The sequence below is a fragment of the Chiloscyllium plagiosum genome, unplaced genomic scaffold (genome assembly GCF_037043375.1).
Source record: "Chiloscyllium plagiosum isolate Xiang-an unplaced genomic scaffold, Cpla_swu_hap1 HiC_scaffold_3, whole genome shotgun sequence".
Taxonomy (NCBI): domain Eukaryota; kingdom Metazoa; phylum Chordata; class Chondrichthyes; order Orectolobiformes; family Hemiscylliidae; genus Chiloscyllium; species Chiloscyllium plagiosum.
The window spans coordinates 129,433,651-129,505,739 of NW_028270141.1; the positions used below are offsets into that span (position 1 = coordinate 129,433,651).

Here is a 72,089-nt window from a genome sequence, read left to right on the forward strand (position 1 = left end):
TCTCTCTTCCCAGATATTAGGTCATCCATCGGGCTCCTTAATGGATTTTGTCACTTACTTGTCTTTGTTTGAGAACTTTAATGCTGTGTCTATTACCAGTTATGAATTCTGTGCAAAATAGGATAAACTTTTTTTATTATTCATTCATGGGATGAGGGTGTTACTCGCTGGGCAGGATTTATTGCCCATCTCTAATTACCCAGAGGGCAGCTAAGGCTCAACCACTTTGCTGTGGGTTTGGAGTCACATGTAGGTCAGACTAGCTAAGGATGGTAGTTTCCTGCCCTGCAGGGCATTATTGAACCTGATAGGCATTATTGAACCTGATGGGCATTATTGAATTCTGACAAACAGTAATGGGGTCATGGCCATGACTAGATTCTTAATTCCTGATTTTTTAAATTGAATTCAAATTAGGGTCCCCAGAACATTAGCTGGGTTTCTGAATTAACAGTCCAACAGTCCATTGCCTCCCCATGTGACCTTGATCACATCCATTGCCTTAGAGCCTGTCAACTGTCTTGAATGGCTGATCTCTTTACAGAGTTCTGTTGTTGGGAACTGTTTACAACGGAACCAATTCAGATTTCTTTCAATAGTTTTGAGTTTGCTTCACTTGGCTATTCTCCTTCCCAGCATGCATCAGAAACTTCCCTGACCAGCCATTTTAGATTACAAACAGTTCAAGAAGGCAATTCACCTTCTCAATAGCAACAGGAAATGGGTAATAAATACTCTCCCAGCCAGCAGCACCTACATCACAGGAGCGAATTACAAATAATTCTTTATGTACCCACAGGATTCTCACTGTTTGTGTAAAGCAAACTCTGTCCCTGTCAATCTCACTTTAATGCAGCCCCTCCCAATGGTTTAATTTGCTCTCCCAGTCTTTCCAGTACAATGGCACCCTCTGGTGTTTGCTTCGGATAAAAATCAATTCAAATCACAAGACCTCAATATTAACCGCATCTTGTATCGCAAAACCTCATCCGTAATAATATTGAACTCTTTTGTGACCATGTCCATTTTTAATTTGAAAAATTTGCTTTATTCTTAAAAAGATATACGCACACATAGTTACAAATGCAGTTCAGTTCTGGACAGCAGCATATCAAGGAAACAAACAAACACTGGAGTTTGACTCTTCCCAAACAAACCAAAGGTATCTCTTACTTGAACCAGATGATACTTAAATGCATTTGAGGCATTGAGTGGGTCCAATAACTGAATGACCCCCATTTACCTTCAGCAGGAAGATCTCAGACAATAGTCTTTCCCCACTGCGCTTTGGCAGCTACAACCCTCAGCACAAAGCCCTGGACCTTGGAATGTGCCAATTGGCAACACTCGTTTGGAGTCAACTCCTTGTTCTGGAAGACCAACACAAATTTCAGGCAGACCAAAGAGCTTCCTGCACCGAGTTGATGGCCCTCCAGGCGCAGTGGATATTTTACGCACACCCTGGATCTCCCGAACCATATTTCCAGCACCTTCAGATAATCTGTCCTGATGGTGAAGGGGGTAAAGGATTGGTTGGCCCATTGCCAAAGAACATGACCTCATTTGTGCTTCTGCCTACCTTGGTTCCCAAGGCCAATTCGACCTGGTCACAGATGCTCATCCGTCTGCGCACTGACAGTGGATCCAAGCAGAAAATGGCGACCGTGTTCCCTCCTCTGTCACCATGGCCTGGGCAGTATACTCCTCTTTTGTAAAGACAGATGCAAAGTGTTCATTTCACACCTTAACTGTACCCTGACCTCTGTGTGAATCCCCTTCTTGGTCTGTAATCAGTCCTAGTCCTCCTTGAATCACTCAGTCGTTATTTCCATATGTATGGAAGACTTTGGGATTCCCCTTTATGTCAGCTGCTACGTCTTTTCTCATAATTTCCCTTTGCCTCAGTTATTTGCTTTTTCTCCTCCTCTCTGAACCTTCAGTATTCGTACAGGTTTGCAATTGTATTTTCTGCCTTACACCTTGTCATAAGGTACACTTTTTCTTCCCAATGTTAATCTCTACCTCCTTTATGTAGCCAGTTGTGAAGTTCCTGGTTTTCCCAATAACCTCTTGTCCCAGTCAATCTGACCAGCTCTGCTGTTACCCCGCTGAAGTCAGCTCTCTGTCAATTGGATTGCTGCATGTCATTCTCCACCATCATCCTGGAGCTGATGATACAATGATCACTGTCTCTGGTCTCTCACTGCCAGTTCATCCAATTGGCCCACCTCACATCCAAGGACCAGGTCCAACAATACATCTTTCCTACTACTTGGTGAACGGGCTGAGTCAGTCACATGGTGAGTAAATGTGCTATATTGAATGCTGTAATTTCAGACTGACTGATGAACACAGTTAGTTTCATCATGATCAAATAATCAAAAATGCATTATTAAACATAGGTTCCTGACAGAGTGAACTTTGTCAGGTTCCATGGTCAGGCTGCAGGGGGTTATGAGCTGTTAAAGATCCAGATCCCAGGAGGGACCTCTCGGTTTCGCGATCGGTCAAAAGAATTATCAGGAATACAGTCTGTACAAAGCAAGGTTACCAGTTTAATAAAATAAGGCAGCCTGGCACTGTTTTGTCCAGCAACACAGAGGTTAAAGCTTCTTTATTCCGTGGAGAATTTGCGCAATTACTATCGAAAATTAAACATTATTTATATGTTTTTAAGAGACAGCACAGCCTTAATTACAAGAAAAGAGCAATCAAATGTAATAAGCTGACATGATTGACAGTAGGCTAACCCAATGATATTTCCTCCTGGGAAATAGTGTTGTCTTACACACATTATCATCTCATACTGCAGTTCAAGGTTAGTTCGAGTGATTAGTTAATGTCTTATGATTCATTGATGAAGACTCCATTGTCTGCTTTATCTTCTAATTCTGCTAATTCAGCAAAGCAGAAATGCAAATTGACAGTGTCAAATCATAACTTGAAGTCATTTTGTTGTGTTATTTTAAGTTGAAAAGCCATTTTGTGATTAATAAAAGCCTACGTATATTTGTTGCTCCTGACAACAGACTAAATTCAAATTTTAAACCCTCACTGTCACCTCAAAAACATGGAGTTCATTCTGAGTGTTGCATCTCTTATTGAAGTACTCTCGGGCTGGAATCTCCATTTTCTGTCGTGTATCCCAGTCATTTGCTGAAAACCAGCCAGACTGACTCCATGAGTTTCCGAGTAGTTTGAGGAGCAACAGCAGCAGGACCTCCCTGGAGCAGCCTGAACCTGCTGAAGTAAAATAATAACATTAAAAAGGAACCGGCAGCAACAACCACAAATCCATAAATACAAGCACAGCAACTGAAATAAACAGGACACAGAAACTGGCCAAAAAGTAAGGTATGTTGGGAATACCTCAGTCCGAGACAAAGGGACACACAGAGACAATTCTAAGAAAGATTCAAGCCCCAACAATTGAAGACAACCAGAACTCATTTGCAAGTGTGAAACGGCAGTTTTTATTTTTTAAATTCATTCACAGGATGAAGGCTTCACTGGCGAGCATTTATTGTCCATCTCTAATTGCCTGGAGGGCAGTTTATGAATGGAACATGTTGGTGAGACCAGGTAAGGATGATTGTTTACTTCCCTCAAAGTTTTTTCCAACAATTGACAATGATTTCACCATCATCACTCGAATCTTCATTACAGATATTTTTAATTGTTCAACCACCTGTCATGTTGGTGGGATAGGTTCCCAGGACATTACCTGGGTTTCTGCTTTAATAGTCTCATGACTCCCCCCCCCCCACCCCTCCCCTACCCCCACCCCCCTCCACAGGGCAGACATGTGACAATAAAACAAAGGACCAGGTGCATATTTTGGATCCAAAACCAGACATCCAGGCCCTAAAGTAGACACGTCAAAGGGTTCACTATCAGCTCGCCATTGAACACTATTCTGAAAATGTGTTGCTGGAAAAGCGCAGCAGGTCAGGCAGCATCCAAGGAGCAGGATATTCGACGTTTCGGGCATGAGCCTCCTTCCTGAAGAAGGGCTCATGCCCGAAACGTCGATTCTCCTGCTCCTTGGATGCTGCCTGACCTGCTGCGCTTTTCCTGCAACACATTTTCATCTCTGATCTCCAGCATCTGCAGTCCTCGCTTTCTCCATTGAACACTATGACCAACATTTCAAGGGGATAAAACCAATTGACTTGATAGCTCCGATTGGTGAACTTCTTGGAAAAGTGGCTTCTTATCTGAGGAATGAAGAAAGAATCTGAAGACCCCAGTCAGCAGAGAACAGCCCCACTGAGGGGATTATTTAATTCTGTGTTCACCATTGAGGAAGCAGAATTCAGAAAGACATTGACAGAGCAAGTGCTCCTGCCATACCAGACTGTAACACTCGTCACTGCAGGAAGGAGCTGGCCCTGTATTTCACCGAGACATCAGGGTGTCTCTCCCGGTAACTCGTGTGGTTTCTCACCTCTGAGATGTTTCTGACCCCACTGGAAGTGATGTGCTGTTTAAACATCACTGTCCTCACTCAGCACCCACACAGAGACATAATTCAGCCGAGCTCACTGGATATACCCCTCAATTGGAATGATGATGGTCACTTTCCTGACACCACCCCCCTCCTTATGTCAATGCTACCCTGGGTATTGCTTCCTTAATGGGAGCACAAAGTTAAAAATCAAACAGCACCAGGTTATATTCCAATTGGTTTATTTGGAAGCACTAGCTTTTGGAGCGCTGCTCCTTCATCAGGTAGGCATCACAGAGACGTAGTTACAGGGGGGTCAGGACTGGCAGTTAAACATCCAAGGGTTTTCAACTTATCGAAAAGACAGGAAGGTGGGCAGGAGAGGCGGGGTTGCCTTGTTAGTTAAGAACACAATTAAATCTATGGCACTGAATGACATAGCGTTGGATGATGTGGAGTCTGTGTGGGTGGAATTGAGGAACCACAAAGGCAAAAAAACCATAATGGGAGTTATGTACAGACCTCCTAACAGTGGTCAGGACCAGGGGCGCAACATGTACCGGGAAATAGAGAAGGCATGTCAGAGAGGCAAGGTCACAGTGATCATGGGAGACTTCAATATGCAGGTGAACTGGGTAAATAATGTTGCCAGTGGATCCAAAGAAAAGGAATTCATGGAATGCTTACAGGATGGCTTTTTGGAACAGCTTGTCATGGAGCCGACAAGGGAGCAGGCTATTCTGGACCTAGTGCTATGTAATGAACCAGACTTTATAAAAATCTTAAAGTAAGGAAACACTTAGGAAGCAGCGATCATAATATGGTAGAGTTCAGTCTGCAGTTTGAAAGAGAGAAGGCAAAATCGGATGTAATAGTGTTACAGTTAAATAAAGGTAATTATGAGGGCATGAGAGAGGAACTGACGAAAATAGACTGGAAGTAGAGCCTAGCAGGGAAGACAGTAGAGCAAAAATGTCAGGAGTTTGTGGGTAAAATTGAGGACACTGTACAGAGGTTCATCCCCAAGAATAGAAAGATTATCCGGGGAGGGATTAGACAGCCATGGCTGACAAAGAAAGTCAGCAAATCTATCAAAGAAAAAGAGAGAGCCTATAAAGTGGCCAAGAGCACTGGGAAATCAGAAGATTGGGAAGGCTACAAAAACAAACACAGGATAACAAAGAGAGAAATAAGGAAGGAGAGGATCAAATTAGAAATGATAGTAATATTAGAAATGATAGTAAAAGTTTCTTTCAATACATAAAAAACAAACGACAGGCAAGAGTAGACATTGGGCCACTTCAAACTGATGCTGGAAGCCTAGTGATGGGAGATAAGGAAATAGCAGGAGAACTTAATATGTACTTTGCATCAGTCTTCACAGTGGAAGACATGAGTAATATCCCAACAGTTAAAGGGAGTCAGGAGGCTGAGTTGAGTATGGTTGCCATTACAAAAGAGAAAGTGCTAGAAAAGCTAAAAGGTCTTAAAATTGATAAATCTCCTGGCCCTGATGGGTTACATCCTAGAGTTCTGAGGGAGGTGGCTGAGGAAATAGCGGAGACGTTGGTTGAGATCTTTCAAAAGTCACTGGAGTCAGGGAATGTCCCGGATGATTGGAAGATCGCTGTTGTAACCCCCTTGTTCAAGAAAGGATCAAGGCAAAAGATGGAAAATTATAGGCCAATTAGCCTAACCTCGATTGTTGGTAAAATTCTAGAATCCATCATTAAGGATGAGGTTTCTAAATTCTTGGAAGAGCAGGGTCGGATTAGAACAAGTCAACATGGATTTAGTAAGGGGAGGTCATGCCTGACAAACCTGTTGGAGTTCTTTGAAGAGGTGACAAGTAGGTTAGACCGGGGAAACCCAGTGGATGTGGTCTACCTAGACTTCCAAAAGGCCTTTGATAAGGTGCCACACGGGAAGCTGCTGAGTAAGGTGAGGGCCCATGGTGTTCGAGGTGAGCTACTAGTATGGATTGAGGATTGGCTGTCTGACAGAAGGCAGAGAGTTGGGATAAAAGGTTCTTTTTCGGAATGGCAGCCGGTGACAAGCGGTGTCCCGCAGGGTTCAGTGTTGGGGCCGCAGCTGTTCACATTATATATTAATGATCTGGATGAAGGGACTGGGGGCATTCTACTGAGGTTTGCTGATGATACAAAGTTAGGTGGACAGGCAGGTAGTACTGAGGAAGTGGGGAGGCTGCAGAAGGATCTAGACAGTTTGGAGGAGTGCTCCAGGAAATGGCTGATGGAATTCAATGTGAGCAAATGCGAGGTCTTGCACTTTGGAAAAAAGAATAGAAGCATGCACTACTTTCGAAACAGTGAGAAAATTCATAAAGCCAAACTATAGAGGGATCTGGGAGTGCTAGTTGAGGATTCTCTAAAGGTAAACATGCAGGTTGAGTCCGTGATTAAGAAAGCGAATGCAATGTTGTCAATTATCTCAAGAGGGTTGGAATATAAAAGCACTGTTGTGCTACTGAGACTTTATAAAGCTCTAGTTAGGCCCCATTTGGAGTACTGTGTCCAGTTTTTGTCCCCACATCTCAGGAAGGACATACTGGCAGCGTGTCCAGCGGAGATTCACACGGATGATCCCTGGAATGGTAGGTCTAACATATGAGGAACGGCTGAGGATCCTGGGATTGTATTCATTGGAGTTCAGAAGATTAAGGGGAGATTTAATAGAAACTTACAAGATAATACATGGCTTGGAGAGGGTGGACACTAGGAAATTGTTTCCATTAGGCGAGGAGACTAGGACCCGTGGACACAGCCTTAGGATTAGAGGGGGTAAATTCAGAACAGAAATGCGGAGACATTTCTTCAGCCAGAGAGTGGTGGGCCTGTGGAATTCATTGCCACAGAGTGCAGTGGAGGCTGTGACACTAAATGTCTTAAAGGCAGAAATTGATAAACAAGGAATTAAGGGTTACGGGGAGAATGCGGGTAAGTGGAGTTGAAATGCCCATCAGCCATGATTGAATGGCAGAATGGACTTGATGGGCCGAATGGCCTTACTTCCGCTCCCATGTCTTATGGTCTTATAGGTGGTTATGGAGAATAAGATTGTAATATACAGAATTTCTAGCAACAGTTTACATGGTGATGTAACTGAAATTATATATTGAAAAAGACCTGGATTGTTTATTAAGTTTCACATCTTTTAGAATGACGATGTTGGTTTCAGTTCTTTCATATGTAAATTGCAAAACCTTTTTTAAAAGTCACATTCAAGTGAACTTTAACAATTGGTGCCATGTCAGTCCAGATAATGTATTGAAGGTTTTTTTGTGTGAGGCTGTCTGTGCCACAATGGTCAGACTGATTCTAAAGTAAAAAACGGATTTACAGGAACACTGTGGTGCTGGGTTGGGCTTGGCTCCTGCTGGTGGTGATGCCAAGTTTCTCCAATTTCTTGTTCTTGGTGTACATGTACCTGGTGTGGTTTTGTCACCTTGCATGTTTTTTCTCTCATACACTGCAGGCAAGGATGCCCCGAGGCATGGTACATTGCAAGATCAAACAGAGGCTACGGCAACGGATGAATGGACACTGCGCAACCATCACCAGACAGGAGTGTTTCCTCCCAGTCGGAGAACACTTCAGGGGTCTGGGATATTCAACCTCAGACCTTTGGGTGACCGTCCTCCAAGGCGGACTTCAGGAGAGGCAACAACGAAAAGTGACCGAGCAGAGGCCGATAGACAAGTTCGGTACCCATGGGGATGGCCTCAACCAGGACCTTGGGTTCATGTCACACTACAGGTGACCCCATTGCACTATACAACACCAGCGTCTCCAATTAATGGGAGCATTGAGAGTAAGGAAAGGGTTTGTAGATTTATCTCATGGAACAAACTACTCTGACAACACTGTTCTTTCTGTAAGAACAAGGAATCTATCAGCCTGATACTGTGGAAGCTGAAAGCAAAATGCTGCTGGAGATCTTCAGACTTCCCTGGAGCCAGCACTCAGTGAGTTAATCATTTCAAAATCCGCCTCAAAGTTGGAATGAAGGAAACTGTTCCAGAAACAATTTGCTGCTGTTTGCCTCCTGTGTTTCATGTTGTTGACGAGTTTATTCAAAAAAACACACACACAGCCCCAACAACATGTTGTGGCTGTGCAGGACATTGTTTAGGCCAGTTTTGAAATACTGATTTCTCCCTCTATAGGAACGATGGTGTTAAACTTGAAAGGGTACAGAGAAGATTTACAAGGATTCTGCAGCGGTTGGAGAGTTTGAGCAATAGGGAGAGGCTGGATAAGCAGCAGGTATTTTCCATGGAGTGTCAGAGGTTGAGGAGTGACCTTATTGAGGTGTATAACATCATGAGGGGTCTGAATAGGGTGAATAGCAAAGGTCTTTTTCCAAGGCTGAAGGAGTCTAAAACTAGAGGGCATAGATTTAAGGTGAGAGGGAATAGATAAGGGGCAGGTTTTTCACAGAGCAGGTCGTGTGTGTATGGGTTGAACTGCAGAGGCAGTGGTGAAGGCTTGTACAATTATAGAATTTAAAAGGCATTTGTATGGGTACCTGAATAGGAAGGATTTAGAGGGATATTGGCCAAATGCTGGCAAATAGGACCACATTAATTGAGGATATCTGGTCGGTATGCTATACATCTCTGTGATTCTCAGAGACAGCTGATATCGGTCATGATGTTTTCTGCCTTCAGTCCCTGGGACACATTTCATTCAAATTCAGTCTGGTCAGGAGCTCACTGTTTGCTGCCCTGTTTTGGGCTAGTTCATTATCACTCGTGTCAGAGAGAGGCAGCTTGTCAGGGTGTGTTTGATGATGATTCTTTCCAGAATCAATTGTTCAGACATTCGGAGGGCAGCAGATAATCTCAGCAAATACTGAGGCTGCTTTCCCACCATCTCTCACAGATGGAAGGATGACAATCAGTTTGCTGACCATGTTTGTTCCTGAGTCCTGTGGGAAAATGTGAAGCATGTTTTACACAGCGGGAGACTTCCTGCTTTAAGAAATTATATGAAAATCCAATTCCTTTTCCAAGCATGGTATTTCAGCTGATTTTCAAATCCTCTTTATCCATCAAGAGGTTAATCCAACACAGTTGTTGACATGTCTCAAAATCCATATTTCATTGTACACAAAATAAGTTTGATTGACTTTCCTGACCTGAAACACCAATCCCAATCTTCGCACATTCACTCAAAGCTGATTTTCATTTAATTTCCAGATTATTACCTGATGCTTCTTGTAAAATGTGGTCTGATTAGTAAGTTTGCAGATGACTCGAGGATTGGGGGAGCTGTGGATAGTAAATGGGATTGCCAGAGGATGCAGCAGGATATCGATCGGCTGGAGACTTGGGTGGAGAAACGGCAGATGGAATTTAATCCAGATAAATGTGAGGTGATACATTGTGGAAGTTCTCACTCAGGAAGGAGGAAAACAGTGAATGGCAGAACCTTAGAAGCAGTAACATACAGAGGGATCGAGGTATACAGAACCATAGGTCCCTAAAACGGCAACTATGTAGATAAGGTGGTGGAGAAGGCAGATGGCATGCTTGCCTTCTCTGACTAGGACGTAAACATTGGTAAATTGTACCGTTGCTGTACAGAATTTTTGTATTACGAGAGAACACTTGAACTATTTCCAAACATAAATGTCAGCTCCACCCATTGCTCTGAAATGCAGACCTTGTAAATATACAGATAGATAATTGAAATTAGCTTTTGGGTCAGTCTTTACTTCAGTCAACATTTGGTAGTCCAAATTTGACCAACATTTATACCATTTCTGTTTTTGAGTGAGGTACTGAACTGATTTAATTACTTTTCACGAAGAGACCTACAATCACCATTTGGCCTATTTTCTCAGGAAGGTCACCATGGTGATGGAATATGTTAATACTGAACCATGAGAGATGAAGAAAAACATTGTTGCGAGACCTAATCTGCTCCTGGAACATTCAAATCCCCAAATTTGACTAAATGTAGATTTTACAACATGAGAGAGAAAATGTACCTGTAATTCTCGCAGGCTCTTTACTCCCGGGAACAGTGACACATCTTGTGGTAAAACCTGAACCAAGCAGGAATGAGGAGGTGGGTGGCGGGTGGAAGAGTGACACCACACGGCATGGGGACACCACCTGAGACTGGAGGGAATGATCCCTGGCATCAGGAAAGTGGTACGGGAAAAAAGTTTGGGAAAGATTACTGCTGGGGAAGGGGAAGGGAAGCCTGGAGCAGGGAGTGAGAGCTGTAGTGTCACTTGGATAGACCAGAGGGTGGGAATGGTGGGACAGTCTCGAGGGGTTAAATACTTTATTCTGTCATTTTCACGCAGCAAACTTTCAAAGCATTAAAGTCTGACATTTAGCTGTGTAGGACACTGGTTAGACCACTTTTGGAATACTGCGTGCAATTCTGCTCCCCCAGCTGTTGGAACAATAATGTGCAACTTGAAGGGTGAAGGAAAGATTTCCAAGGATGTTGCCAGGGTTCGAGGGTTTGAGCTATAGGGAGAGGCTGAATAGGTTGGTGCTCTTTTTCCTGGAGCGTTGCAGGCTGAGGGGTGACCTTGTAAAAGTTTATAAAATTATGAGGGGAATGATAGGGTGAACAGCCAAATGTTTGATGAGGTTCCACATGATAGACTAATTAGCAAGGTTCAATCACCTGGAATTCAGAGACAGCTAGCAATTTGGATCCAAAATTAGCTTGGAGATAGGAGACAGTGGATGATGTTGGAGGTTTGTTTTGCACACTGGAGGCCTGTGATTGGAAGTGTGTCACAAGGATCAGTGCTAGATCCACTGCTTGTTGTCATTTCTATAATTTCACATTTGGATGTGAAAACAAGAGAAATGGTTCGGTAAGTCTGCAGATGGCACCACCATTGCTGGTGTGGTGGGCAGTGAAGAAAGTTCCCTCAGAGTACAATGTGACCTTGATCAGATGGGCTGATGGGCCGAGGCATGGCAGATGGAGTTTAATTCAGATAAACGTGAGGTGTTGCATTTTGATAAGGCAAACCAGGGCAGGACTTCCACATGTAATGTCCGGGTCCTGGGGAGTGTTGTCAAATAAAGAGACCTTGGAGTGCAGGCCCATAGTTCCTTGAATGTAAACTCACAGCTAAACAGGGTAGTGGAGAAGGCATTTGGCACAGATCGAGGGATCAGACCTCAGCTCTGCAGTCCGGCCACATCCAGTTGTGACTGGTGGTGGTCAATTAAACAACTCACTGGAGGAGGAGGCTCCACAAATATCCCCATCCTCAATGATGAGAGCGCCCAGCACATCAGAGCAAAAGATAAGGCTGAATCTTTCTCAGCAATCTTCAGCCATAAGTGCCGAGTGGATAATCCTTCTTGGCCTCCTCCAGTGGTCCCCAGCATCACAGATACCAGTCTTCAGCCAATTCTATTCACTCCATGTGATATCAAGAAACAGTTGGAGACAGTGGATACTGCAAAGGCTATGGACCCTGACAACATTCTGGCAATAGCACTGAAGACTTGTGCTCCAGAACTTGCCACTCCCTTAGCCAGGATAGTTACAACACAATGAGCTAGTGAGGGCAGGAATAGGAGGATAGAGCAGATGAATGCATGGCTGAGGAGCTGGTGTATGGGAGAAGGATTCACATTTTTGGATCATTGGAATCTCTTTTGAGGTAGAAGTGATCTGTATAAGAAGGACAGATTGCACCTAAATTGGAAGGGGACTAATATACTGGCAGGGAAATTTGCTCGAGCTGCTCAGGAGGATTTAAACTAGTAAGGTGTGTGGGGGCGCGGGGGGAGGGTGAGACCCAGGGAGATAGTGAGGAAAGAGATCAATCTGAGACTGGTACAGTTGAGAACAGAAGTGAGTCAAACAATCAGGGCAGGCAGGGACAAGGTAGGACTAATAATTAAACTCCATTTATTTCAATGCAAGAGGCCTTATAGGGAAGGCAGATGAACTCAGGGCATGGTTAGGAACATGGGACTGGGATGTCATAGCAATTACAGAAACATGGCTCAGGGATGGGCAGGACTGGCAGGATAATGTTCCAGGTTACAAATGCTACAGGAAGGATAGAAAGGGAGGCAAGAGAGGAGGGGGAATGGCATTTTTGATAAGGGATAGCATTACAGCTGTGCTGAGGGAAGATATTCCAGGAACTACATCCAGGGAAGTTATTTGGGTGGAACTGAGAAATAAGAAAGGGATGATCACCTTATTGGGATTGTATTATAGACCCCTAATAGTCAGAGGGAAATTGAGAAACAAACTTGTAAGGAGATCTAAGCTACCTGTAAGAATAATAGGGTGGTTATGGTCAGGGATTTTAACTTTCCAAACATGGACTGAGACTGCCATAGTGTTAAAGGTTTAGATGGAGAGGAATTTATTAAGTGTGTACAGGACAATTTTCTGATTCAGTATGTGGGTGTACCTATGAGAAAAGGTGCAAAATTGACCTACTCTTGGGAAATAAGGCAAGGCAGGTGACTGAGGTGTCAGTGGCGGTGCACTTTGGGGCCAGCAACCATAATTCTATTGGTTTTAAAATAGTGATAGAAAAGGATAGACCAGATCTATAAGTTGAAGTTCTTAATTGGAGAAAGGCAAATTTTGACAGTATTTGGCAAGAATCTTCGAAAGCTGATTGGAGGTAGATGTTCGCCGGTAAAGGACGGCTGAAAAATGGGAAGCCTTCAGGGCAGCACAGTGTCTCAGTGGTTAGCACTTCTGCCTCACAGCACCAGGGTCCCAGGTTTGATTCCAGCCTCGGGCAACTGTTCGTGTGCAGTTTGCCCATTCTCCCTGTGTCTGCGTGGGTTTCCTCTGGGTGCTCCGGTTTCCTCCCACAATCCAAAGATGCGCAGGTGAGGTGAATTGGCCATGCTAAATTGCCCATGGTGTTAGATGCATTAGTCAGAGGGAAATGGGTCTGGGTGGGTTACTCTTCGGAGGGTCGGTGGACTTGTTGGGCCGAAGGGCCTGTTTCCAAACTGTAGGAATCTAATCTAATCTAAATGAGATAACGAGAATCCAGAGAAAGTATATTCCTGTTAGGGTGAAAGGAAAGGCTGGTAGGTATAGGGAATGCTGGATGGCTAAAGAAATTGAGGGTTTGGTTAAGAAAAAGAAGGAAGCATATGTAAGGTATAGACAGGATAGATCGAGTGAATCCTTAGAAGAGTATAAAGGAAGTAGGAGTATACTTAAGAGGGAAATCAGGAGGGCTAAAAGGTGACATGAGGTAGCTTTGGCAAATAGAATTAAGGAGAATCCAAAGGGTTTTTACAAATACATTAAGGACAAAAGGGAGAGAATAGGGCCCCTCAAAGATCAGCAGGGCAGCCTTTGTGTGGAGCCGCAGAAAAAGGGGGAGATACTAAATGAGTATTTTGCATCAGTATTTAATGTGGACAAGGATATGGAATACATAGACTGCAGGGAAATAAATGGTGACATCTTGCAAAATGTCCAGATTACAGAGGAGGAAGTGCTGGATGTCTTGAAATGGGTAAAGGTGGATAAATCCCCAGGACCTGATCAGGTGTACCCGAGAACTCTGTCCGAAATAGAGAAGTGATTTCTGGGCCTCTTGCTGAGATATTTTTATCATCGATAGTCACAGGTGAGGTGCCAGAAGACTGAAGGTTGGCAAACGTGGTGCCACTGTTTAAGAATGGTGGTAAGGACAAGCCAGGGAACTATAGACCAGTGAGCCTGACCTCAGTGGTAGGCAAATTGTTGAAGGGAATCCTGAGGGACAGGATGCATGTATATTTGGAAAGGCAAGGACTGATTATGGATAGACAACATGGCTTTGTGCATTGGCAATCATGTCTCACAAACTTGATTGAGTTTTTTGAAGATGTTACGAAGAAGATTGATGAGGGCAGAGCAGTAGATGTGATCTATATGGACTTCAGTAAAGCGTACGACAAGCTTCCCCATGGGAGACTGATTAGCAAGGTTAGATCTCATGGAATACGGGGAGTACTAGCCATTTGGATACAGAACTGGCTCAAAGGTAGAAGACAGAGGGTGGTGGTGGAGGGTTGTTTTTCAGACTGGAGGCCTGTGACCAGTGGAGTGCCACAACGATCGGTGCTGGGTCCTCTACTTTTTGTCACTTACATAAATGATTTGGATGCGAGCATAAGGGGTACAGTTAGTAAGTTTTCAAATGACACCAAGATTGGAGGTGTAGTGGATAACAAAGAGGGTTACCTCAGATTACAACAGGATCTGGACCAGATGGGCCAATGGGCTGAGAAGTGGCAGATGGAGTTTAATTCAGATAAATGTAAGGTGCTGCATTTTAGGAAAGCAAATCTTAGCAGGACTTATGCACTTATTGGTAAGGTCCTAGGAAGTGTTGCTGAACAAAGAGACCTTGGAGTGCAGGTTCATAGCTCCTTGAAAGTGAAGTTGCAGGTAGATAGGATAGTGAAGAAGGCGTTTGGTATGTTTTCCTTTATTGGTCAGAGTATTGAGTACAGGAGTCAGGAGGTCATGTTGTGGCTGTACAGGATGTTGGTTAGGCCACTGTTGGAATATTGCGTGCAATTCTGGTCTCCATCCTATCGGAAAGATGTTGTGAAACTTGAAAGGGCTCAGAGAAGGATGTTGGATGTTGCCAGGGTTGGAGAGACTGAACAGGCTGGGGCTGTTTTCCCTGGAGCGTTGGAGGCTGAGAGGTGACCTTATAGAGGTTTACAAAATTATGAGGGGCATGGATAGGGTAAATAGGCAAAGTCTTTTCACTGGGGTCGGGGAGTTGCATAGGTTCAGGGTGAGAGGGGAAAGATATAAAAGAGACCAGTGGTGGAGGCTGGTAGAATTGCAACATTTAAGATACATTTGGATGGGTATATGAATAGGAACGGTTTGGAGGGATATGGGCCCAGGTGCTGGCAGGTGGGACTAGATTGGGTTGGGATATCTGGTCAGCATGGACGTGTTGGACCGAAGGGTCTGTTTCCATGTTGTACATCTCTATGACTCTATGACTCTAAGTACATTCCTGACAATACAGAAAATTGCTCAGGTTTGATTTGTGGTGATTCTTTTGAGAATCAGCTTGTTCAGTCATTCGGAGGACAGCAGATACTCTCAGGAAAGTGCTGAGGCTGCGTTCCCACCATCTCTCACAGATGGAAGGATGGCAATCAGTTTGATGATCATGTTTGTTTCTGAGTCCTGTGTGAAAAGGAATTAGATGTTCATGTAATTTCTTAAAGCAGGAATTCTCCCTCTGTGTAAAACAAGCTTCACATTTTCACACAGGACTCAGAAACAGAGGGAGAATTCCTGCTTTAAGGAATTACATGAACATCTAATTCCTTTTCACACAGATCACATAGAATCCCTGCAATGTGGAATCAGGCCATTTGGCCCAACAAGTCCACACTGACCCTCTGAAGAACAACCCACCCAGACCAATTCCCTTACCCTATTATTCTACATTTAGCCCTGACCAATGTGCCTAACCTACACATTCCTGAACACTATGGGCAATTTAGCATGGCCACTTCACCAAACCTGCACATCTTTGGACTGTGGGAGGAAACCAGAGCACCCAGAGATAACACATGCAGACATGGGGAGAAAGTGCAAACTCCATACAGACAGCTGCCCGAGGCTGGGTCCCTGTGAGGCAGCAGTGCTGACCACTGAGCCACCGTGCCTCCCAACCACTGAGCCCCCGTGCCGCCCAACCACTGAGCCCCCGTGCTGCCCAACCACTGAGCCACCGTGCCGCCCAACCACTGAGCCCCCGTGCTGCCCAAACATGGTATTTCAGCTGACTGTTCAGTTCCTCTTTATGCATCAAAGGAGAGATTTGGGACAGATCCAACAAGAGGTTAATCAGACACAATTGATGACTTGTCCGAAAATTCACAGATAATTATCCATAAAATGAATCTGATTGACTTTCCTGACCTGAAACACCAATCCCAATCTTCGCACATTCACTCAAAGCTGAATTTCATTTAATTTCCAGATTATTACCTGATGGCTTCTTATAAAATGTGGTCTGATTAGTAAGTTTGCAGATGACACAAGGATTGGGGGAGCTGTGGATAGTAAATGGGATTGCCAGAGGATGCAGCAGGATATCGATCGGCTGGAGACATGGGTGGAGAAACGGCAGGTGGAATTTAATCCAGACAAATGTGAGGTGATACATTGTGGAAGTTCTCACTCAGGAAGGAGGAAAACAGTAAACGGCAGAACCTCAGAAGCAGTGACATACAGAGGGATCGAGGTATACAGAACCACAGTTCCTAAAGCAGCAACTATGTAGATAAGGTATTGGAGAAGGCAGATGGCGTGCTTGCCTTCTGTGATTGGGGTAAAGAGTATAAAAATTGGTAAGTTGTATCATTGCTGTATAGAACTTTTATTATGCCAGAGAGGATCTGATCTATTTCCAAATGTAAATGTCAGCTCCACCCATTGCTCTGAAATGCAGACCCTGTAAATTTACAGATAGACAATTGGAATTTAGCTTCAGGTCTGCCTTTTGGGTCTGTCTTTGAGTGAAATTCAGTGAACATTGGGTGGTCCAGATTTGATCATTTATGTTTTTGAGTGAGATACTGAACTAATTTTATTACTTTTCATGAAGAGACATACAATCACCAATTCGCCCATTTTCTCAGGAAGGTCACCATGGTGATGGAATATGTTAATAGCGAATCATGAGAGACGAAGAAAAACATTGTTGTGAGACCTCAAGTGACCTTCATCCACACCTGGACCATTCAAATCCCTGAATTTGACTAAATGCAGATTTTACAACATGAGACTGAAAATGTACCTGTAATTCCCCCAGGCTCTTTACTCCCTGGAACAGTGACAAATCTTGTGGTAAAACCTGAACCAAGCAGGAACGAGGAGGTGGTTAGTGAATGGGAAAATGATAACACATGGCATGAGGACTGAGACTGGAGGGAATGATCCCTGGGATAAGGAAAGTGGTCTGAGAAAAGGTTTGGGAGAGATTACAACTGGGGAAGGGGAAGAGAAGCCTAGAGCAGGGAATGGTGAAGAGATGGGAGTGGGAGCTGAAGTGACACTTGGACAGACCAGAGGCTGGGAATGGAGGGACAGTCTTGAGGGGTTAAATGCTCTTTTCTGCCATTTTCACACAGCAGAAAAGTTCCAAAACAATAAAGTCTGACATTTAGCTGGGCTTCTCCTGACTAAACTGTTAATTTGCGACAGAATTTGCTGACTGATCTTGGTCAGCGGTTAAAATTGCACCTGTCGAGGGAAACATTTTGAGTATGGGTTCTGAATATGGATTACCTCGACAGCAATTCACTGAGTGAGGAAACAATTATGATCAGTAAACGTCTTCCAGGCCAGTTAGCAGGCCCTCAGTCATTAGCAAGAATTTAGAGTCCATTATTAATGATGAGATTGTGGCATACTTGGTAAAATAGGGCAGGGTCAGCACGGCTTCATCAAGGGGAGGTCATGCCTGACAGATCTGTTGGAATTATTTGAGGAGATAATAATCCAATGACATAAAGGAGAGGCAGTGGGTAAAATCTATTTGGATTTCCAGAAGACCTTTAACAAGTTGCAGCACAGGAAGCTGCTCCATAAGATAAGAGCCCATGGTGTTGGGGGCAAGATGCTGGCATGGACAGAGGATTGACTGACTGGCAAAGAGCAGAGTGGGGATGAAGGGGTGTTTTTCAGAATGGCACCCAGTGACTCGTGGATTTCCACAGGGATCAGTGTTGGGACCACAATTATTCATGTTATATATTAATGATCTGGATGAAGGAACTGAGGGCATTGTTGCTAAGTTTGCAAAAGACACAAAGATAGGTGGAAGGACAGGTAGTGCTGAGGAAGCAGGGAGGCTTCAGAGGGACTTGTACAGGGTTGGAGAGGAGGCAAAGAAGTAGCAAATGGAATACAACGTAGGAAAGTGTGAGTTGTGCATTTTTGTAGGAAAAATAGACTATATTCTAAATGGTAGGCAAAAGTGAGCACTGCAAATGCTGGAAACCAGAGTTTAGATCAGAGTGGTGCTGGAAAAGCACAGTAGGTCAGGCAGCATCTGAGGACCATCAGGAAAGTATTCCTGATGAAGGGCTTTTGCCCGAAACATCGATTTTCCTGCTCCTCGGATGCTCTCTGCTCTGTATTCTAAATGGTGAAAGACTTCAGAAATCCGAAGAACAGAAGTCCTTGGGATTACTAGTTCAGGATTCTCTTCAGGTTAACTTGCAGGTTTCATTGGCAGTTAGGAAGGCAAATAAAATATTAACATTCATTGCAGAGCTCGAATACAAGAGCAGGGATGTACTGCTGGGGCTGTGTAAGGTTCTGGCCTGAGCACATGTGAAACATTGTGAGTAGTTTGGACCCCATATCTAAGGAAGAAAGTGTGAGCATTGGAAGGGAGGTCCAGAGAATGTTTACAAGAATGATCCTGGGAATGAAGAACTTGTCAGAAGAGGAGCAGTTGAGATCTCTGGAGCTGTATTCGATGGTGTTTAAAAAGGCGCTGTGGGGGATGACCTCATTGAAATTTACAGATAACATAGAGGGCTATAGACTGGACATGGAGAGGCTGTTCCTACTAGTGGTGGAGACGAGGACCTCAGAGCAAAGCCTCCGAGTGGGGAGATGACCATTAGACATGAGATGAGGAGAAATGTCTTCAGCCAGGCGGTGGTGAATCTGTGGAACCCATTGCTGCAGAAGGTTATAGAGGCCAAGCCATTGAGAGCATTTAAAACTGAGATAGACAGTTTGTTGATTGATAGGGGGATCAATGGTTACAGGGAAAAGGCAGGAGCATGAGATTGAGAAACGTATCAGCCAAGATCGAACGGCAGAGCAGTCTCAAAGGGCTGAGTGGCCTAATTCTGCTCCTGTGTCTTATGATTTTATGGACATGGGCATCATTGGCTGACAAGCTTTGATTGCCCACCCTCAGTGTCTTTGAGAAAGTGGTGAGCTGCCTTTTTGAACTGCTGCAGTCCTTCATGTGCTGAGGTTGACCCACAATGCCCTTGGGGAGAGACTTCCTGGATGTTTACCCAGTGACACTGAAAAAACAGCGATATATTTCCAAGTCAGGATGGTGAGTGGCTTGGAGGGGAACTTGAAGGTGGTGGTGTTCCCATGTATCTGCTGCCCATGTCTTTTGAGATGAAAGTTGTTTTGGGTTGGATTGTGCTGTCTTTGATGAATTTCTGCTGTGCATCTTGTAGATAGTACAAAACTGCTGTTCCTGAGTGTTGGGAAGCAGATGTTTGTGGATGTGATTCCAATCAAGCAGGCTGTTTTGTCCTGGATGGTGTCAAGCTTCTTGACTGTTGTTGGGGCTGCACACAGTCGGGCAAGTGGGGAGTATTCCATCACATTCCTGACTTGTGCCTTGTAGATAGTGGTCAGGCCTTCAGGAGTCAGGAACTGAATTACATGCCACATTATTCTAATCCTCTGACCTGCTCTTGTAACTATTGTATTTATGTGGTTAGTCCTGTTGAGTTTCAATGGCAATCTCCAGGATAATTGTAGCAGGGGATTCAGTGATGGTAACACCACTGAATGTCATGTGGGAGTGGTTAGAATATCTACGATTGGAGATGGTCATTTGTGTGGTGCAAATGTTACATGACACCCGTCAGTTCAAGCCTAGATATTCTTCAATAGACAATAGACAATAGGTGCAGGTGTAGGCCATTCTGCCCTTCGAGCCTGCACCACCATTCATTATGATCTTGGCTGATCATCCTCAATCAGTATCCTGTGCCTTATCCCCATAACCCTTGATTCCACTATTCTTCAGAGCTCCATCCAACTCTTTCTTGGAAGTATCCAGAGACTTGGCCTCCACAGCCTTCTGGGGCAGATCGTGTTGCATTTGAACTTGGACTGCTTCGGAATCTGAGGAGTTGTGAATGGTGCTGTAGGTTGTGCAATCAACGGTGAACCATCCTCTTGTTGGTTCCCTCATCACCTGTTGCAGACCCAGTCTAGCTGACCAGCTCAATCACATGTACTGCTGCCACTGTTGGTGGTGGACATTGAAGTCTCCCACCCAGAGGACATTTTGCACCCTTGCCACCCTCAGTGCTTCCTCGACGTGTTGCTCAACATGGAGGAGTACCAATCCATCAGCCAACAGAGGACAGTACATGGTAATCAGCAGGTGGATTCATTGCCATGCGATTGACACAATTGAGTCACTTGTTAGGCCACTTCAGAAGGCAGTGAGAGTGAACCACAGTGCTGAAGGTCTGGAGTCATGTGTGACATCTTGAAAAATGTAAATATTACAGAGGAGGAGCTGTTGGATGTTGTGAAATGCATAAAAGTGGATAAATCCACAGGGCCTGATCAGGTGTACCCGAGACCTCAGTGGCCAGCTCAGGAATCGGGAAGAAGTACTCAGGGCAGGAGGTGCTGGGGAAGCCCACAGAGGTTGTTCCATGTTTGAGAAAATGCACTAGGGCCAGGGAAGTGAGGGATGATCATAGAGGATACGCCAAATTCTGCGCTGGATATACCACACATGAGCCAAGAGAGTTCAGGAGTCAGACTCCTCACTAGAATAGAGACAAAAAATCTGCAGATGCTGGAATCCAAAGTAGACAAACAGGAGGCTGGAAGAACACAGCAAGTCAGGCAGCATCAGGAGGTGGAGAAATCAGTGTTTTGGGCATTTCAGAGTTAATACCTGAAACGTTGACTTATCCACCTCCTGATGCAGCCTGGCTTGCTGTGTTCTTCCAGCCTCCTCTTTGTCTACTCCACACTAGAGTAATCACCCTGGGAATGGGTCAGGTCCACACTGAGGGATCCATGAAGGGACCAAGAATAAAATCGGCTGTATCCAGACTGGACGAAGCTGTGCAGGAGCCAGGAGGGAGACAAAATCTAAGCTGGAAGAATCTGTGTAGGGGCTGAAGAAGGACCATGCCGGTGGGATCTGCACTGAGTATGAAACAAACTTTTAAAGATGCAATCAGGGAGGTGAATGAGGAAAAGGCTGGAAACTTTGACTGAACGTCAGAAGGCTCCATCACCGAGTGTACAGCAGAACAACAGTCAAAATTGAGAAAGGCAAAACTGAGAGATGGGTTCAACGCATTGGCCCGCCCCACCCCAGAAGAAAATGTTCATGGATGGTTCCGAAGAATGATAAAGATCAGAAAGAGGGAGTGATCATCACCACTTTATATTTACAGTTGTGTAGATGAGTTAATACTAATACAAGAAGAAACGGTGAGTCAGTGGCTGCAGCAGGTGTCGATGAGGATAAGGTAGAAACAGCTGAAAAATGGGCAGTAGACAGGGACACCCCGTATACTGAATCACAGCTGTGTACCTCACTACACTGCACAGAGGTGGGAACTCACCCCATAGTTAAAGAGGGCTCACCGAAAATTAGGGTGTTGTTCATGCACAACATCAAAGATTCGATCATGGTTTAATAATGAATTTCAAATCTTTGGGAGTGGAGTGAACTGTGTGTTTTATTGATTCTAATTAAAAACAGGTTTTTGTGCTTTACACTCTCAAATTATTCTCACAATCCAGATAAACTAATGTTTGGCAAATATCGATCTTAAAAATACTAAAGGGATTGGAGACAATTGAAGACAAATGGTAAAACCAAAGAAAGGCTTATCAAATTCAAAAGGTCAGTTTGAAATGAACAGCAGATTTCAGCAGTTTTCCTGAACAATTACAACAAAATCACTCAGTGACTTGCCTCCCTCCCCCACCGTCTCAGACTCACAGTGAGTTAACTCTTTCTGCTGGCAGCTTCCTTTCAATTCCCCCAGAATTGTGTTGGTGTTGGAGAGGCTGTTAGGTCTGAAGGTTGATAAGTCTCCGGGGCCTGATGGTCTGCATCCCAGGGTACTGAAGGAGCTGGCTCGGGAAACCGTGGATGCGTTGGTGATTATTTTCCAGAGTTCAATAGATTCAGGGTCGGTTCCTGAGGATTGGAGGGTGACTAATGTTATACCACTTTTTAAGAAAGGTGGGAGAGAGAAAGCAGGAAATTATAGACCAGTTAGTCTGACCTCAGTGGTGGGAAAGATGCTGGAGTCTATTATAAAGGATGAAATTACTGCACATCTGGATAATAGTAATAGGATAGGACAGAGTCAGCATGGATTTATGAAGGGGAAATCATGCTTGACTAATCTTCTTGAATTTTTTGAGGATGTAACTCTGAAGTTGGACGAGGGAGATCCAGTAGATGTTGTGTACCTGGACTTTCAGAAAGCTTTTGATAAAGTCCCACACAGGAGGTTTGTGAGTAAAATTAGGGCGCATGGGATTGGGGGCAAAGTACTAGATTGGATTGAAAATTGGTTGGCTAATAGGAAACAAAGGGTAGTCATAAACGGCTCCATTTCGGAATGGCAGGCAGTGACCAGTGGGGTACCGCAGGGATCCGTGCTGGGACCGCAGCTTTTTACAATATATGTTAATGATATAGAAGATGGTATCAGCAATAACATTAGCAAATTTGCTGATGATACAAAGCTGGGTGGCAGGGTGAAATGTGATGAGGATGTTAGGAGATTACAGGGTGACCTGGACAGGTTAGGTGAGTGGGCAGATGCTTGGCAGATGCAGTTTAATGTTGATAAATGAATGGTTATCCACTTTGATGGCAAAAACAGGAAGGCAGACTACTACCTCAATGGAATCAATTTATGTAAAGGGGCAGTACAGAGAGATCTGGGTGTTCTTGTACACCAGTCAATGAAGGCAAGCATGCAGGTACAGCAGGTAGTGAAGAAGGCTAATAGCATGCTGGCCTTCATCGCAAGAGGAATTGTGTATAGAAGCAAAGAGGTGCTTCTGCAGCTGTACAGGGCCCTGGTGAGACCACATCTGGAGTACTGTGTGCAGTTCTGGTCTCCAAATTTGAGAAAAGACATTCTGGCTATTGAGGGAGTGCAGCGTAGATTCACGAGGTCAATTCCTGGAATGGCGGGACTACCTTACACTGAAAGACTGAAGCGACTGGGTTTGTATACCCTTGAGTTTCGAAGACTGAGAGGGGATCTGATTGAGACGTATAAGATTATGAAAGGATTGGACACTCTGGCAGTAGGAAACATATTTCCACTAATGGGTGAGTGCCGAACCAGAGGACACAGCTTAAATACGGGGTAGACCATTTAGGACAGAGCTCAGGACAGAGAGTGATGGCTGTGTGGAATGCTCTGCCCCAGAGGGCAGCGGAGGCCCACTCTCTGGATTCATTTAAGAAAGAGTTGAATAGAGCTCTCAAAGATAGTGGAATCAAGGGTTATGGAGATAAGGCAGGAACAGGATACTGATTAGGAATGATCAGCCATGATTATATTGAATGGCGGTGCAGGCTCGAAGGGCTGAATGGCCTACTCCTGTACCTATTGTCTATTGTCTATTGACACCTTCCATATCTCTATTAATGGAAATTTACAGACGTCCCAGTGGGATTTGCCTTTTAGAGACTTGGTTTGACCAGCCAGGACATGTGTTATCTTCTAAGACAAAGTGTTTGTGAATGTTTTGGAAATTTGTACTGATAAATAAATTGATAAATGGTGTTATTCAAACACTCAGTGGGGAACTTAACATGAAGTTTAAGAAGCTGTTTAGTGATCTAATCCATGAACAGTATTCTGATCACCTTGGGAGCTGTTCAGGAATACAGAGGGCTTTACTTCACATTCTCAATTGCTGGAAGATGTTGTTTTAAAGACACCTCAAATAAAAATGGGAACTTCCCCATGGCCCAATGGACAGAACAGACTGTCAAGGCCTGTCAATGAGGGAGGAGGTTCAAGACAGGCCATGGGATTGTTGAGTTCTTGTCGCAAATTTTATGAAGGACTTCACTAAATAGCTGCTCCCCAAGAATTGATAGAAGAGGAGGAAAGGGATAGCTCAGGGGGTTGTATCATTCGAAGTTGATGAACTATTAATTATTCAGTTCACAGCAAGAATGATTCCACGCAGAGGTAGATCTAGGGAAGTGACAAGTTCTAAAGGGAATACGTTCGTTTGAATCTGGAATATTTTGAAGAGTGGAATGTGTGAAGGAACTGAGCAAATTCTGTTCCTCCATCTTTTGGTCTTACAGCTGCATTCACGTGGCCATAATGTCCACTCAATTTGCTTTCCCAGTGATGCTTGTGCCATCAGCCAGTATGACTGCAACACATTCCATCTCTTCTTCAAAGTAATTAATATATCTAGTAATTAATAAGACATAGAATCATAGCATCACTACAGTATGGATAGGGGCCATTTGGCCCATCAATTCAGGACCAACCCTTCTGAAGGGCATCTCACCTGGATCTAACCACTTACTCCATTCCCATAACTCCACGTTTAGCTTGGCTAACTTATCTAGCCGACACACCCCTGGCCACTGCATAACAATGTACCACGGCCAATGCACCTAAACTGCACATCTTTGGATATAGGAGCAGAATTAGGCCACTCAGCCCATTGTGTCTGCTCCGCCATTCTATCATGGCTGACGTTTCTCAACCTCATTCTCCTGCCTTTTACCCAGAGCTGTTGGTCCTCTTCAATAGTTAGAAATAGATAAATTAAGACCATAGGTACACCACCACCAGAAACAGTAACCAGGGGAGAGTAAGTGTCAGCACAACAGTGATGAGTGATAGCAATTACAAAACTCGTTTTCCCAGGTTTCAGAGTTCCCGTGAACCAACACACAGAAGGTTAATGATTTATGAATCCATCCCAAAGTTAGAACGAAAAGTATTTTACATAGTCAATGAGTTGGAGCATTTCCCCAATACATAATATAGCTAAGCTGTATTCAAAATCACCCTCATCAAACAGTATATAAAAGTTACGACTCAGTGTTCAAACTGCAGATCCACCTGAAGGTGCTGAGAGTCAGTCAGTGCGTTCACCAGTGATCTTAGAGAACATCAAGATGCTGAGAATCTTCTTCACTGTGTCTGTCCTCTTCGGGCATCAAATTGCTGCACAGGATATAGAGCAGAAGGTGATCGACCTCTGTACTCATGTTGACTGTCCCGAGCCAGAACAAGTCATCCAGGACAAGGTCAGTACATCTGAGAGTTTCCTCTGTTCTGTCATGTTTGAACCAGTGGAAATTATTCCATGTTGTTTTTAACCCCTAACCTGCAGTGCACCGACAGTCCACATCCCAACCCTGAACCATGAAACTGGACTGAAATTACTCCTCGGGCCTCATTAACACTTTCTACATGAGCTGCCATCACCTGCCTGGCTCCCACTGCCAGCTTGTGCAGTAAGAAGAATATCAGGGCTTCCATCTCCAGCAGCAGGTGAAGGGAGGGGTCAGTGTGCTCACAGAGAGGGGGATGGTGGGGGTCAACACAAGGACTGTAGAGTCAGGGAACTCTCCTACTGCCCCTGTCTTCACTCAATTTAACCCTGTTTCTGAAAGGCAGCTGATCACAGGCTGAAGGTCTCTGTGTTCAATGTGGAAGAGGCCAAGTCTGGTTGTGAGTGGAATCTCCCCATTCCCCAATCCTGGACAGCTGCAAAGTCATTTCAATCCAGCAGGCTGCAAACAGAAGATAAGTCAGCTGTGAGATACTGCTCTCTGACCATGTTGGGGTCACTCTGCATTGGTTAGTGGACAGGAGAAGGTGTGAAGGTTGATTAACAGTAGCAAATACTTGAAGAATTTTGCATTATTTTTTATGTGGACATATTCCATTGAGAAACACAAACTCCACAGGAAAACTGATTGACCAATGTCTGACCAAATTAATTCAGGGTAATACTAGATTAAAGAAGAGATTCTTCTGACAATTGCAGTAAATGTCCAGAACAGGCAATGACTGAATATTAATAAGAGAGGGAATAATAGACAGTGGCAGCATACCAGACAGGAATTTACATATTACACGAGCTTGCACAAGCAGATGGGACAGAAGCAAAAATAATTGTTAAACTCTGAGAAACAAAGGTAGGAAAATGACAGGGAAGAGGGAAGTGGGAGGGATATAAAACACACACCTTGAATCTGTCTTCACACAAAAAATATTTTATTAAAAACTGAATAGTGGGACATCAAAGATCTGAAGAGGTTGTGGAATTACTCAGTATAAAAGAGAGTAAATATGAGAAAATCTCCAGGATTAAACACCTGATAAATTCCCAGCACTTGGTAACCTGCATCCTAGGATTCTTAAAGAAGTTGACTGTAGGATTACTGGGTCCAATGGTTTGTGACCTTCTGTACTGCCCAGATTCTCTAACAGCATCAGTAGTTTAGAACAGAACAGTTCTAACAGAGATGTTCAAGACTGGAGGGAGAGTAAAAAACAGGGAAGTTAGTGAGACATCAGTCAGAGAGAACAAGGTTAGCAGGGTGAAGGACAAATAAACGATGACTCTGTGGAGAGAGTAGCCATGCAAATGCTGGGTGAGAGGGCAACCTGTTTGTGTTGGAGATGAGAACAGTAAGGGAGATAAATTATATTCTGTGTAGTCACAATTGAGTAGTCCGAAGGTTGTGTTCCCTACTCTGTGTCTGGTTTTCAGGATATCATCATTGCTGGAGAAATTGAAGTGTGAAGGTTAGTGCAAGGACAGCACGGTGGCTCAGTGGTTTGCACTGCTGCCTCACAGTGCCAGGGACACAGGTTCAATTCCAGCCTCGGGCGACTGTCTGTGTGGAGTTTGCACATTCTCCCCGTGTCTGTGTGGGTTTCCTCCCACAATCCAAAGATGTGCAGGTCAGGTGGATTGGCCATGCTAAATTGCCCCATAGTGTTTGGTGCATTAGTCAGAATGAAATGGGTCTGGGTGGGTTACTCTTCAGAGGGTCTGTGTGGACTGGTGGGACCAAATGGCCTGTTTCCACACTGTAGGGAATCTAATCAATCTGTATAGATTTCAGTGGCATGGGTAGATTCTTAAACAAGCTGCTGTCGTGAATTGGGCAGTTAAGATTTAGAGATTGATACCAAAGGGTAAGGTTAGACAGGATGTGTATAAGTTGGTAGACTGTCAGTTAGTGGAGTGTTGTAACCATCAATGCTGGGGCCTTAGCTATTTACAATCTATATGATAGGACTGAGTGTCAAGTATTTACGTTTGCTGTTGTGAAGCCAGGTGGAGATTTTAGCCGCTGACAGGATAATAGGAATCTGCCAGGTAAGTTAAGTGAATGGGCAACACATGGGCAGATGGAGTATAATGTGGGAAAATGTAAAGTTATTCACTTTAATCAAAGAATTAGATCAGAAGGTGAATTAAATGGAGAGCTGATGGCCTTGAGGTATTATCGCCGGACTCTTAATCCCGAGACACAGGTAATGTTCTGGGGACCTGGGTTTGAATCTCGCCATGGCAGATGGTGGAATTTGAATTCAATAATCATCCGAAATTAAGATTCTGTGATGTCCAGGAATCCATTGTCAATTGTTGGGAAAACCCATCTGGTTCAGAAATGTCTTTCAGGGATGGAAACTGCCAGCTTCTGGTCTACATGTGACTCCAGACCCACAGCAATGTGATTGACATTTAACTGCTCTCTGGGCAATTAGGATGGGCAGTATATGCTGGTCTAGTCAGCAATGCCCCCATCCCACGTATGAATTAAAAGGAAAGAATTGTTTTCATCTGTGAAAAGAATTTTCAATGTTGGTGTTCAGGGATAGTTGGATGTCCAGGACATGAAACTCAGCAGGTTGGCATAAAGGCACGGCAAACGATCAGGACGGGGGAAGATGGTGGCATAGTGACCAATAATCCAGAGGGACAATCTCATGCTTTGGAGAAATAAACACTGAAACTGATGGAGAAACACATTAGGTCTGACAGCATTTGTGGAGAGAGTAAATGTTTAAGTGTGATGTGACTATTTCTGAAGTTGAGTCCTATCGGATTCGAAACTCGAACTCTCTTTCCACAGATACTGCCAGACCTGCTGAACTTGTCTAGCGTTTTTTTTATTTTTATTTTAGATTTCCAACATTTGCAGTTTTTGGTTTTGTTGCAACTGCTTTGGGGTCACAGATTCAAATCCCATATTGGTGGCTAGAATTGGGTTTGAAAATCTACTCTCTGAAGTGGTGACCATGGAACTATTATCAATTATTGTAAACCACATCTGGTTCACTCATAGCCTAGAGAACAGGAAATCTGCTATTTTTACCTGGGCTAGTCTACTTGTGACTTTATCCACAGTAATGTGCACCACTCTTAAATGTTGTCTAAAATGGCCTGGCAAGTCACTCAGATCGAAGAGATGGACAGGCAACAACGGAGGGGCTTGCCAATGATACCCACATTCTCTAAAATAATACATTTTAAAACATGGAATATTGAATAAAGGCCTTTATTGAAAGAGAGTTGAAGAGCAAGAATGAGGAGGTTTCATTGCCCTTGTACAAGGGGCTTTGGTGAGACTGCGTCCAGAGTGCTGTATGCAGCTATGCTCTCTTTTTCTAAAGAAGCATGTACTTGGAGGTACTGCACTGAACATTCACTGCAGTAATTCTGGAGGTTAGAGAAGCATTAACCGGTAACACTGTGCCCCCTATTGCCATAATGCATCGATAGAGAATAGAGAGTGGATGTTGCCAGTAATGAACAGGCACAAGAATAAAATGAATTGTGTTTTCCAAGATGGTGTCAAGCTTCTTGAATGTTGTTGGAAGAGGCAAGTTAAAGTCTTCACTCACACTCCTGCACAGTGGCTTGCAGATGGTAGACAAGCATGGGGAAGAAAGGAGGTCAGCTATTCACTGCAGAATTCAGAGTCTCTGAATCTCCCTTGGAACTCATTTGGCTTGTCCAGATCAATGGTTAAACCTAGAATATTGGTGGATTCGGCAATGACAATGCAAATGAATATCGAGGAGAAATGTTTGGATTTTATTTTACGTCTAGTTTTTCTAACAGATGAGAGACTTGACAAACAGTGGAGGTATTTTTCAATGTATAATTTCAGTTACATCACACTGTAAACTTTTGCTATAAATGCTGTGTCTTACAATTGTGTCCTCCACAACCACCTGATGAAGGAGTGGCGCTCCGAATGCTGGTGCTTCCAATTAAACCTGTTGGACTATAACCTGGTGTTGTGTGACTTTTAATTCAGTTCTTTGTAATATTGTCCTTGATATGTCCTAGGTAAATCACCCTTGCTTTTGTGAACTCATTTTTGGCCAGGCATGTTATCAAGTCATCAAACTGCAATTACACAGAAGCCTGACAGTGTCAATGCAGGCCATTCAGCCCATTGAATCCACACCGACCCTCTGAGTAGTATCCCACCCAGACCCAACACTGTTCCCAGTCCCTGTAATTCTACATTTCCCATACCTAATCCACTTAACCTACACATCCATGGACTTAACTTGGCCAGTCCATCTTCCGTGCACATCTTTGGACTGTGGCAGGAAACTGGAGCACCCAAAGGAAACCCACACGGACACAGAATGGGCAAACTCTACAAAGACAGTCACCAGAGGATGGAATTGAAATGGGTCCCTGGTACTGTGAGGCAACTGTGATAACCACAGAGCCACTGTGCTGCCAGTAGCTAAAACACATTCTCTAATTGCCTTATATGTTCTTTCCATGTGAATCTGTAAAATCCTTAGAGTATGGAAGCAGGCTGCTTGGCCCAACAAGTCCACACCGACCCTCCAAGTAACTCACCCAGACCCATTCCCCTATCCTAATACGCTACGTTTTCCCTGACTAATGCACCTAACCTACATATTCCTGAATACTATGGGCAACTTAGCCTGGCCGATCCACCTATTCAATCCATCTAACCTGCACACCTTTGGACTGTGGAAGGAAATGAGAGCACCTGGAGGAAACTCACGCAGCCACAGGGAGAATGTGCAAACTCCATACACAGTCACCAGAGGCTGCAATCAAACTCAGGTCCCTCGTGCTGAGAGGCAGCAGTGCTAACCACTAAGCACTGGTGTTCCTGTGTTTTCTAAATAAACTACAGTGAGGTACTTCATATATGACTTGAAGCATCAGTGTTTGGAAATTGGCTGTACATGTTTAAACTCAAATGGTATGATTCAACTTTGATATGATCGGTATGATGTTACAAAGGAAGATATTTCACAAGCCTTTGGTCTTAATGGCTATTACAACTTGCTCAGGAACCATTCAAGTTTTTGTTACAATGCTGAGCCCTCCTGAGCCCATAACTGATGCTGATTAAAAAGCTTTTCAAAAGATTGTTACTGGGCAAAATTGCTGTGAAGAAACATTGGCAGAGCTGAGTTTTTTTTGGAATTCAACCTCACTGCTCAAACAAAGCAATGCACCAAATCAAGCTAATGGGCTAATGAATGGCAGATTGGTTTAGTTTAGATAAATGTGAAGTGCTACATTTTGAAAAGGCAAATCTTAGCAGGACTTATTCACTTAATAGTAAAGTCCTCGGGAGTGTTGCTGAACAAAGAGACCTTGGAGTGCAGCTTCATAGTTCCTTGGAAATAGAGTCGCATGTGGATAGGATAGTGAAGGCGCCATTTGGTATGCTTTCCTTTATTGGTCAGAGTATTGAGTACAGGAGTTGGGAGGTCATGTTGCGGCTGTACAGGACATTGGTTAGGCCACTTGTGGAATATTGCATGCAATTCTGGTCTCTCTTCTGTCGGAAAGATGTTGTGAAACTTGAAAGGGTTCAGAAAAGATTTACAAGGGCGTTGCCAGGGTTGGAGGATTTGAGGTAGAGGGAGAGGCTGAACAGGCTGGTGCTGTTTTCCCTGGAGCATCAGAGGCTGAGGGGTGACCTTAAAAGTTTATAAAATCATGAGCGGCTTGGATAGGATAAATAGACAAGTCTTTTCTCTGGCGATAGGGGAGTCCAGAACTTGAGGGCGTAGGTTTAAGGTGAGAGGGGAAAAAATTAAAATGGACCTAAGGGGCAACCTTTTCACACAGAGGGAGGTGCATGTATGGAATGAGCTGCCAGAGGAACTGGGGAAGGCAGGTACAATAACAACATTTGAAAGGCATCTGGATGGCTACATGAATAGGAAGGGTTTAGAGGGATATGGGCCAAGTGCTGGCAAATGGGACAGGTTTAGGATATCTGATTGGCATGGATGAGTTGGACCGAAAGGTCTGTTTCTGTGCTGTACCTCTGATTCTATAAACTCAATGTGTTCCAGTAACTTATTCCTAAAACTGCAAATATCTTCTGACATAGTTTCCTTAGTCTCAAGGAGTACTCTTCCCCATTTTAGTTCACAGTCCAAATAAAACCTAAAGTAGTCCTTAAACTTTATGACAATTTTCTCATTTGATGTTTATTTTGGTGTCGGGTTAATTTTCTCGTGTGATAATGCAATTTCTCTTCTTGTCTTAGAATTATACAGAGATGCAATACCCAGCCACCCAATGGATTCAAACAAAGGTTGATGATATGGATCTGGTTCATGCAGTGGATACTGGCTTGAAAATTCTTTTCAATTATTCAGCTTTTAACAATGCTGAAGGTACATTGCATATCCCTTTAAATTGCAACAAAATATAAAATACTCCTTTAGTCTCTAACTAGTCTTGTCTGAAACCTTCTCCACAGACTGACACATTTCCTAATGAATTTGCCAATGTGAATCCCAGAGGGGTGCTTGATCACATTGTTAATTTGGAAACTGCTTTATTAAATACAGCTCTGTGGTCCTACAATCTGGGAAGTGGGAAGTGTATTTCAAACAGTGAGCAGACTCTTCTTAGGATCTGGGCTATCAGGTGAGAAGTCCCATGAAGCCAACCTCAACTCGAGCAAGCAACTCGCTGAGTTGCATGGCAGCAGCAAGTTGCCAATTAGAGGGGATTCTAGATTGTTCAATGCCTTATTATTGCTGCAATCTTATACCTGCACCATTTCTCAGTGCCAGCATCTTCTGTGGCAAACACACACTGCATGATTGGCAACCAAATGGCCATGTCTTAGTGGAGTAGTCCTCAGTGCAGGCCATGGAGACACTCAGTTAGGGGTCCTGATACAGTAAATCAGGCACAGCCTAGGACACCATCCAGGGGATTGACCACAGTGAGGCACCTGCTCAGGGAGTTCTCTGTTGGGAAGTCAGTACCTCTGTAGTTTGGGCAGTGGGTCAGTCCTGTGGATCCATTAGTCAGTACAGGGTTGGGGAGAGTTGGGGGGGGGGGCAGGTCTCCCTAATCCCTGGCTCCCTTTGTGTTGTACACCTCTCTGCCTCAGGCATCACTGACCAACTCATTCCCACCAGCACAGGCCAAGAAAAAAAAGAATCGGGATGTTTGAAGATGTGGGGAAACATTGTCAGCTGAAACCACCATCTTACAAATACCTTGTTCATCTTGATCTCACGTGCTGCAACGGCTCTCACAGACATCAATCCATGGTCCATCCTGTATAGACATGGAGTTAGGCTTCATGCTGGCACTATCACATTCAGGGCGACACAGAGACTCAAACATTTGTGAGAAGATTTGTAGCTCGGGTGCTCGTTGTTGTGGTTCTGTTCGCCGAGATGGGAATTTGTGTTGCAGACATTTTGTCCCCTGTCTAGGTGACATCCTCAGTGCTTGGGAGCCTCCTGTGAAGCGCTTCTGTGACGTTTCCTCCGGCATTTATAGTGGTTTGTATCTGCCGCTTCCGGTTGTCAGTTCCAGCTGTCCACTGCAGTGGCCAGTATATTGGGTCCACTACGTAGTGTACAAAATCCCATGCAAGGACTGCACAAAACACTACATAGGACAAACAGGAAGACAGCTAACGATCCGTATCCATGAACACCAACTAGCCACGAAACAACACGACCAGCTATCCTTAGTAGCCACACACACAGAGAACAAGCAACATGAGTTCGATTGGGACAACACTACTATTATAGGACAAGCCAAACAGAGAACAGCCAAGGAATTCCTAGAGGCATGACACTCATCCACAGATTCTATCATCAAACACATTAACCTGGACCCAATATACCGGCCACTGCAGCGGACAGCTGGAACTGACAACCAGAAGCGGCAGATACAAAGCACTATAAATGCTGGAGGAAACATCACAGAAGCGCTTCACAGGAGGCTCCCAAGCACTGAGGATGTCACATAGACAGGGGACGAAACGTCTGCAACACAAATTCCCAGCTCGGCAAACAGAACCACAACAGACTCAAACAAACAGAGGTAGGACCAAAACAATCAAATTTTTACAAACCCAATAAACCAGCTCACCCCATGTGCACTGATTATAGTGTCTAACACTTTTAAAATTCCTGTCCAGTTCTGATGCAAGGTCAATGACCGGAAACATTGGGTGGGATTTTCCCCTCTGCAGAAGTGACAAATAATTAGGAAATATCTATCCTATGATTAAGGGATCAAGGGTTACGGGGAGAAAGCAGGAGAATGGGTTTGAGAAATATGACAGCCATGATTGAATGGTGGAGCTGACTTGACGGGCCGAATAGCCTAAAACTGTTCCTATATCTGATGGTCTTATGGTTTGAGTGGGTGAGGGGTTGGAGAAAATGAAGCCGCTGATGTCATGTTGACAATCAGAATTCCCCTTCCCATTCCCTTTCCAACTCAATTACAATCTTAGTGAGAGGGTCAATGTTCAACCTTCCTGAACCAATGACCAATTACAGTCTTTCAGTGATCAATTTATGGCCATTTAAGAGCCTTAAGCTGCCATTTACCTGATTTGAGAGAAATATGGCAGCCTTCCTGAAAGTTATTCGTGGGGCATCTGCTGGTCAGGTTGGGCCTTGATTTACCACAATCTGTGGCAATCACAGGCACAGACAGTGTTTAGGGACGCTGCTGAAAACCACCACCAGGCCCTAACCCAATCACCTTCCCTCATGTTCCTATCCCCTTGATCCCTCCTCAAAATATCACTCACTTCCCGATCCCTGCCAGCAGACTGGGCCTTCAATAAATTGATACCTCTGACTGGCTGACAAGCAAGAGGCTGGAAGAACACAGCAAGCCAGGCAGCATCAGGAGGTGGAGAAATCGACATTTTGGGTGTAACCCTTCTGCAGATAAAGCTGCAGACAAAGGGGGTGGTGGATGCAGGGTGGTGAAGTGGGGTTAGGTGAAGTCAGGTAGAGAGTACAATCTGATTAGGCAATGGGAGGAATGAATCCAGTTGGTGTCTGGGAGGAGTGGAAAGGAAGGGAAGGGACCGGGAAGGGAGTCAGGGGATGGGAAGTGAGGTTATTTGAAATTGGAGATCTCCATGTTGAGTCCTCCGGGCTGTAGGCTGTCGTGACAGAAGATGAGGTGTTGTTCCTCCAATTTGTTGTTTGGTTTGTTGTGGCAATGGAGGAGGCCAAGGACGGTCAGGTTGGAAAGGGAATGGGAAGGGGAGTTCTGATCGTCAACATGACATCAGCAGCCTCATTTTCTCCAACCCCTCACCCACTCAAACATCACCCCCTTCGAACCTGCAGCACTCCACTATCTCCGCACCAACCCTGGTTCACAAAACCCGCTGACAAAGGTCTGGAGATTGAACCTCTGTCACAGAGGCCAGATGCCAACTCTCCGACACCACATCCTACCTCCCCCTTGCAGATAACCCCACTGCAACCCAACAGGCCAAAAACACTTGCACTGTCTGAGCCCTCATTGCCTCTGGTGGTGATCTCCCCTCCACTGCCTCTCACCTCTGTCCCAGCCCCATACTGCCTGGTTCCATCTGTACCCCAAGATCCACCGACCCAACTACCCCAGCCAACCCATCGTCTCAGCATGCTCCTTACCCACCAAACTCATCTTGTCCCACCTCGACTCCATCCTCTTCCCCCTTGGTCTAGTCACTTCCTACCTACATCCGCGACACTAACCACACTCTCCATCTCTTCAGCAACTTCCAGTTCCCTGGCCCACAGTGCTTTATCCTCACTATAGATGTGCAGTCCTAAAACACATCCATACCCGACAAGGACAGCCTCCAGACCCTCTGCTTCTTCCTCTCCAACAGATCTATCCAGTCCCCCTCCACCTTGCCAAACTGATCCTCACCTATAATAACTTTCCCTTTAACTCCTCTCATTTCCTTCAAGGCCTTGGGCACCTGGATGGACCCCAGATACACCTACCTCTTTGTTAGCTATAATCGAACAGTCCCTCTTCAGTACATACATAGGCACTGTGCACCAACTCTTCCGCCATTACATCGATGACTGAATCATTGCAGCGTCCTGCTCCCAGGCCTAACTGGAGCAGTTCATCGACTTCACCCACAGCTTCCACCCCACCCTCAAATTCACTTGGTCCATCTTGGACACACCTCTCCCCTTTCGTGACCTCTCCATTTCAATCTCTGGTGACAGTCTCCAGACAGACATTTACTCTAAACCATCAGACTCCCACAACTACACCTCCTCCCTCCTGCAAGAACTCCAACCCATTCTCCCAATTCCTCTGTCTTCGCCACATCTGCTCAGACAAAGAGACATGCCATGTGCGAGCATCCCAGATGTCCACCTATTTCGAAAAAACGTGCTTTTCCCGCTTCTGTCATCCAGATAGCCCTCCACTGCACCACCTCCATTCCCTGCTCCACTGCCCTAACCTCTCCTCAACAACACGGGAAAGACAGGGTCCACCTTGTCTTCACCTACCACCCCACCAGTCTCCGCATCAAAAGTATCATCTTTAAATACGTCCGCCAACTCCAACTAGACCCCATCACCAAGAACATGTTCTCCTCCTCACCCCTCTCTGCTTTCCGCAATGACCACTCCCTTAGACAGTCCTTGGTTTATGCCATTCTCCCCAACACCCCCCCTCCACCCAACCCCCAAATCCCCAGGTACCTGCCCCTGCAACCGGATAAGATGCAAAACCTGCCGGATACCACCCCCCCTCACCTCCCATCCAAGGCGCCAAACAGTCCTTTCAGGTGAGACAGAGGTTCACCTCCCTCTTCTCCAACCTAGTTTATTGTATCTGGTGCTCACAATGTCATCTTCTCTACATTGAGGAGACAGAACATAAACTTAGGGAATGGTTCACCGAGTATCGCAGCCGGGCTTGCAGGGGCTGACCAGACCTCCCAGCCACCGCCCATTTTAATTCCCCTTCCCACTTCCTTTCTGACATGACAATCCTTGGCCTCCTCCATTCCCACAACAAACCACACTACAAATTTGGGGAAGAACATTTCATCTTCTGCCAGGTAGCCTACAGCCTGAAGGACTCAATGTTGAGTTCTCCAATTTCAAATAATCTCCTGCACCATTCCCCCGACCCCCTTCCCAGCCGTCCCCATCCCTTCCACTGCTCCCTGCCACCAACCAGATTCATTCCTCCCATTGACCAACCAGGTGGTACCCTCTACCTGTCTTCACCTATCCCCACTTTACACTCTGCTCCTCCCACTCCGTTTGTCTGCCGTTCCCACTTACACCCACCCACAGTCCTGAAGAAGGGTTACACCTGAAGTGTCAACTTCACCTCCAGATGCTGTCTGGCTTGCTGTGTTGTCCCAGCCTCCTGTTTGTCTACCTTGGATTCCAGCAGCTGCAGGTTTTTTATCTCTATCCTCCAACTAGCTGGGAGATTCAAACTAGGTGAGATATCTATGTCCCAATATTTGACTGGAGGGAGTGCTGGAGAGATTTAATGCAGTGATACCAAGTCTGCAGGGCCTCTGTGTGGAGAGACTGTAGAAGTTGGGGTTACTTACCTTAGAGCAGAAAGGGTTAAGAAGTGATTGGAGAGAGCTATTCAAAACCACGAAGGGTAAAGGAGGAGAAACTGTGGGAGAGGTGTTAATGATGAGAGTATGTGAATTTCAGTCATTGTAACAAGGAAATGTTGTCATCACAGGAAATGATATCACCAACCCAAGGAAACCGAAACACAAATAAAATGTGGGCCATGCCACTAATACTTCATCTGGGGGCTCAATGATGATAATACCTGGTATGGTGACGAAACGTCTGAAAACAAACCTTCTAGCTCAGTGAGCAAACCTACATCCAGTTGCAACAATGTGCAGTTGTCAAGGGGCTGGTTAGCTGACTTTATTGTACAGCTGTCTTGAGGTGCAGCCTAATGCCAACAGCATGGGTTCAAGTCCTGCACAGGCTGAGGTCACCATGAAGGAAAACGTCCTCAAACTCTCCTTTTACATTAGGTGTGGTGACCCTCGGGTTAAACCACCACCAGTTCTCTCTCATGAGACAGTAGCCGTATCTATGGTCTGGTCAAACGTGAATGACTTTTCCTGTAGTATTGTGATCTGGAAAGCACTGCCTGGAATGGTGATAGAAGCAAATTCAGTCACAACATTCGAAAGATAAATGTTTCCACGATGAGGGAATATTTGCGTGTAGGTGTGAAAAGAGCAGGTCAGTGTAATGATCTGGTTAAAAATCGACCAAACAGCCAGCACAGGAGTCCCCTCCCCCAGCGCTGTGTCACTCTGTGAGGCTATTATTCAATCTGTCACATCAGTGTCTGCCCCACTTCAGCAATGTCACCCCTGACCCCTCACCTGTAACCTCTGACTCACTGTCAGTGACACCACAGATGATCATCAAATAAAATATATTTTATTTCCAGAAACAATCATTCCTGTCACTGCACCTTGGGGAATTTCTGGCCACGTGGTAAATGGAACAATTTTACAGAACTACATTGTTTATCTGCTTCTAGTTTCTCAAGTCAAGAGTCCACCAGCACCTACAGATCCAACGGTTACATTTGGAATTGGATCTGATAGTTGGTACTTTGTCAGGTGAGTTTAGCGGCTGATATAATGGTGAACTTAATGGAGGGCTCTTTATGTTTTAATGGTAATGTCCCTACCTTAGGCCTTGGTTCAAGTCCCACCAGCCACAAAGTTTCTCCTCCTTTACCCTTCATGGTTTTGAATAGCTTTCTCCAATCACTTATTAACCCTTTCTGCTCTAAGGTAAGTAACCCCAACTTCTACAGTCTCTCCACACAGAGGCCCTGCAGACTTGGTATCACTGCACTGGAACCAGTGTGTTGAGGGGTGATACAAACTCAGCAGCTCTCCCAGCATCTGTGAAGAGAGAAATCTCACACTGAGTCTGGTATAGCTCTTCAGTGAATAGGTGATGTCAGAGTAGGGGACAAAAGGAAGGAAGTCCAAAACAGAGTTACGTATGAACATAATAACTAAGGCTGGGAGTTACAGAGAGAGTCATAGAGATGTACAGCACAGAAACAGACCCTTCGGATCAACTTGTGCATGCCGACCAGATATCCCAAGCCAATCTAGTAGCATCTGCCAGCGCCCAGCCCATATCCCTCAAACCCTTCCTATTCATAGACCCATCCAGATGCCTTTTTAAATGTTGCAAATGTTGCCAGCCTCCACCACTTCTTCTGATAGCGCTCATTCCATACACATACCACCCTGTTGCTCCATAGGTCTCTTTTATATCTTTCCCCTCTCACCCTAAACCTATGCTCTCTAGTTCTGGACTTCCCCACCCAGGGAAAAGACTTTGTCTATTTATCCGATCCATGCCCTCATGATTTTATAAACATCTATAAGGTCACCCCTCAGCCGCTGATGTTCCAGGGAAAACAGGGAAAGACTGCACATAAAATAAGCTGCTCAGGAAGGGAAGGGAGACAAGGCAGTGGTGCTGTGGCTGTACTGGAACAGCTTGGCTCGGGATGTGGCAAGTTCACGAGCACGAGTCTGCAGTCCTACTGCCAGAATGTTGTCAGGGTCCACAGCCTTTGTGGTATCCAGTGCCACCAACCATTTCTTGATATTGATGCAGAGTAAATCAAATTGGCTTCAGATAAGCATCTGTGATGCTGGGGACCACTGGAAAAGGTAGAGATGGGTCATCCACTCAGCACTGCTGGTGAAGATTGCTGCAAATGCCTTATCCTTTGCATTCATCTGCTGGTCTCTCCCATCCCTGAGGAGAGGGAATATTTGTGGAGCCTCCCCCTCCAGTGAGCTGTTTAATTGTCCACCACCATTCACAACTGGATATGGCAGGACTACAAAGCTTCCATCTGATCCGTTGGTTGTGGGATACCTTAGCTCTGTCTATCACTTGCTGCTTGTGGTATTTGGCACGCATGTAGTCCTGGTTTGTAGCTTCACAGTTTGACACCTCACTTACAGATGTGCCTGGTGCTGCTCCTGGCATACCCTCCTGCACTCGCCATTGAGCCAGGGTAGATCTTGATCAAAACAGTAAGTCATGACAGGAGAGCTCAAAGCCATGGTGTGCTCTTCCTGCTGTACGTGGGCCGCTGACCACATTTCCAGTGCCCAGGGCCAGCATAGGGGCAGGAAGGGTCTCAGCTGCAGCTCCTTGAAGCTCAGCTTTCAGAACTGGAGGAATGGCTGGAGACACTGTGGATCATCCATGAAGCTGAGAGTACTGCGAATAGCACATACAGGGAGATGGTCACACTGCAGGCTCAGATTTCATAGGCAGAAAGGGAATGGGTGACCACCAGGCAAAGTAAGGGGCTAGGCAGGCAGTGCAGGAACCCCCTGTGGCTATTTCCTGCAAAACAGACACTTTGGATACTGTCGGGGGGAATGGTCCCTCAGAGAGGACCAGTAACAGCCACATCTGTTTCCCACGGTTCACCCTGTAGCAAAGGAGAGGAGGGGAAAGTGTGAGAATGCAATAGCTATCGGGGATTCAACTGGAAGGGGAATAGATGGATGTTTCTCTGGCAACAAATTAGATTCCAGAATCGGATGCTGTCTCCTTGGTGTTTGGGTCAAGGATGTCTCAGAGTGACTACAGGATATCCTGGAGGAGGAGGGTCAACAGCCAGTGGTCATGGTACACATTGGTCCCAATGACAGAGGATAAAATATGGCATGAGGTCCTAAATGCAGAATAAAGGGCATTAGGAAGTAAGTTGAAAGTATGACCTTAAAGGTTGTGATGTCAGGATTACTACTATTGCCACGTGCGAGTCAGAGTAGAAAGTCCAGGAAATAATAATTGAACACATGCTGGAAAGGTGGTGCAAGGGGAGGGTTGCAGATTCCTGGGACATTGGGACTGGTTCTGGGGAAGTGGAACCAGTACTAACTGGATGGGTTACACATGGTCAGTGATCTCAGGTTCAGGATAATGCTGCAGGATTTCCTCAGGATAATGTCCTTGGCCCAAACATCTTCAGCTGTTTCATTAATAATCCTCCCTCCATTATAAGGTCAGAAGTGGGATATTCACTCATGATTACACAATGTCCAGCACCATTTGTCACTCATCAGATATTAAAGCAGCCCTTGTGCAAAGCAGCAAGACCTGGGCAGTATCCAGGCTTGGGCTGACAAATGATAAGTAACATTCAATACAAATGATAGGCAATGACTGTCTCCAACAGGGGAGAAAGTGACCATTGTCACTTGACATTCAATGGTGTTACTATCCCTGAATCCCCCACTATCTACATCCTGGGAGTTCCCATTGACCAAAAAATCAACTGGACTAGTCGTATAACTACTGTGGCTACAAGAACAGGTCAGAGGTATCCTGCAACAAATAACTCACCTATTAACTCTCCAAAACATGTCCATCATCTACAAGGCAAAAGTGTGATGGAATATTGCCCACCTGACTGCCATTGGGCAGCTCCAATAACATTCAAGCAGCTTGACACCATCCACATCAAAGCAGTTCACTTGGTTGGCATCAGATTCACAAGCATCTACTCTCTCCACCATCGACACCTGACAGCAAAGTAATACAAAGAACTGCAATGTAGGGAATATAAAACAGAAATGGAAAGTTCTGGAGAAACTCAGCAGTTCTTGCAGCATCTGTGGAGAGAGAAACAAAGTTAACATTTCATGTCCAGTGATCCTTCATCACAGGTTATTTCTCCGCAGATGTTGTCAGACCTGCTGAGTTTCTCCAGCACTTTCTGCTTTTGCTACGAAGATAGCGCCTTCCAAAGCCATGAACCCCTCCAGCCCCCCCCCCCCCCCCCCCCCCTCATCTCACCTGGAAGGAGAAGGGCAGCAGATATGTGAGATCACCACCACCTGCAAATTCCTGAATTGGAAATCTATTACCGTCCTTTCTGTTTCTCTGGGTCAAATTCCTGGAACACCCCCACCACCCCAGCGGGATTGTGTATGTACCTACACCAAATAGACAGAAGTAGTCTGGGAGGCAGCTAAATGCCACCTTCTCAAGGGCAGGTCGGGATGGGCAATAAATACTCATATAGCCCATGAATAAAGATTTTAAAACATCCTCCTGACATCACCTTCAGAAACGGTTCCCTCTCATTCTTGTCCCATGAGTCAGCAAGAACAGCTTTTCTTTGTCTCCCTTACCTAACTCATGTCACTGTCTCATACAGCTCCAACCAATTGTTCAAGGACAAATTTCCCAGCTTCTCCACCCTAAACCTATTGGTAAAATCCCTCTGCATCCTCACAAGGTGCAAATATCATTCCTAAAGTGTGAGTGATTATCACTTCACACAATGCTTAAGCTGTGACCTAACCAGCAGTTTACAAAGCTTCAGCATGATCTCCCCCCATTTGTACTCACTACCCCTAGTAATGAAGCTCAAAATCCCCCATGCTTCCTTAATATGTGCTGCCTCCTTCAATGATCAATATCCCTCAGATCTCCCTGTTCCTGGTACATTTTCATCATCGATAATGATTCCAACATCCCTTTTCCCAGAGTGTCTCACCTCACTCCCCCGTCCTAAATTCCATCTGCCACGTGTCTGCCCATTCTGTGAGGTTATTGATAACATTCCTGTAGCTGGGATTGCACTGAATGGTGGAGGGTTCTCAATGACCTGAATGGCTGTCACCTGTTCATATTGACCTGTTAATCTACTCAGATCCTGAAAGCGTTTGTCACGAGGAATGAGAATGAAATGCCTATATTCATATTGTAGGGCAATTGATAGGAAACTGGAAGAGAAACAATATGAAGAGCGTGTGCTTGAATTCCTGAAGGATTTGGAAGAAGACAACCAACCCTTTGAATCAGAATATTTTACTCTTAATTTCTATCGCAAATGGGGGCTAATGGAAGTAACTTTTTTTAAAGCTTCCAAATGATTTTGTTTTGTAAAGTTCTGTTCCCTTTACAGACATATAACAGTCAATCGCACTTAACTCTGTCTTAAACTGTTTTATTCATATGCAAGGTACATCTTGGCTTTAACCTGGATTAGCACGGTCTCCTAATCTAAGAAAGGATTTACCCAGCTGTTGGGATTTGGACTCAAATTCCAGAGTAAGTAAGTTTGTGTCATGGAATAATCTTCCTGGTAAGAAAGACAATATTAAATGCAAACCAAAAAGAAAGATTATACAATAAAGGTTATGGTTAGTACTAAACATTTCACTCATTGAGACATACCACAGTACACAGGTGTTATAACACAAGGTAAACCCTTCAACTAATTAAACCAAACACACAGAAATACTAATTACCTCAACATCTATCAAAGTAAGAGAACTACCCCAAATCTCACTATTTAAAGAAAAAGAAACTTATTCTTTATCTAGAACTGTAAACCTCCTTTATTTATCTACCTCCCACTCTATAACAATATAGCCCCTATTAAATTTACAGCAAATTAATTTTCAAAACCAGGCAGCAGTGTTAGTTCTCCTCTGCAGATTTCCCTGGGTCATTTTCAGCATTCTGCTGTAAAGATGTTTCATATGAGAAAGGTACCTTTCAGGGAGCAGTGTTGCAGGCACTCTGCATGACAGTAGATGCTCTCTGTCTCTGGCTAACTGTCCAAAATACCTGCTTTTTATACTCCAAGATATCGGATCATCTAATTGGTTTGATGTTGTCAAATTCAAATTCGATTGGTTTTTACTATCTTGGGGCATAGTTTAAACTGATTGGTTGAATTCAATCAGCTGTTAAAAAAACAAGGTATCTTATGTTACAGCCCAAATGTTACATCTTCAAATTGTCCAGTCCGCTTTCTGCCTGCAGTCAGTTCCATGACAGGTGCCTGCATTCACTCTCTCTTAAAGGTACACCTTCAACTTCATAACACAGGTTCAGGACATGTGGGTCTGTCTTTCCATCAACACCCAAACATCTGACGTTCCTTGAACCTGATCTGTTGACTCATAAAACACTTGGATATTTTCGCTTTTGTCAACTTAACTCAAATGTACACACAAAATCCTCTTGCAGCTTGAACACTTCAACTTTAATTTCCCAGTCTACCTCAACCCCTGTCACCGCAGTTACTCGCAGATTGCCTCTCTCTCTGTCTCTCTCTCTCTCTCTCTCTCTCTCTCTCCACCATGTTACCCCCCCCCCCCCCCCCCCAACATCTACAGCTTCAGCTTAATACTCTGTTCTAAGAACTTCTTAAAAGAGCCTTTTTCTTTCACTTTCTGTACAGGCAGTTGCCATTAACCTGAACACAGGATTTTATACTGATCTAATACACACAACCTGGATGTTTTATGGGAAATCTTCAACCTGTCTCTACATTACTTATGGAAAATCCCTTAGACTATGACAATTAACCATCAACTGATAATGCTCCTGCCCATTTGCTATGATGAATTCCAACCTTCCTCTCTCAGAAAGATCTCGTTTTTGCAAGTGTGCTCCTGGTAAGGCTCCTGGCACACTCACCTTTTTATATACCCTTCTCTGTCCTGCCTGAAAACTCTGTGTCCAGGGATGTTGAGCTGCCATCCTTGCCTCTCTTTTAGCCAATAATCTATTATAGCAATTATAAATAAAGTAAGGGATATGATTCTTAAGAGAGGGAAGAAGCTCGGGGACCTGGATGTTTGTAGTTTATTATCTGCCTCATGAGCAGTCATTGCATTCCCCTTCAGGATAAGTACATCCTTCCTTATGTAAAGAGACCAAAACATTGTGATCCCACATTTATCACTGAAGTGAGAGATTCGGACTCTTCACTTCCATTGTAGTGAAGACCAGCATGCTCTTTGTTTTCCTCATTGTTTGCTGAATGCGTACATGAACTTTCAAACCACACATTAACCAGACATTAGGTTCCAGCTCTGGTCACTCTGACTGTCCCTGACAGAGCAGTCCTGGATGCTCATGTTCCTTTTAACACAAGTTTTGCCCAGTGTTTCAGATTCATTCCTGATCAACCATTTCTGTGAGGCATTGGTGACATCAGTTTAAATTCGTAATTCAACACATACACAGGGTTAAATTCAACTGTTGACGGGGAGCTGGGTCCTTCACTGGGAGGCAGGGATTAAATGTTCTTTTCTCTAATCTTACTTGAAATGAATAAATTGTGCACGGCCTAAGACAGGGATGGTCCTGGTGATGGATTATACTTCTGTTTAATCTCAGTCATGCTGGGTCAGAATGTTTCACGTTGATGTGGTCAGAGCTCATTGACAGTGGGAGGGATTACAGAGCCTGGTTGTCTGAGGTGGGTCAGTGCTGGAACTGCCCTGTGGAGTATTCCTACATGGAATGGATTTGTATTCCATCAATATTCATTGTTGTGACTCTTTTGTAATGATGTCCCACCTTTATCTGAAAGTCAGTGACACATGAGATTCACAAGGCATATTTCAATAAACATCAGGTTACACACAACAGTCAGCTTTGTGCTGTGGTGTCTGAGGTCAGAGTTTGCACTTGTTGAACTCTGCAGCACGAGGGAAGGCAGTAGGAGAGTGGGAACTTGCATTGAGACTCAGGATCAGGAGGGGTCAGTGAGAGTTATAGAGTCATATAGTCATAGAGATGTACAGCATGGAAACAGACTCTTCCGTCCAACCCGTCTGTGCCGATCAGATATCCCAACCCAATCTAGTCCCACCTGCCAGCTCCCGGCCCATATCCCTCCAAACCCTTCCTATTCATATACCCATCCAAATACCTCTTAAATGTTGCAGTTTTACCAGCCTCCACCACTTCCTCTTGCAGCTCATTCCATACACATACCACCCTCTGCGTGAAAAAGTTGCCCCTTAGGTCTCTTTTATATCTTTCCCCTCTCACCCTAAATCTATGCCCATGTGGACTGGAGCCTGGAGGAGAGTGAGAGTCTTGCAATTGAAACCAGAAACATCCAGACACACAGAGAATTATATATTAGTGAGGAATGTGTTCCCAGTCTCACTGGGCGAATTTACATTTGAATTGGAACTAACAAGAATGAAGAGAGTGGAAGTGGGGGACACTGTGGTTACTGCCGTCAGGAACACCAGGCCAGGGTGAAAATTCCACCCTCTGTGTGGGCAGTAGAATATTCCCTTTTCCTGACATTCCTGATGATCACACACTGAACATTGTGCTGGGAATGAGGAGAAAGGTTGTTTCTCAATCCAGTTCAGTTTTACTCATGTCAGTGCAGGTTCAGAAAACAGCTGGATCCTGGTGAGGAAGGACAAGTGGAAGATTTTGGGAATCAGGAATGAAGCAGCTTCAAACTGGTCCCTAAAATGGAGAAAGAATCCCAATGTGTAATCAGAATCCAGAGTCTGATGTTAGAATAAAATTCAGCTTCAGATCTGCTCCCACCCACACTGGGAGCTCCCACCCATATATAGACTGACTGAATGTGTAATTGAGGAAATGATCTATTCCAATATGATTCCTGTTAACAACCCTTCATTCACAGGCTTCTTGTGTGGAATGAAGAAGCTATTGTCTTTGAGGCAGTGTTTGTGTTTTTCTAACTGCTGGGAATGTTTTCTCGCTGGGAATGTTTTCTCGCTGTGAAATAAAGATGGTGATACATCACAACACTAGGTCTCCTGTTCAATTCTTACTCTGAGGGAAATCCAGGTCAATGATCATATCATGAATTTAATATTCAATAAATACTCCCACATTTCACTGAAACAAATGTGTCGACATATTGAAGATTGAACGTAATAATTCTCCTATTTTAGAGGATTGATCCTGCATTAACAGAGGGCATTTGGCCCACAGTGTACCTGAGCTCCAGGCAAACGGATGTTGCTAATGTAAAGGCAAGGAGTTACATGTGTGGTCAAAGATTGATGTGTGTCGAAAGATTTTCAGTTTCACAACACTCCAGGTGCAGTCACAACAATGCCTTGTACAGTTTCAGCCCCTCTTCCTACTTTCATCTTATAATAAATGCAAAATTCCCATTTGCAGTGTCTGCACACTAGTTTCTGCTATTCATGCCCAAGCCCCTCTGTATCAAAACACTCTGAAGTTTCTCTGTGTTTAGACAACAAATTGTCTTTCTAACCTCCGTTCAAAACGAGTAACAGTCCACTTAACCAAGTTAAACTCCAATCTGTCAAATTTTGATAATTCATTTGTAAATTTCTAATTTCTTCATTACAACTTATTTTCCTATCTATTGTAGTGATTCTTCAAATCCCTGATCCTTTGGAATGGGAGAGCAGGCTCGAGGGGCTGAATGGCCCACTCCTGTTCCTATTTCCCATGGTATTGTAGTTACAGTGAAAGTCACCATCGTCCCAGAGGCTGTTCTCTCCCATTAGACAGAGGTGGCTGCTGGTGTAGAGTTATGCCTGAGGGTCAGCAGGCCTCAGGCAAGGGATGAGGGGGAATATGATGGGGTAGCATTGTTGGTATGTGATAGAATAGTAAGGATAGTAAGAAATGATTTGGAATCAGAAGATGTAGAATCCATAAAGGTGGAGGTAATAAATGAAACAGGTGAGAGGATACTGTGACAAGTTGTCTATCAGAAGTACCACAGAATCCCTACAGTGTGACGACAGGTCATTCAGCCCACTGAGGCCACAACAACCCCCTGAACAGTATCCCACCCAGACACACCTCCTACCTACCCCTGTAACCCTCCATTTAACATGGCTCACCTACCTCACCTGCATATCTCTGGACACTCTGGGCAATTTAATCTATTCGCCTTTGGACTGTGGGAGGAAACCGGGTTACCCAGAGGAAATCCACAAAAATTCGGAGAGAACCCACTCCTGCCCCAGAGAGTGAATTCAAACCCAGGTTGTTGCCACTATGAGAAAGTCGAGCTGACCACTAAGTCACATGCAGCCCCTAGTAACCTATATATATCCAATAAGAGGCAATCTAACCATTGTCTTTTGAAATTCAGTGAAAGCAGGTGAGAAACTAGGAATTCTGCAGTGAATAACTCACCTCCTGACTTCCCAAAGCCTGTCCACGACACAAGGCAAGAGTGTGATGGAATACTCTCCAAGATTAGATTAGATTACTTACAGTGTGGAAATAGGCCCTTTGGCCCAACATGTCCACACCGACCCGCCGAAGGGCAACCCACCCAGACCCATTCCCCTACATTTACCCCTACACCTAACACTACGGGCAACTTAGCATGGCCAATTTACCTAACCTGCACACTTTTTTTGGACTGTGGGAGGAAACCGACACAGACACAGGGAGAATGTGCAAACTCCACACAGTCAGTCACCTGAGGTGGGAATTGAACCCGGGCCTCTGGCACTGTGAGGTGGCAGTGCTAACCACTGTGCCACCGTGCCACTCCAGAATCTCACTAAAGCTCCTCGACAGAATCTTCTAAAGCCTCGAGCATTTCCATCTCAAAAAACAAGGACAGCAGAGAACAGTGGATCACCACCATCTGCACATTTCCCTCTAATCCACTCACCATCCAGACTTGTTTAAGTTAAATTGACTTATTACAGGTGTGAAGGCTCACTTTCAAACCACATTAAATGCACTTCACTGGAATACTCTCGTGCTGACTCTTGGTGTAGCTGATACAAGTTCCTGACTCATCACTGAAGCAGTTCTTGCAAAAAAGACAAATATTACCCGTAACTGGAAATGGCTGAGCCAGTACAAGATCTGATGGGTGACCCACCTTTGATTTTCGACTCAAAATCCATAGTTCTTGCGCAATGGTTGGTCTGTGTGATGGTTGGTCTGTGCATTGGTTGGTCTGTGCGATAGTTGGTCTGTGTGATGGTTAGTCTGTGCAATGGTCTGTGTGATGGTTGGTCTGTGCAATGGTCTGTGTGATGGTTGGTTTTTGCAAAGGTTGGTCTGTGCGATGGCTGGTCTGTGCGATGGTTGGTCTGTGCGATGGTTGGTCTGTGCAATGGTCTGTGTGATGGTTGGTCTGTGTGATGGTTGGTCTGTGTGATGGTTGGTCTGTGCGATGGCTGATCTGTGCGATGGTTGGTCTGTGCGATGGTTGGTCTGTGCGATGGCTGGTTTGTGTGATGTTTGTTCTGTGTGATGATTGGTCTGTGCAATGATCTGTGTGATGGTTGGTTTGAGTGATGGTTGTTCTGTGCGATGATTGGTCTGTGTGACGGTTGGTCTGAGTGATGGTTGGTCTGTGCGATGGTTGGTCTGTGCGATGGTTGGTTTGAGTGATGGTTGTTCTGTGCGATGATTGGTCTGTGTGACGGTTGGTCTGAGTGATGGTTGGTCTGTGAGATGGTTGGTCTGTGCAATGGTCTGTGTGATGGTTGATCTATGTGATGGTTGGTCTGTATGATAGTTGGTCTGTGTGTTGGTTGGTTTGTGCGATGGTTGGTCTGAGTGATGGTTGGTCTGTGCGATGGTTGGTCTATGTGTTGGTTGGTTTGTGCGATGGTTGGTCTGTGAGATGGTTGGTCTGTTCAATGGTTGGTCTGTGTGATGGTTGGTCTGTTCGATGGTTGTTCTGTTCGATGGTTGGTCTGTGTGATGGTTGGTGTATGTCCTTGGTTTTTTAAAGAGGGGTCGTAATCGCTCCTGGTGCCAATTAGACGGTTAAGTACAGAGATTAAAAGGCATTGAGAGGCTTCTTTGTTTATATGCAAATAGATGAGACTTCAGTCCAAAGTGGTCATGGTTTAGAAGTGTAGTAGATATCCTAAACTAATCTCGTCCCATTTGCCAACATTTGGCCCATTTCCCTTGTCACAAAGCAGGTTCTGTTTTTCTAAAAGCTGTTCCTTTTCTCAAGGATACTGTGTCCTTTTTTTAAAGAGGGGCCGTAAACACTCCCGGTGCTGATTAGACTGGTTTGGTACAGAGATTAAACGGTATTGCAAGGCCTTTTTGTTTATATACAAACAGATGAAACTTATGGCCAAAGTGGTCATGTTTCAGAAGTGACCTGTATAATGGAAGGGAGTGGACAGCTCTCTAACTGAGCAGAGTCAAGAGTGTGGTGCTGGAAAAGCACAGAAGGTCCTCAGGCAGCATCTGAGGAGCAGGAAAATTGATGTTTCGGGCAAAGTCCCTTAATCAGGAATGGGCTTCCTCTGGCTGAGCAGTTGAGTTCAGTCCAAAACCAATTGGGACCTCAGCAGGGGACTGTGTGTGAACAGGCTCTCTCTTTTTCTGCCCTTCTAACTTCAACCTGCAGCATCTGTTCCTTTTTTTAACTGTGTTTCGAAAGGTGTTTGCTTATTGGGACTGTTGTACATATTCAGAACAGCATAATTTAGTCTAGTTTGGATAGACTGAGTTCTGTAGGGGTCCTTTATTCCGTTCTTTGTGTTTCATACTGTATTCTTGTGAATAATGTTTTGTCTGTTTTCAAACCTGGTAGACGAAAGTGAGGACTGCTGGAGATCAGAGTCTAGATTAGAGTGGTGCTGGAAAAACACAGGAGGCCAGGCAGCATCCAAGAAGCAGGAAAATTGATGTTACAGGCAAAAGCCCTTCATCAGGAATAAGCCAGAGGATGTGGTGGAGGCTGGTACAATTGCAACGTTTAAGAGGCATTTGGATGGGTATATGAATAGGAAGGGTTTGGAGGGATATGGGCCGGATGCTGGCAGGTGGGACTAGATTGGGTTGGGATATCTGGTTGGCATGGACAAGTTGGACCGAAGGGTCTGTTTCCATGCTGTACACCTCTATGACTCTATGACTCTATAACCTAGCTACCTCGCTTCATATAATTTTCACTGTACACTTACTGAATCACATTGCAAGGTTATGGTCTGGGCTGCCTGCCAAGTGGTTTGGGTTTGTCCTGTAAACGCCTTCCTATTCATATACCCATCCCGATGCCTTTTAAATTGTATCAGCCTCCACCACTTCCTTTGGCAGCTCATTCCACACATGCACCACTCTGTGTGAAAAAGTTGCTCCTCAGGTCCCTTTTAAATCTTCCTCCTCTGACCTTAAACCTATGCCCTCTGTTTTTGACTCCCCTACTCCAGTAAAAGACCATGGCTATTCACCTACTATGCCCCTCATGATTTTATAAACCTCTATAAGGTCATCCCTCAGCCGCTGACACTCCAGGGAAAACAGCCCCAGCCGAGTCAGCCTCTCCTTATAGCTCAACCCTCCAACCCTGGCAACATCCTTGTAAATCCTTTCTGAACCCGTTCAAGTTTCACACCATCCTTCCTATCGCAGGGAGACCAGAATTGCATGCAACATTCCTCTCCTACCTTTCTTGGAGGTAACCCATCTACCTGACTGTTTCTGTAGTTTTTTCTCCCTTCCTATAACTGCCATCCATCACACCCCTAGCTCCTGTAAATTCCTCATTGCCTCTAACTGCTGCTACAACTGATCCATGCGATCTGATAGGATTCGCAACCAAACCCACTTCCTGCAGACATAACCATCAATAGCATGGAACTGGGGAAAATATTTCTGAAAAATCATCCAGCGAAACTATATGTGTAGAAATTGAAAATAAAAATGGAAAGATCGCTTTGATGGTATTATACTGTAGGCCCCCCAATATTAAGAGAGAAAATGAAAAACAAATATATAGGGAGATCTCAGATATATGTATGCACAATAAGGTTGCAATAATGGGGAGTTTTAATTTTCCAAACATTGATGGGGGCTACCACGGTGTTAAAGGACTGGATGGTGAAGAATTTTCTTCATAAATATGCAGTTGCTCCTACGAGAGAAGGAGCAAAATTGAAGCTTCTTTCGGGCAATAAGGCTGGGCAGGAAACTGAAGTAAATGTGGAGGAACACTTTGGGTCTAGCCATCACAATTCTAATAGCTTCAAAATGGTTATGGAGAAAGATACACCTTCCATAAAGGTTAAAGTTTTGAATTGGAGTGAGGCAAATTTTAATGCTAAGAGATAAGAACTTTCAAAAGTTGATTGGAGTAGACTGTTGACAGGTGAAAGGATGACTGACAAGTGACAGGCATTCAAGAGGGTGATGATGAAAGTTCAGAGACATTTTGTACCTGTTAGAGTGAAGAGTAAGGTGGGTAAGATGAAGGAACAATGGACGGATAAAGGTATTGAGGTTCTAGTCAAGAATAAAAGAGAATCTTATTTTAGAGAGGGACAACTTGGTTCAACTGAATCTCTTAATCAATATAAGGAGTCATGGGGCATTCTTAAGAGAGAAATCAGGAAGGCAAAGAGAGGATATGAGATAACACTGGCAGATAATTTTAAGGATTATCTGAAGAGATTCTACAAGTGCATTAAGAGCAAGAGGGTAACTAAAGAGAGGGTAGGGCCTCTTAAAGATCAAGGAGGTTGTCTTTGTGCTGAATCCCAGGAGATGGGAAGGATAATAAATGAATATTTTGCATCAGTTTTTGCTGTGGAGAAAGAAATAGAGAATGCAGAGAAATAAACTTTGATGCTTTTAAAACAGAAGAATTTCTCTGCATTCTCTAGACTCCATTTCTTCAGTTCCTGGAGGTAGTTGGAGAGGTCACGAGGTCACCAGGTAGCAGTGGAGCCTGTTGGGATACGTGAGTGTACAGTTTAAATTTCTTTATCGTTCCGGTTTTCTTCAGTTCCTGGAGGCAATCAGAGAGGTCACGAGGTTACATATTTGGGCAGTTGCTTAACCCGAAACACTACCTGGGTAGTGTCTCCCACCCATCCTTCTCCTCGAAGCAAAACAAAAGTTCTGTGTGTCAGTGTGTGTGGTGATAAGTGTTTTCATTCATGTTTTTTTCAGCGGTGTATTTGGGAATTTAGAATAGTGGGAATGGAAGTTTGGGCAGTTGAATGCTCCTCCTGCAGTATGTGGGAGGTAAGGGTCACCTCTAGTGTCTCCGCTGACTTCAGTCGTGGGACGTGCATCCAACACCAGCTCCTCGAGAACCGTGTTAGGGAGCTGCAGCTAGAGGAACTTCGGATCATTTGTGAAGGGGGTTGAGAGGAGTTACAGGGAGGTAGTTACTCCACAGCCGTGAGAAGAAGGTGAATGGGTTACTGTCAGGGATAGGAAAGGGAACTGGCAGCCATCCTGTGGTGGTTCCCCTCAACAACAAGTATACCATTTTGGATACTGTTGAAGAGCGACTCCTTACCATGGGTGAGCAATGGGGCACAGGTCTCTGGCACAAAGTCTGTCCCTGTTGCTCAGAGAGGAAGCGGGTAGAAGAGCAGAGCTTTAGTCATTGGGGACTCCATAGTTCGGGGGACAGAGAGGAGGTTTTGTGGGAACAAGAGCGATTCACGATTGGTGTGTTGCCTCCCAGGTACCAGGGTTTGTGATGTCTCTGCTCGTGTTTTTGGGATTCTTGAGGGGGAGGGGGCACAGCCCCAAGTTGTGATCCACATAGGCACCAGCGACATAGGTAGGAGGAAAGGTGGGGATCGAAGGCAGAAATGCAGGGAGTTAGGGTGGAAGCTCAGAGCTAGAAAAAACAGAGATGTTAGCTCTGGTTTGTTGTCCGTGCCATGTACTGGTGAAGGGAGGAACAGGGAGTGTGCGGAGCTGAACACTTGGCTGCAGGAATGGTGAAGGAGGGAGGGTTTTGGATTCTTGGATAATTGGAGCTCTTTCTGGGGAAGGTGGGACCTGTACACACATGATGGTCTTCACCTGAACCAGATGGGTACCAATATCCTGGGGGTAGGGAAATTTGCTAATGCTCTCTGTTGGGGGGGGGGGGTTAAACTAATGCAGCAGAGAGATGGGAACCTGAATTATAGTTACAGAACCCAGGAGGTTGAGGGTAGTTGAGGGTCAGGGATGGGTTTACAATGTCGCGGGAGGGCACCGGCAAGGGGTGTTGGTTTGAAATGTATGAACTTCAATTCCAGGAGCATCCGGAATAAGGTGGGTGACCTTGCAGCATGGGTTGGTACCTGGGATTTCGATGTTGTGGCCATTTCTGAGACATGGCTAGAGGAGGAACAGGAATGGTTGTTGCAGATTCCGGGATTTAGATGTTTCAGCAAGATCAGAGAAGATGGTAATAGAGGCGGGGGTGTGGCATTGTTAATCAAGGGTAGTATTACAGCAGCTGAGATAACGTTTGAGGACTCATCCACTGAGGTAGTTTGGGCTGAGGTTAGAAACAGGAGAGGAGCGGTCACCCCTTTGGGAGTTTTCTATAGGTCTCTGAATTGTTCCAGGGATGTAGGGAAAAGGATAACAAAGATGATTCTCAATAGGAGCGAGAGTAAATGGGTAGTCGGTTTGGGGGACTTTAACTTTCCCAATATTGACTGGGAATACTATAATTTGAGTCGTTTAGATGGGCCAGATTTTGTTCAACGTGTGCAGGAGGGTTTTCTGACACAGTGTGTCCACAGGCCAACAAGGGGCGATACCATATTGGATTTGGTACTGGGGAATGAACCCGGCCAGGTGTTAGATTTGGAGGTAGGTGAACATTTTGGCGATAGTGACCATAATTCGGTTATGTTTGCAATAACAATGGGCAGAGATAGGTATATACTGCAGGGAAAGAGGTATAACTGGAGTAAAAGGCAATTAGGATGCGATTAGGCAAGATTTAGGATGCATAGGATGGAGAACAAAACTGCAGGGGATAGACAGTCTTGAAATGCGGAGCTTATTCAAGGAACAGCAACTGCGGATCCTTGCTAAGTATATCCCTGTCAGGCAGGGAGGTAGTTGTCGAGAGAGGGAACCATGGTTCATCAAAGAAGTTGAATCTCTTATCAAGCGGAAGAAGGCGGCTTATGTGAGGATGAGGCGAGAGGGCTCGGTTAGGGGGCTTGAGAGTTACAAGTTAGCCAGAACAGATCTAAAGAGAGGGCTAAGAAGAGCCAGGAGGGAAAATGAAAAGTCATTGGTGGATAGGATCAAGGAAAACCCTTAAGCCTTCTATAGGTATGTCAGGAATAAAAGAATGACGAGAGTAAGATTACAGCCAATCAAAGATAGTAGTGGAAATTTGTGTAAGGAATCTGAGGACATAGTGGAAGCACTTAATGATTACATTTTAACAGTAATCACATTGGAAAAGGGCAATGTTAATGAAACACGGAGATACAGGCTACAAGATTAGTTGGGATTGCGGTTGACAAAGAGGAGGCTTTAGCAATTTTGGAAAATCTGAAAATAGTTAAGACCCCTGGGCCGGATGGGATTTATCCTCACATTCTCTGGGAAGCCAGGGAGGAGAATGCTGAGCCTTTGGCTTTGATCTTTATGTCATCGTTGTCTTCAAGAGTAGTGCCCGAAGATTGGAGGATAGCAAATGCTGTTCCCTTGTTTAAGAAGGGGAGTCGGGACAACCCTGGTAATTATAGGCCAGTGAGCCTTACTTCAGTTGTGGGTAAGGTGTTGGAAAAGATTAAAAGAGATCGGGTTTATAATCATCTGGGAAGGACTAATTTGATTAGGTTTTGTGAAGGGTAGATCGTGCCTCACTAACCTTATTGAATTCTTCAAGAAGGTGACACAGGCGGATGAAGGTAAGGCAGTTTATGTGGTGTATATGGACTTCAGTAAGGTGTTTGATAAGGTTCCACATGGTAGACTATTGCAAAAAATACGAAGTTTCAGGATTGAAGGTGATTTAGCGGTTTGGAAATTGGCGAGCTGAAAGATGAGTGTGGTGGTTGATGGGAAATGGTCATTCAGTGGTGTGCCGCAAGGATCTGTTTTGGGGCTAGTGCTGTTAGTCATGTTTATAAATGATCTGAAAGAGGGTGTAGAAGGATGAGTTAGTAAATTTGCAGACAACACGAGGGTAGATAGAGATATGTCTCGTACCAAAGGATGATATGGGTTACTGAGGGACACAGATAACATGCAGAGTTGGGCTGAGAAGTGGCAAATGGGGTTAAATGCGGAAAAGTGTGAGGTAGTTCACTTTGGATGAAGTAACAGGAATATAAGTGCTGGGCTTATGGTAAAATCCTTGGCAGTGCAGATGAACAGAGAGATCTCGGTGTCCAGGTGCATAAATCCCTCAAAGTTGCCATCCAAGTTGACAGGGTTGTTAAGAAGGCATATGGTGTATTGGTATTTATTGGCAGGGGGATTGAGTTTCAGAGCCATGGGGTCATGCTTCAGCTGTACAAGACAGTGGTAAGGCTGCACTTGGAATATTGCGTGCAGTTCTGGTCACCACATTATAGGAAGGATGTGGAAGCTTTGGAAAGGGTTCAGAGGAGATTTACTAGGATGTTGTCTGGGATGGAGGGAAGATATTACAAGGAAGGTCCGAGGGAACTGAGGCTGTTTTCGTTGGAGAGAAGAAGGTTGAGAGGTGACTTAATCAAGACATATAAGATAATCAGAGGGTTAGATAGGGTGAACAGTGAGAGCCTGTTTCTTTGGATGGTGAAGACTAACATGAGGGAACATAGCTTTAAATTGAGGAGTGTTAGATTTAGGACAGATACCGGGGTAGTTTCTTCACTCAGAGAGTAGTAGGGGTGTGGAACGTCCTGCCTACATCAGTAGTAGACTCGTCGACGTTAAGGGCATTTAGATAGGCATTGGACATACATATGGATAATAATGGAATGCTGTAGGTTAGATGGGCATCAGATTAATTTCACAGATTGGTGCAACATTGAGGGTCGAAGGGCCTATCCTGCGCTATAACATTCTATGTTCTATGTTCGAAGAGGAAATTCGGGAGGTCTTAGAGAACACAAAGGTGGATAAATCTCTGGGGACTGATCTAATGAATCTCAGACTATTGTGAGAAGTAAGAGAGGAAATTACAAGACCCCTTGCAGAAATATTTGCAACATCTGTAACTATGGGCGAGGTGCCTGATGACTGGAGAGTGGCTGATGTTGTACCTTGGATTAACAAAGGGTGTAAAGTGAAACTGGGTAATGATAGACCTGTGAGTCTGACTGTGGTTGTGGGTAAATTGTTGGAAGTGATTATCAAAGATAGGATTTATGGACATTTAGAGAGGGACAAATTGATTAAAGATAGTTGGCATGGTGTGTGAAGAAAATTGTGTCTCACAAACTTGGTCGAGTAGTTTCATGATTGATAATGGCAGAGTGTGAAATGTTGTTTATTTGGGTTTTAGTAAAGCCTGTGACAAGCTTCTCCATGGTAGATTAATGAGTAAAGTTAGGTCACATGGGATTGCCAATTGGCTTGCCAATTGGATACAGAATTGGCTTAATGGCAGGACACAGAGAGTAATGGTGGAGAGTAATGCTTTTCAGACTGGAGGCCTGTGACCAGCGGTGTTGCCACAGGATTGGTTGTGGGTCCTCTTTTGTTTGTCATTATTAGAAATGATTTGGATGAGAATATAGAAGGTGTGATTAGTAGTTTTGTGGATGACACCAAAATTGGTGACATAGCAGACAGTGAAGAAGGTTTTCTAAGATCACAAAGAGATCTTGATCAGATGGGCCAATGTGCTGAACAATGGCAGATGGAGTTCAATTTGGATCAATGCGAGGCATTGCATTTTGGTGCAACAAACAAGGGTAGGGCTTATTCAATTCAATTGGAAGGGCCTTAGGTAGTGTTGTAGAGCAGAGGGACTACAGCTGCAGGTACATAATTCTTTGAATTTGCTTCATATATAGACAGGGTGGTTAAATAGGCATTTGGCACGCTTGTCTTCATTGCTCAGTCCTTTGAGTATAGGAGTTGGGAACCTCATGTTGAGGTTGTGCAGGACATTGGTGAGACCTCTTCTGGGAAACTGTGAGCAGTTCTGGTTGCCCTGTTATAGGAAGGGTATTATCAAACTGGAGAGGACTCAGATGAGATCTACCAGGATGTTGCTGGGTATGGACAGTTTGAGTTATAAAGAAAGGTGAGATAAACTGGGATGTTTTTCACTTGAGCAGTGATCTGCTAGAAATTTAGAAAATAATTGAGAGGTATAGATCGAGTCAATGGTAGTTGTCTTTTCCCTATGATGGAGGATTTCGAGACAAGAAGACGCACTTTTAAAGTTAGAGGAGAGAGTCTTAAACACTTTTTCACATAGAGGGTGGTTTGTATGTGTGGACTGAACTTCCAGAGGCAGTGGGGGATGCGGGAACAATTACAGTGTCTAAAAGACATTTGGATAAGTACATGAATAGGAAAGATGGGAGGGATATGGGTCAGGAGCCGGCAGGTGGGACTGGTTAGTTTGGGATTATAGTTGGAATGAAGGGTCTGTTTCTATACTATATGACTCTGTGATTCTCTGTGTTGAAGGGACAGTGTCAGCTCAAGAGGTTTAAGGGATGGAGTGTGGTGCTACCAGGTCTGGAAGGAGGGGTCAGTACCACCTGGGTCACTTTGGGTCGGGTTTCAGGTCAGTGAGGGAGGGGCTGGGTGGGTGTTGGATGGCGATGGGTGATGCAGGTGGTTGTAGTTCCAATCCCATTGGCAGGAGCAGGGACCACTTTTGGGTCAAATGGGGTATCAAGTCTAATGAAAGGGAGGGGTTGTTGTTTTGCTGGTGATGGGGTGGGGGGAGGTAACAGTTCCAATGGGGTTGTATTTGGGGAGAAGGGGAGTAGTGGGTCAGTGATGAGGGATCTGTAGACTCCTAGGGTTGGTGGGAAAGTGAGGGAGTTTTGGGTCAATCCAGGTCATGGTTGTCAGGTTGAGGGGGTCTGTCCGCTCTGACATGGTCATTACAGGGATGGTGTCACGTCAGGGGGAATGGGGGAAGTGTGTCGGTGACAATACTGACTCCTGATCAGAATTCTAGGGCCAATGAAGTGAGAAACTTGGATAAAGCCATTGATCAGAATAATTGAACGAATGAACCAATGGGAACAGGGAATGAAATGCTTCCTGCTGACGTTAATGCAGCTGAATAATTTTCAATTGAGAATAAATGCTGGACAGTATTCTTGGTTGGAGTTAAAATTGTTGACTGCCAGTAGAGGGCAGTGTTTATAAACAGGATCCCAGAATTCCTAAAATGGGGCTTTGATGGAATTGGTCAAATTTCCAATATGGGCACATATACATAACTTGCCTCATGAACAGTCATTGAATTACTGGAAGGTGGGTATAAGTGTATACCTTTCTCTTAAAGAGATCAGAAATATGCACAGTAGTCTAGATTAATACAGTGTGTACCTCAGCAGCCTCCTGGCTGCTAAAACGCAGATAGATTGATAACTTGGCCAAACAACAAGGGATGCTGGGTACATTGGCCAAGTAAAATCACAAATTCCACACACCAGACACAGTGCAAACACAGGAGTCAGGTGCTAATGACATTTGCTAATGTAAAAGGCAACATTTATGCAGAACAGACTCCCAACAACTTATTTACTGAACAAAGGAGGGCCCTGACAGCAAGGTACAGTGCCGGGCCCTTCTACACAAAAATAAACTAACATCAGCAATCCATCCAAATGATTGACTCTGTTTCAAACTACTAAGCTTATCTCCCTGATTGGCCAGAACAATAGAAAGTTCCAGAAAACCATCTTAAAGATATAAAAACAGGCTTCACCTCTTGGAATCTTCTGGAGGCCTCCTGAGTAGACCAACATGGCAAGAGGCAAAGACCAACTGACCATCCAGAGAGAGAGAGAGAGAGAGAGAGGAAGAAAGCAGCTTCACACACCCAGAGAGAGAGAGCAATTGTGTAAATCTCCAAGAAACTCGGGAATTATTGGAACCTCAGGAGCCAAATAGGATTTGACATTGTGTGTTTAGTATTAAAGGTTGTTGTAACTTTGTTTCTTCTGAAGTTGGCAATATTTTTCCTTGGTCCTGGCTTGTGTTCATTTTGATCCTCGAGGGTAGTACTATCGGGAATACTCTCGGTACTATGAGCTGATGAGAACAGAAATAGGAGGATAGAGCAGGTGAATGTGTGACTGAGGAGCTGGTTATGGGAAAAGAATCCACAGTGTTGGATCATTGGAATCTCTTCTGGGATAGAAGTGACCTGTACAAGAAGGATGGATTGCGCCTGAATTGGAAGGGGACTAATATACTGGCAGGGAGATTTGTTAGAGCTGCTCAGGAGGATTTAAACCAGTAAAGGGGCAAGGGGGGGTGGGGCTCAGGGAGATAGTGAGGGAAGAGATCAATCGGAGTCTGGTACAGTGGAGAAAAGGAGCAAGTCAAACAGTCAGGGCAGGCAGGAACAAAGCAGAGAACAAGGTAAGACTGATAAATTAAACTGCATTTATTTCAAAGCAAGAGGCCTAACAGAGAAGGCAGATGAACTCAGGGCATGGTTAGGAATATGGGACTGGGATATCAGAGCAATTACGGAAACAAGGCTGAGGGATGGGCAGGACTAGCAGCTTAATGTTCCAGAATACAAATACTATAGCAGGATAGAAAGGGAGGCAAGAGAGGAGGGGGAGTGGGGGTTTTGATAAGGGATCGCATTACAGTTGTACTTAGGGAAGATATTCCTGGAAATACAACCAGGGAAGTTATAAGACACTGTCCTATCCCCCCTAGTCCAGGAACTCCACACATACATTCGAGACACCACCCACGCCCTCCACCCCCTCCAAGACTTCCGTTTCCCCGGCCCCCAAAGCCTCAGCTTCACCATGGATATCCAATCCCTCTACACCTCCATCCGCCATGACCAGGGTCTCCAAGCCCTCCGTTTCTTCCTCTCCCGACGTCCCCAACAGTACCCTTCCATCAACACTCTCATTCTTCTGGCCGAGCTGGTCCTCACCCTTAACAATCCTTCCAATCCTCCCACTTCCTCCAAACCAAAGGGGTAGCCATGGGCACACGTATGGGCCCCAGCTATGCCTGTCTCTTTGTTGGCTACGTAGAACAGTCCAGCTTCCGTGATTACACCGGCACCATTCCCCACCTCTTCCTCCGCTACATTGATGACTGCATTGGCGCCACCTCGTGCTCTCGCAAGAAGGTTGAGCAATTCATCAACTTCACCAACACATTCCACCCTGACCTTAAATTTACCTGGACCATCTCTGACACCTCCCTCCCCTTCCTGGACCTCTCCATCTCCATTAAATGACGACCGACTTGACACCGACATTTTTTACAAACCCACCAACTCCCATAGCTACCTGGATTACACCTCTTCCCACCCTACCTCTTGCAAACATGCCATCCCGTATTCCCAATTCCTCCACCTCCGCCGTATCTGCTCCCAGGAGGACCAGTTCCACCACAGAACACACCAGATGGCCTCCTTCTTTAGAGACCACAATTTCCCTTCCCACGTGGGTAAAGATGCCCTCCAATGCATCTCATCCACATCCTGCACCTCCGCCCTCAGACCCCACCCTTCCAATCGTAACAAGGACAGAACGCCCCTGGTGCTCACCTTCCACCCTACCAACCTTCGCATAAACCAAATCATCCGCTGACATTTCCACCACCTCCAAACGGACCCCACCACCAGGGATATATTTCCCTCCCCACCCCTTTCCACCTTCCGCAAAGACCGTTCCCTCCATGACTACCTGGTCAGGTCCATGCCCCCCTACAACCCACCCTCCCATCCTGGCACCTTCTCCTACCACCACAGGAATTGCAAAACCTGCGCCCACACCTCCTCCCTCACCTCCATCCGAGGCCCTAAAGAAGCCTTTCACATCCATCAAAGTTTTACTTGCACATCCACCAATATCATTTATTGTATCCGTTGCTCCCGATGCGGTCTCCTCTACATTGGGGAGACTGGACACCTCCTAGCAGAGCGCTTTAGGGAACATCTCTGGGACACCCGCACCAATCAATCACACCTCCCTGTGGTCCAACATTTCAACTCCCCCTCCCACTGTGCTGAGGACATGGAGGTCCTGGTCCTCCTTCACCTCCGCTCCCTCACCACCAGACGCCTGGAGGAAGAACGCCTCATCTTCCGCCTCGGAACACTTCAACCCCAGGGCATCAATGTGGATTTCAACAGTTTCCTCATTTCCCCTTCCCCCACCTCACCCCAGTTCCAAACTTCCAGCTCAGCACTGTCCCCATGACTTGTCCTACCTGACTATCTTCTTTTCCACCTATCCAGTCCACCCACCCCCCTCCCTGACCTATCACCTTCAACCCCTCCCCCACTCACCTATTGCACACTATGCTATTTTCTCCCCACCCCCACCCTCCTTTCATTTATCTCTCCACCCTTCAGACTCTCTGCCTGTATTCCTGATGAAGGGCTTTTGCCTGAAACATCGATTTTCCTGCTCCTTGGATGCTGCCTGAACTGCTGTGCTTTTCCAGCACCACTCTAATCTAAACCATGACCTTATTGAGCTTTATAAAGTCATGAGGGGCTTGGATAGGATAAATAGACAAAGTCTTTTCCCGAGGGTGGGGATATCCAGAACTAGAGTGGATAGGTTTAGGTTGAGAGGGAAAAGATATAATAGAGACCTACGGGGCAATTTTTCCATGTAAAGGGTGTTCCGTGTGTGGAATGAGCTGCCAAAGAAAGTGGTGGAGGCTGGTACAGTTGCAACATTTAAAAGGCACCTGGATGGGTCGATGTTCAAGAACACTGCTGCAATTTGCTGTCCATTTTCAAACTGACCTTTTGAATTTGATAATCCTCCCTATGGTTTTATACTTTGCCTTCAATTGCTCCAATCCCTTTCCTATTTTTAAGATCAACTTCACAGCAGAAGCATTTATCTCTCACCTTTACATTTTCTCTGTTCCTCTTAAACATTTCTCATAGGCTGAGTTCAGTTTGGAATTTGCCAAATGACAGTTTATCTGGATTGTGAGACAACCCAGAGGGTGTAAAGCACAAACATGTGACTTTAATTAGAATAACAAACACACAGTTCACTCCACTCCCAAAGATTTGAAATTCATTATTAAACCAAGATCGAATCTTTGATGTTGTGCATGAACAACACCCTAATTTTCAGTGAGCCCTCTTTAACTATGGGGTGAGTTCCCACCTCCGTGCAGTGTAGTGAGGTACACAGCTGTGATTCAGTATACGGGGTGTCCCTGTCGACTGCCTATTTTTCAGCTGTTTCTACCTTATCCTCATCGACACCTGCTGCAGCCACTGACTCACCGTTTCTTCTTGTTTTAGTATTAACTCATCGACACAACTGTAAATATAAAGTGGTGATGATCACTTCCCCTTTCTGATCTTTATCATTCTTCAAACCATCCATGAACATTTTCCTCTGGGGATGTGGTGCCCTGTGGGTTGAACCCATCTCTCAGCATTCCCTTCGTCAATTTTGACTGTTGTTCTGCTGTAAACCCGGTGATGGAGCCCTCTGACATTCAATCAAAGTTTACAGCCTTTCCCTCATTCCCCTCCCTGACTGCATTGTTACACATTCTATGATGATACTTTTCTCCTTCAGATGTGATTTTAACCATTGGAAGAGGCATTGAGACTGTGACTCCTCTTGCGAAATCTGTCAGCACAAACCTGACGTGGTTTTACATTTTGTTTAGAAGAAGCCCAGTTAAATATAAGGCTGTAATGTTTTGAAATACTTTTCCTGGGTAAAAATGGCAGAAGAGAGTATTCAACCCCTCGAGACTGTCCCTCCATTCCCACCCTCTGGTCTGTCCAAGTGTCACTCCAGCTCCCACTCCCATCTCTTCACCATTCCCTGCTCCAGGTTTCCCTTCCCCTTCCCCAGTTGTAATCTCTCCCAGACCTTTTCCTGGACCACTTTCCCGATGCCAGGGATCATTCCCTCCAGTCTCAGGTGGTGTCCCCATGCCGTGTGGTATCACTCTCCCACCCACCACCCACCTCCTCGTTCCTGCTTGGTTCAGGTTTTACCACAAGATTTGTCACTGTTCCAGGGAGTAAAGAGCCTGGGAGAATTACAGGTACATTTTGTGTCTCATGTTGTAAAATTTACATTTAGTCAAATTCAGGGATTTGGATGGTCAGGTGTGGATGAAGTCAGTTAAGGCCACGGAACGATGTTTTTCTGCAACACTCATGATTCAACATTAAAATGTTCTGTCACCATGGAGACGTTAATGAGAAAAGTGGCAATTTGGTGACTTGCGTGTCTCGTTAGACAAAGTAATAAAGTTAGCTCAGTATCTCGCTCATGAACAGCAATGGTGTAAATGTTGGTCAAATCTGGACCACCCAATATTCACTGAAGTAAAGTCAAACTCAAAAGACAGACCTGAAGCTAAATTCCACACGTCCCTCAGACATTTACAGGGTCTGAATTTCAGAGCAATGGCTGGAGCTGATGTTCATCTTCAGAAGTAGGTCAGGTGTTCTTCATTTACATCAAAAAAATGTAGCTGGAAAACATTTGAACAGAAACATGATTGGTTTAGGAATTTCACATTGCAGACACACAGTGTTGTTTATTCCTTCTTGGGGTGTGGGAGATTCTGACAAGATTGTTGTTTATTGACCATTCCTTGATGCCCAAAGATGGTGGTCAGTCCTCTGTTTGAATTGCTGTCGTCCACCTGGGACTGCCATAGTGTTAAGGATTTAGATAGAGAGGAATTTGTTAAGTGTGTACAAGAAAATTTTCTGATTCAGTCTGTGGATGTTCCTTCGAGAGAAAGTGCAAAACCTGACCTACTCTTGGGAAATAAGGCAGGGCAGGTAACTGAGCTGTCAGTGGGGAAACATTTGGGGCCAGTGACCATAATTCTATTAGTTTTAAAATACTGATGGAAAAGGAGAGACTAGATATTTTTAGATTCCCTACAGTGTGGAAACAGGCCCTTCAGCACAACCAGTTCATACTGACCCTTTGAAGAGTCACCCACCCAGACCCATTCCCCCTATTTATCCCTGACTGATGCACCTAACTCTCTGGGCAATTTAGCATGACCAATTCACCTGACCTGCACATCTTTGCACTGTGGGAGGAAACCCACACAGACACGGGAAGAACGTGCAAACTCCACACAGTCACCTGAGGCTGGAATCGAACCTGGGTTTCTGGCACTCTGAGGCAGCAGTGCTCACCACTGAGCCTCTGAGCCACCAACACGATCTAAAAGTTGAAGCTCTAAATTGGAGAAAGGCTAATTTTGACAGCATAAGGCAAGAACTTTCAAAAGCTGATTGGGGGCTGATGTTCGCAAGTAAAGGGACGGCTGGAAAATGGGAATCCTTCAGAAATGAGATAATGAGAGTCCAGAGACAGTATATTCCTATTAGGGTGAAAGGAAAGGCTGGTAGGTGTAGGGAATGTGGGATGATTACAGAAATTGAGGATTTGGTAGGGAAAAAGAAGGAAGCATATGTCAGATATAGACAGAATAGATGGAGTGAATCCTTAGAAGAGTATAAAGGCAATAGGAGTACAGTTAAGAGGGAAATCAGGAGGGCAAAAAGGGGACATGAGATAGCTTTGGCAAATAGCATTCAGGAGAATTCCAATGGTTTTTACAAATACATTAAGAATAAAAGGGTAACTAGGGAGAGAGTAGGGCCCCTCAAAGATCAACAAGGTAGCCTTGGTGTGGAGACACAGGAGATGGGGGAGATACTAAATGAGTATTTTGCAGCAGTGTTTACTATGGAAAAGGAAATGAAAGATATAGAATGTGGGTAAATAGATGGTGACATCTTGAAAAATGTCCATATTACAGAGAGGAAGTGCTGGATGTCTTGAAACGAATAAAATTGGATAAAGCCCCAGGACCTGATCAGGTGTATCCTTGAACTCTGTGCGAAGCAAGGGAAGTGATTTGCTAGGCCTCTTACTGAGATATTTGTATCATCAATAGTCATAGGTGAGGTGCCAGAGGGCTGGAGGTTGGCTAACGTGGTGCCACTATTTAAGAAAATTGGGAAGGACAAGCCAATGAACTATAGACTGGTGAGTCTGACATTGCTGGTGGGCATGTTGTTGGAAGGAATCCTGAGGGATAGGATGTACATCTATTTGGAAAAGTAAGGATTAATTAGGGATAGTGAACATGGCTTTGCATGTGGGAAATCATGTCTCACAAACTTCATTGAGTTTTTTTGAAGAAGTAACAAAGAGGATTGCTGAGGGCAGAGCTGTAGACGTTATCTGTATGGACTTGTAAGGCAAGGTTCCCCATGGGAGACTGGTTAGCAAGGTTAGATCTCATGGAATACAGGAAGAACTAACCATTTGGATACAGAACTGGCTCAAAGGTAGAAGACAGAGGGTGGTGGTGCAGGGTTGTTTGTCCGACTGGAAGCCTGTGACCAGTGGAATGCCACAACAATATGTGCTGGGTCCACGACTTTTCATCATTCATATAAATGATTTGGATGCGAGCATAAGAGGTACAGTTAGTAAGTTTGCAGATAACACCAAAATTGGAGGGGTAGCAGACAGCGAAGCAGGTTACCTCAGATTACAATGGGCTCTTTATCAGATGGGCCAATGCGCTGAGGAGTGGCAGATAGACTTTAATTTAGTTAAATGTGAGGTGCTGCATTTTGGGAAAGCAAATCTTAGCAGGACTTATACACTTAATTATAAGGTCTTAGGGAGTGTTGCTGAACAAAAAGACCTTGGAGTGCAGGTTCATAGCTCGTTGAAAGTAGAGTTTCATGTAGATAGGATAGTGAAGAAGGCATATGGTATGCTTTCCTTTGATTGGTCAGAGTATTGAGTACAGGAGTTGGGAGGTCATGATGCTACTGTACAGGATTTTGGTTAGGCCACTTTTGGAATACTGCCTGCAATTCTGGTCTCCTTCCAATCAGAAAGATGTTGCAAAACTTAAAAGGGGTCAGAAGAGATTAACAAGGATGTTGCCAGGATTGGATGATCTTGAGGTATGGGGAGAGGTTGAATAGGCTGATAGGGTGTTACGTGTACGGAATGAGCTGCCAGATGATGTGGTGGAGGCTAGTACAATTGCAACATTTAAAAGGCATCTGGATGGGTACATGAATAGGAAGGGTTTGGAGTGATATGGGCCAAGTGCTGACAGGTGGAACTAGACTGGGTTGGGATATCTGGTCGGCATGGACAAGGTGGACCGAAGGGACTGTTTCCATGCTGTACATCTCCATGATTCTATCTGGGGTCTGTACACCAGCATTGATAAGGTGGCAGTTCCAGGCTATGAAGCCAGTGATGGTGACACAATGGAGAGTAATGTCTCAGAGGGGAACTTGGAGGTGATGGTGTTCCCATCGACCTGCTGTATTTGTCCTTTGAGTGTGAACATTATGGAATGAGAATGAGCAGCTGAGGAAGCTGCAGTACCTCAGTGCAGTCCATCCTGTAGCAAGAACAGACTGACATGCAATATACCAACAGAGGAGAAAATGGAGTACTGAAGATAATGGATGGGATTCTGGTCAAGGGGATTGATTTATTGAGGTCTGTTGTGTCTTGTTTCTGGAGTTGGAACACACACCCAGGAAATTGGGAATATTCCATTACACACCAGAATTGTGATGTTTATTGAGGTTTGTTTGGGCAGAGGGTGAGTCAGTGCAGTCTCGAATCTGGCCTGATAGAAACAGTATTGATATGGGTTGTCCAGTTCACTTTCTGATCACCTGATGAAGAAGCGTCGCTCCGAAAGCTAGTGTGCTTCCAATTAAACCTGTTGGACTATAACCTGGTGTTGTGTGATTTTTAACTGAAAATATCTGAGCTCACTGCTCAAACTGCAGATCTACCTGAAGACACTGAGAATCGAACCGTGAATTCACTGATCTGAGGGAACATCGATATTTTGAGTTTTTGCTTCATTCTGTCTGTCGTCCTCAGGATGATAATTGTAGGAACAGGAGCTGATCAAGAGGCAGCTGATTTCCGTCATGAAGTTTCCTGCCTTCAGTCCTTGGGGCACATTTCATTCAAATTCAGTCTGGTCAGGAGCTCACTGTTTGCTGCCCTGTTTTGGGCCAGTTCATTATCACTCGTGTCAGAGAGAGACAGCTTGTCAGGATGTGTTTGATGATGATTCTTTCCAGAATCAATTGTTCAGACATTCAGAGGGCAGCAGATAATCTCAGCAAATACTGAGGCTGCTTTCCCACCATCTCTCACAGATGGATGGATGACAATCAGTTTGCTGATCATGTTTGTTTCTGAGTCCTGTGGGAAAATGTGAAGCATGTTTTACACAGAGGGAGAATTCCTACTTTCAGAAATTACATTAAAATGTAATCCTTTTTCCAAGAGGGAGTTTCAGATGATTGTTCAATTGTTGTTTATCCATCAAAGGAGAGATTTGGGACAGATTCAACAGTAAGTTAGCTCGACATAATTATCAATATGGATAAATGTTCATATTTAATTCATCAGGACACAATATTCATTGGGTTTCCTGACTTAATACACCAAGCCCAATAGAACATAGAAAGTATAGCACACAATAGATCCTTCAGCCCTTGATGTTGTGCCAACCTTTTATCCTACTCTGAGATCACACTAATGTACATACCCCTCATTTTGCTGTCATCCAAATGCCGATCCAATTGTCGTTAAATGTCCGTAATGTATTCCACACACTCAGCACTCTCTGTGTAAAGAACCTATCTCTGACATCTCCCCTTCCTCCAATCACCTTAAAATTATGCCCCCTCGTGATAGCCATTTCCACCCTGGGAAAAAGTCTCTGGCTATCCACTCTACCTATGACTCGCATCATCTTGTATCAAGTCACCTCTCATCCTTCTTCGTTCCAATGAGAAATGGTCACATTCCCTCAACCTTTCTTCATAAGACATGCCCTTGACTCCAGGCAGCATCCTAGCAAATCTCCTCTGCACCCTTTCCAAAGCTTCCATATACTTCCTGTAATGAGGCAACCAGAACTGAACACAGTATTCCAAGTGTGGTCTATCCAGGGCATTACAGAGCTACAATATAACCCTGCAGCTCTTCAATTCAATCTCCCTGCTAATGAAAGTCAACATACCATACACCTTCTTAACAATCCTATCAACTTGCTTGGCAACTTTGAGGGATATATGGATATGACCCCAAAAATCCCTCTGTTCCTCCACACTGCCAAGATTCCTGCCTTTATCCCTGTAATCTGCATTCAAATTCAACCTTCCAAAATGAAATTCATATTTCTCCATGTTAAACTCCATCTGCCACTTCTCAGCCCAACTCTGCATCCTGTCAATGTTCTGTTGCAATCTACAACAGCCCTTCACACTTTCCACAACTCTACCAACTTTTGTGACATCAGCAAATGTACTAACTGACCCTTCCACTTCCTCATCCAAGACATTTATAAGAATCACAAAGAGCAGAGGTCCAAGAACAGAACTCTGCGTAACACACTAGTCACCGAGTGCCAGACTGAATACTTTCCATCTATTACCACCCTCTGCCTTCTATGGGCCAGCTAATTCTGTATCCAGACAGCCAAACTTCTTTGGATCCATGAATCCTTACTTTCTGAACGAACCTACCATGTGGAACCTTATCAAAAGCCTTGCTACAATCCATATATACACATCCATGGGGGTGGCATGGTGGCTCAGGTGGTTAGCACTGCTGTTTCACAGTGCCAGGGACCTGGGTTTGATTCCAGCCTCAGGCAACTGTCTGTGTGGAGTTTGAACAATCTCTCCTTGTTTGCGTGGGTTTCCTCCAGGTTCTCACACAATACAACGATGTGCAGGTTAGGTGATTTGGCCATTGGGAATTACCCATAGCCCATTCAGGGATGTGAAGGTTCAATACATTAGTCAGGGGAAAATATAGCATAATTAGTATGGGAATGGGTCTGGGTGGGTTAGCCTTCAGAGGGTCAGTGTGGACTTGTTGGGCTGAAGGGCCTGTTTGCACACTGTAGTGATTCGATGATTCACTGCTCTATCTTCATCACTGTGCTTTGTCACACAGAGTTATAGAGATGGACAGCACGGAAACAGACCCTTCGGTCCAATCCGTCCATGCCGACCAGATACACCAACCTAATCTAGTCCCAGTTGACAGCACCTGGCCCACATCCCTCTGAACCCTTCCCATTCATATACCCATCCAGATGCCTTTTAAATGTTGCAATTGTACTCACCTCCACCACTTCCTCTGGCAGATCATTCCACACATGCACCACCCATTGTGTGAAAACGTTGCCCCTCAGGTCTCTTTTATATCTTTACCCTCTCAACCTAAACCAATGCTGTCCAGTTCTGGACTCCCCCACCCCAGGGAAAAGACTGTGTCTATTTATCCAATCCACAACCCTCATGATTTTATAAACCTCATTAATGTCACCCCTCAGCCTCTGACACTCCAGAGAAAATAGCTCCACCCTATTTAACCTCACCCTATATCTCAAAACCTCCAACCCTGGCAACATCCTTGTAAATCTTTTCTGAACCCTTTCAACTTTCACAACATCTTTCCAATAGAAACGAGACCAGAATTGCACGCAATATTCCAAATGTGGCCGAACCAACATCCTGTACAGCCAGAACATGACCTTCCAACTCCTGTACTCAATACTCTGAACAATAAAGGAAAGCAGACCAAACGCCTTCTTCACTATCCTATCTACCTGCGACTCTACTTTCAAGGAGCTGCACTCCAAGGTCTCTTTGTTCAGCCACACTCCCTGAGACCTTACCATCAAGTGTATAAGTCCTGCTAAGATTTGCTTTCCCAAAATGCAGCACCTCACATTTATCTGAATTAAACTCCATCTGCCACTTCTCAGCCCATTTGCCCATCTGATCAAAATCCCATTGTAATCTGAGGTAACCTTCTTCGCTGTCCACTACATCTCCAATTTTGGTGTCATCTGCAAACTTACTAACTGTACCTCTTATGCTCACATCCAAATCATTTATATAAATGACAAAAAGTGTGGACCCAGCACTGATCCTTGTGGCACTCCACTGGTCACAGGCCTCCAGTCTGAAAAACAACCCTCCACCACCACCCTCTGTTTTCTGCCTACGAGCCAGTTCTGTATCCAAATGGCTAGTTCTCACTGTATTCCATGAGATCTAACCTTGCTAATCAGTCTCCCATGAGAAACCGTGTCGAATGCCTTACTGAAGTCCATATAGATCACGGCCACCACTCTGTCCTCATCAATCCTCTTTGTTAATTCTTCAAAAACTCAATAAAGTTTGTGATTTCCCGTGCACAGAGCCATGTTCACTATTCCTAATCAGTCCTTGCCTTTCCAAATACATGTACATCCTATCCCTCAGGATTCCCTCCAATAACATGCCCACAACCGACGTCAGGCTCACCAGTCCATAGTTCCCTGGATTGTCCTTATCACATTTCTAATATAGTGGCACCACGTTAGCCAACCGCCAGTTTTCCAGCACCTCACCTGTGACTATCAATGATACAAATATCTCAGCAAGGGACCCAGCAATCACTTCTCAGCTTCCCACAGTGTTCTAGGGTACACCTGATCAGGTCCTGAGGATTTATCCACCTTTTCGTGTTTCAAGATGTCCAATACTTCCTCCTCTGTAATAGTAATGTTTTTCAAGATGTCACCATCTATTTCCCCACATTCTATATCTTCCATGTCCTTCTCCACAGTAAATACTGTTGCAAATTACATGTTTAGTATCACCCCCGTCCATCTCCTGCGGCTCCACACAAAGGCCACCTTGCTGACCTTTGAGGGGCCCTATTCTCTCCCTAGTCACCCTTTTGTCCTTAAGGCGTTTGTAAAATCCCTTTGCATTCTCTTTAACCCTATTTGCCAGAGCTCTCTCATGTCCCCCTTTTGCCCTCCTGATTCCCCTCTTAACTATACTCCTATTGCCTTTTATACTCTTCTAAGGATCCACTCCATCCATCCTGTGTATACCTGACATATGCTTCCTTCTTTTTCTTCACCAAACCCTCAATTTCTCTCATCATCCAGCTTTCCCTACATCCGCAAATAATTCAATAAGGCTTATGAGGCATAATCTGCCCCTCACAAAGCCATGCTGATTATCTCTCATCAAATTAAGCTTTTCCAAATAATCATAAATCCTGTCTCTCAGAATCCTCTCCAATAATTTTACCCACCATTGATGCAAGACTGACTGCCCCATAATCCCCAGGGTTATCCCTATTCCCTTTCTTGCACAAGGGAACAACTTTTGCCACCCTCCAACGATCTGGTAGTACTCCAGTGGACAGTGAGGACACAAAGATCATCACTAAAGTCACAGCAATCTCTTCCCTCGCTTCCCGTAGCAACCTTGCATATATCCCGTCTGGGCCCAGGGGACTTATCTATCCTCATGTTTTTCAAAATGTCCAGCACATCCTCCTTCTTAACATCAATGTGTTTGAGTTTATCAGCCTGTTTCATGCTGTCTTCACAAACGACAAAGTCCCTCTCACAGGTGAATACTGAAGCAAAGTATTCCTTGAGGGCCTCCCCTACCTCCTCCAACTCCAGGCACAAGTTCCCTCCGCTATCCCTGATCAGCCCTACCCTCACTCTGGCCATCCTCTTGTTCCTCACATAAGTGTAGAACGCCTTGGGGTTTTCATTAATCCTCCTTCTAGTTCTCCAAAAGTCCATTCTTCAGTTCCTTCCTGGTTACCTTGTAACCCTCTAGAGCCCTGTCTGATCCTTGCTTCTTCAACCTTAAGTAAGTTTCCTTCTTCCTCTTGACTAGATATTCCACATCTCTTGTCATCTAAGGTT

General features: G+C 44.7%; 1 protein-coding gene across 2 annotated transcripts; it reads left to right on the forward strand.

Annotated features, from left to right (window-relative positions):
- Positions 1–3,513: 3,513 nt before the first annotated feature.
- On the forward strand, positions 3,514–42,532 carry LOC148151346 (heme-binding protein 2-like). Of its 2 annotated transcripts, XM_087976443.1 has the most exons (4): positions 25,412–25,543; positions 31,832–31,961; positions 38,041–38,215; positions 42,367–42,532. In XM_087976443.1, the coding sequence occupies exons 1-4, from the start codon at positions 25,412–25,414 to the stop codon at positions 42,530–42,532; spliced, it is 603 nt and encodes a 200-aa protein (XP_087832569.1). The 2 variants fall into 2 exon arrangements, 1 of the variants encoding a protein (XP_087832569.1); XR_015752003.1 differs by lacking the exons at positions 25,412–25,543; positions 38,041–38,215; positions 42,367–42,532 and adding an exon at positions 3,514–3,582 and having other exon boundaries at positions 31,832–31,994.
- The last annotated feature ends 29,557 nt before the right edge of the window (positions 42,533–72,089 follow it).

Bases quoted from the DNA above. Each gene is read 5' to 3' on its own strand.
- LOC148151346 (XM_087976443.1), top strand. From the start codon at position 25,412: ATGCTGAGAATCTTCTTCACTGTGTCTGTCCTCTTCGGGCATCAAATT. The intron at 31,962-38,040 runs GTACATTGCATA...TTTTATTTCCAG, and splicing joins AGCTTTTAACAATGCTGAAG to AAACAATCATTCCTGTCACT. The intron at 38,216-42,366 runs GTGAGTTTAGCG...TTCATATTGTAG, and splicing joins GATAGTTGGTACTTTGTCAG to GGCAATTGATAGGAAACTGG.